Genomic DNA, 72089 nt, shown 5'->3' with positions numbered 1-72089 from the left:
TATCATTTGGTATCAGAGCCTAGGTTTAGATTTGTTCTTTCAAATCTAGTCTTGGTTTAAAAAAAAAAAAAAAAAATCTGATTTTTTTTGTGTTTTGATTTATTGTTTTTGACACTAGATCCTTGTTCCCTAGTGTTTTTTGAGTCTAGGTTTCAAATTTTGTTCAATTTGGAGTTGTAGAAGTGAAGTTACCATTGAAGGGTTTCAAGCTTTTCAAACTTTTCAAATTTTGAAAATGGGTCTTTTGATTGAGGAGAAATTGGAGGTTAATAATTAGTGGGCTTTGTTCTCTTAGTTGAAGGGAAGAAAATCCTAAATTTTGAGCCAATTTCGAGTTGATTTGAGTGTATTGGGGTTTAGTGTGTGTTCTTGGTGTTCTATGTGTTCTTAGTGTCTTCAACTTGCTCTTGAAGAAGAAGAAAGAAGAAAGTACATTTGATCCAACTTTTCAAGTCAAAGTTGATTAAAGGTGTTTTTTTTATTTGGGTCCATTAGTGGAATTTAAAAAAGAAAAAAAAAAAAAAAAAAAAAAAACGAAATCTGAAAAAAAAAAAAAAAAAAAAAAATCCACGTGGGCCGACACATCAGCAGCCAGCGCAGCAGACAACCTGCCAGCGACGCCCAGTCGCACCTGACGCGCGTGTGCGTCAGTTTCAGAGACCAAAACCTGCAGGTTTTTTTTTAAGACCCCAAAAATATTCTAAGTATGGAAGTTTTTTGGACCTAGAAATTTTTCTAAGTGTCCAAACTTTGTGATTCTTTTTCTACCATTTTTCCCTTCAATTCCTCAACTATTTAACAATTAATTAACATCTTTAATTACTTGTTACCTAGTTTTAATCATCAAATCATCCAATCAAAGACTTACAAGTGATGGACTTCCTTGAGGCATAAAATTTTTCCAAGTGTCCAAATTCACTTCTTCTTCTTCTAAACTCATTTTTCTTCTAATTTTCAACTATTTAACAATTAATTAACATCTTTGATTACTTGTTAACTAGTTTTAATCATCAAATCATTTCTTTGATCCTTCAAATTAAGTAACAACAAGTAATTCTTCTACTTTTGTTACTTGGTTTATTTTGAGTCCGAATCTTTTGGTGCTTCTTTATTCTACTTTTCTCATCTTAATTCGTTGATAACCTTCTTGATTCAAGTCCATTTTTTTTTTTTTTTTTGGGTCGTCCTTCTTTCAAGAGTCACAAGAATCCACTCCATCACAAAGGATAGGTGATCTTGAGTTGATTGAACGGAGCTAGTTCACTATCAATTTTGAGACGACGCCATAGAAGGTGAGTTGAGAGTTAAATACGAGTGACGTGAGGCTTTTCTACTAACCTCGTTTGTTCAGTTTTGTAGGTATCATGTCTAATACAAGTCCAATTGGGGAGGGTTCGGAGAACATCATGGAGGTTCTCGCCAACATCTCTAAGCAAGTAGCGGAAATGAATGGAAGAATGGGAGGTATGGAGGAAAGGTTGGTACGGGTGGAAAATGAGAATAGAAGGAAAGCAATTCAACTCGAATATGATGAGATAAGGAGGGCATCGGTGCATTCCACCACCCTTACTTCGGGACAAGCTCATAATCTATGTTCTCCTCCACAAAGCCAAACCCGAAACTACCAACGCCCTACTTTCCAAACTCCCAACCCTCCAAACCACCTAAGACAGCCTACGCCACATCCAAATCCACAACCCTATCATCCGCCACAGGAAAATCTTCCTTTTGTGGCAAACCAAGTCCAATACCAAACACCATTTCGAAATGCTTCAAATGCATCTTTTCATGAACCCTACACACCACATCCACAAAATGCACCACAAATGCCCTACCAAGACTACCAATACCAAAATCCTCTCTATGATGAAATTCATGAGGAGTTCAATAATGATGAGATTTGGGAGCATGGGGGTAGGGATGGAAATGGAGTACAAAGGGGAGGAGTACGACCTCGGGACTTGGGGTGGGACCAAGGCATGGGATATCAAGAATATGTAAATAGAGGAGATAGGATGGGATATAGAGGAGATAGGATGGGATATAGAGGCGATAGGATGGTAAATAGAGGAAATAGGTTTAGGGAGAGGAATGATCATCAGGATAGGGGCTTGAACACTATCAAGGTCACACTTCCAAGGTTCAAAGGAAGTAGTGACCCCGATGAGTTCTTGGAATGGAAAATTCAAAGTGAGCGAATTTTTCTCACAAATAATATCTCAGAAACCTTGAAGGCGAAGTATGCTCTCACTTAATTTGAGGGGTACGCATCAACTTGGTGGGAGTCCAAGAGGAGGGAAAGGGAGAGCCATCATGACTACGAGTTACCTACTTGGCAAGAGTTGATTGCACTTATGGAGTTGAGATACTTGACTCCAAACTACTACCAAGAGGTGCTCAAGAAGGTGTACATGTTGAGGCAAGCTACCAAAAGTGTGGAAGAATATTATGATGAGTTTGGGAACTTGCGGATGAAGTCTAAAATTGATGAGAATATGGAGTGTACGGTAATACGATTCGTGGCAAACTTGAGGTATGATATCTTGAAGCCTTTGAAGCTTAAGCACTATGAGACTCTTGAAGCGGCTTTCCATGATGCCTCAAAGGTAGAAGCAGATTTGAAAGAAGAAAAATCATACAAGGCCAAAAGTTCTTTAACTTCCACATGGAGCAAAGGTAGAGATAATTGGAAGACGACATCCTCTAGGGAGCAACCTAAAGGTGGAGGTCAAGCTGCCCCGGTCAAGATTGATTACAAATCCAAGGCAAGTGAGCAGCCACAAGGAGGTAACTATGTTAAACCTAACTTTCCTCGACCCTCTACAATTCAATGCTTTAGATGTCAAGGGAGGGGACATGTTGCTAGTGAGTGTCCAAATAGGAGAACAATTGTTGCTCTTCGTGATGGATATAAGACTGAAGATGAAGATGAGGGTGAAGAAAAAAATGAGGGCGAGGGAGATAGGGGTGAAGGAGAGGAAGGTGCTTCCGGGGATGAAGAAGAAAGGTTGGATGAGAGGGTGAATTTTGCTTGCTTCATGGAGAAGGGAAAGTCTTTGCTTGATGATGATGATGAAGACTTGAACATGAATGTCAATCTTTCATGTGTTGTGAGAAGAATTATGGGAGCCCTTGCAAAAGAAGAACTTGACCAAAGGGAGAATCTATTTCATGCTAGGTGCAAAATCCAAGATAAAGTGTGTTCTTTAATCATTGATAGCGGGAGTTGCACCAATGTGGTGAGTAGTTCCTTGGTGGAGCGTATGAAAATACAAACCATCAAGCATCCCAATCCTTATAAGCTACAATGGCTCAATGAGAGTGGAGAGATGAAGGTCCTCAAACAAGCAAGTATTTTGTTTAGTGTGGGAAGGTACAATGAAGAATTGGTTTGTGATGTGGTTCCCATGTTGGCATGTCACCTACTATTGGGGAGACCTTGGCAATTTGATAGAGATGTTGTGCACCAAGGGAGATCCAACAAATACACTTTTGTGATTGAAGATAAAAAGTATGTGCTTGCACCTCTCACTCCATATCAAGTGAGTGAGGACTATCGGGCTATGAAGGAGCTTCGGGAGAGAATAAAAGACGAGGTGGCAAAAGGTGAAGGTGAAAGTTCCACCATCGTTCCAAAGGAGGGGAGTGCCTTGGTTAAAAATAATAAGAACATGTGCATGATAGCAAAGCCCAGCAAGTGTTTAAAGGGTGTGGATGAGGAATGCTTTCTAGTGTGCCTTGTCAACACCAACCTTTTGTTACATGCTAACCAAGATTCTAGCACTTTGCCTAGTATTATTTCTTCTCTTTTGCAGGGCTATGATGAGCTATTTCCAGATGAGATGCCCGGTGGATTACCACCCTTGAGGGGAATCGAGCACCAAATAGATTTTATACCGGGTTCACAAATCCCCAATCGTCCAGCTTATAGGAGTAACCCGGCAGAAACCAAAGAGCTATCACGGCAAGTGGAAGAGCTTCTTGAGAAGGGGTTGATCAAAGAAAGCCTAAGTCCTTGTGCCATACCGGTAATTCTTGTTCCCAAAAAGGATGGCACTTGGAGAATGTGTATTGATTGTAGAGCCGTAAATAAAATCACGGTGAAGTATCGGCATCCCATTCCTCGACTTGATGATATGCTTGATGAGCTATGTGGTTCTATTATTTTCTCCAAGATTGACCTTCGAAGTGGGTATCATCAAATTCGTATGAAACCGGGTGATGAGTGGAAGACGGCCTTCAAGACAAAGTTTGGGCTGTATGAATGGCTTGTGATGCCATTTGGATTGACGAATGCCCCAAGCACTTTCATGAGATTGATGAACCATGTTCTCAAACCTTTCATCAACAAGTTTGTTGTGGTGTATTTTGATGATATACTTGTGTATAGTAAGACAATGGAGGAACATGTATCCCATTTGAAACAAGTGTTTGATGTCCTACTACGAGAGCGTCTCTTTGCTAATTTCAAGAAATGTTCATTTTGTGTTGATAAAGTTGTGTTTTTGGGTTTTGTGGTTAGTGCAAATGGGATTGAGGTCGATGACGAGAAGGTGGAGTCCATCAAGACTTGGCCGACCCCAACCAGTGCAACTGAGGTAAGAAGTTTTCATGGGTTAGCAAGTTTTTATCGACGATTTGTGAAGGGCTTTAGTTCAATTGCTGCTCCTTTGACCGAACTAATCAAGAAAGATGTACCTTTCGTATGGGGTGAGGAGCAGGAGAAGTCTTTTCAAGCCTTGAAATTGATGTTGAGTTCTGCACCCTTGCTCCAACTACCCAACTTTGACAAGGCCTTTGAAATTGAATGTGATGCTTCAGGTGTTGGTATAGGTGGTGTGTTGATGCAAGAAGGAAAACCATTAGCATTCTTTAGTGAAAAGTTAAAGGGAGCTACACTCAAGTACTCAACTTATGACAAGGAGTTGTATGCACTTGTGCGAGTGTTGGCTCATTGGCAACACTACTTGTGGCACAAAGAGTTCGTGATAAGGACCGATCATGAGTCCTTGAAGCATCTCAAGGGGCAATCCAAGTTGAACCAGCGACATGCTAAGTGGGTTGAATTCATTGAAACCTTTCCATATGTGATCAACTACAAGCAAGGCAAGGAGAATGTGGTAGCGGATGCTCTATCAAGAAGGTTTGTATTGGTCAATACCTTGGTTTCTAGAATGATGGGGTTTGAAAGCTTAAAGGGATTCTATTCTATGGATTCCGACTTCAAAGATACCTTTGATAATCTTAGTCAAGGGAAGCGAGTTGATAGGTACCAATTGGTTGATGGTTTCTTGTTCAAAGATGGCCGAGCATGTGTGCCCATGAGCTCATGGAGAGAGTTATTTGTCAAGGAGGCTCATAGTGGTGGTTTGATGGGACACTTTGGGGTACCAAAAACACTTGATATTCTTAAGGAGCAGTTCTTTTGGCCCAAGATGAAGCATGATGTGGAGAGGATTTGTGGACAATGTCTAGAATGCAAGCAAGCCAAATCCACGACTAGGCCCCAAGGTAAGTATACTCCTCTTCCTACTCCAAATGGTCCGTGGATGGATATTTCTATGGACTTTGTGTTGGGACTTCCTAGGACTAAAAGAGGACATGATAGTATATTTGTGGTAGTGGATAGATTTTCTAAAATGGCTCATTTTATTCCATGCCATAAATGTGATGATGCATCCCATGTAGCATCTTTGTTTGTTATCAATGTGCTTAAATTGCATGGAGTCCCTCAAACCATTGTTAGTGATAGGGACTCCAAGTTTCTTAGTCATTTTTGGAAGAGTCTATGGGGTACACTTGGTACCAAACTTATGTTCTCTACTTCTTGCCATCCTCAAACGGATGGACAAACCGAAGTAGTCAACCGGACTCTTGGAAGCATGCTTCGATGCATGATTAGAGGAACCCCAACTACTTGGGAAGACCGTTTACCCTTGATTGAATTTGCATATAATCGGTCTTTCCACTCCTCTATTGGAATGTCTCCATTTGAGGCATGTTATGGTTTTAAACCTTTGTTTCCATTAACCAAGATTCCTTTGTCTAGCGATGTTGTTGTGAGCTTAGATGCCAAGAAAAGGGCAAAGGAGATGATGAACATTCATGCCAAGGTCAAAGAGGCCATTGAAAAGAACAATTCAAAGGTGGCCATTCGAAAGAATCGGGGGAGAAAGGAAGTGATCTTCAATCCAGATGATTGGGTGTGGGTGCATTTCCGAAAGGAGAGGTTTCCACAAGTACGAAAAGGGAAGCTAAGCCCAAGAGGGGATGGACCCTTCAAAGTACTCAACAGAATCAATGATAATGCTTACATGATTGACCTACCAAGTGAGTATAATGTTCATAATGTTTTCAATGTTAGTGATTTATCTCCTTGTGTTGTAGGTGATCCTTTGGATTCGAGGACGAATCATTTTCAAGAAGGGGAGGATGATAACATGGGCAGCATGGATGACACTAACATGAGTGACATATACCCCTCAAGACCATTCACACGGAGTCAAGCAAAGGATCTACAAGGCCTACAAGCAATGTTCATGAAAAGGGAAGCATTAGAGGAGCTTGAAGGTCACCAAAGAAGGACATACAATGTGTGTAAGGTACATCAAAATGAGAAGGAAGAAGGAAAGAGGCCATGTGTGCAAATGGCCATTTCATGAATTCAAGAATTCACAAAAGAAGGCAACCAAACAAGGCCCTTATCTCATTAAGGGTAAAATTGTCAAAAAGTGTCTTATTTATTTTTTTAGTATAAATAGTAGTCTCTTTTATTTTGTAAGACTTAGACTATATTGAATATTGACTCTCAAATTATAGTATCTTCTTAGTGAGTAATTAGTGAGTAATTAGGGTGAACTCTTGAGATTGCTTGTTAACTTCTTGTGTTTGATTAATCAAAGTGTTACCCCTTTGTGATTCTTGGTTTCATTTGATTATTCTTCCTTGGGTTGATTTTAGGTTGTTGAAGTCAATTGGGAGGTGAGGGTTTTAGTCCCTTGTTGCCCATAATTTCAATAACTTGAGTATTAATCCACATATCCTTTCTTTCTTTATTCCTTTCCTTCCTTGATCGTTATCAACATGAAAGTGGAACTATGGTAGAACGTGCGCAGATTCAACTTAAGGGCGGATACATATTCCAAGTAAGTACATATAAAATGTACAATAGAGCAAGTAGGGATCTTGTGAGGTAACATTATAGTTTAACACAATGGGAGTAATAACAAATAAAGGGAAGATATGAACAAGTGACAAGATCACATATATATATATATATATATATATATATATATATATATATAATTGAAGCAAGTTGGCATAATATGGGCAGATTGTATATCCAACATACAAACATATGTACCATGTGTAATCTAGGATTGTCTTGATTTATATAAGGGAAATACATGCCAAGGATACTTTGACGGTGAAACAAGTTTAAACCTTGCATGCTAATACTTGGTAGAGTAAGCACGTACATTTAGTAACAAACTCATATTAGAGTACTCACTTTACTTCTCTAACGAGTAGGAACTTCAACCATGGATCAGTCACTACCAAGGGCACTTAGAAAGCCTACTTTTTTGTAATGCAAGTGTTGGATTCATGCCAGAGAAATAGGAAATCGAATTGCCCTAAATACCTTGCTATACAATTCAAAAAGTATTACTTAAGCTCCTTCTCTTAAGATTACTAATTTACAATAAAATAATTTGTAAGACTAGTATTAGTAACTAATTAATAAATTTGAGCTACTTGATCTCACCATAATAATAACCAAGCAGTAATCATGCAATTTATCTAGTCAATGTTTTCTTTCCTTCCCTTTCCCTTAAATCGCGTTTATATACTGTACAACCTTCGTATCAGGTCCTCCCCAAACCTCCCTTCAATATTTAACTCATTTAACGTCTCCATAACATCCCCACACATCCAGTCACATCCCTTATCATAACATACATAAAACAATCCTTAAACATAATAATGTAATAGAAGAAATATGAATCATGATTTCTGATCACCATCACTTGAAGAGTTAACATTACTTTTAAGGTGCTCAAACAAGCTCATGCACTAATCACCAGAAGATCCTCCCCAATATTACACCATAACGTAACAATTTCCAACTCACTAATATATACCAAGTGTCCTAATTAACTCAAGCACAAGAGGGAAAAAATTGCAGTAGCTTACCTTGCTGGACAGAACTACCACTTGCTAAGCCATGGATTCTACAAGGTAAAGGTTGTCCTCCTTTACTTGTCTTAAATTATACCTTCCAATAGTTTGAAATCCCTAATATTCAAGAACCCTAATGGTATTTAATGGTTGTTGTATGAAGCTAAGAGAGAGAAGAGAGAAAGCTCTAGAAATCAATTTTGGCAAAGTAAAAATGCTTGGAAAAAGCTGATATCAATCCCTTTTAAAGGGACCTGCTTTGGCCGACTTTCTCACTCAATTTGGGCAATAATTTTTCAAGTAGGTGGCCCACCTACATGGACTTTTCACTTGGGCCTTTTTGGACTTAAGAACATTGGGCCTTTTGCCACCTTTCTTGTACTAGTTTTGCAGCCAAACATGTGTCTTTAATTTAGGCCACACATTTAAGTAGGTAATACACCTACTTTTCCATTCAAATTATTTCTTGTGGGCTTGGAAAGATTGGGCCTTGGCTGTCCATTTTCCCCTTATTCTTTTATTCAACTTGGGCTAGATTAATTCAAGTAGGTGTAGTGTTCTTGGCCCAATAACATGGTCAAAAGAGTCTTATTAGGTGATGCACCTACTTGGTCCTTTGGGCTGGTCAATAAGTCAAAATAGGTGATACACCTACGTGTCATCTACTAGCTTAGTACAGTCAAGTAAGCACCTCAATATTTTATTCTATTTCTACACCTTAATACCTTTAACTTAACTTAAAACTTATACACACTATGTCACTTTAAACTTTAGACTCAAACACCAACTTATGATCTCAATTTTAAATACTTCCATCGACTTCAACTTAATCGGGTCACATTAAAATCTATGGACAGTTCACTTTAAGTCTATTATATTGTCACTAGTTACATAGGAAACCGAGTACATAACTATACCAGAAGGAATTTTTTAAGCATAATAAATAGAACTAGTAAACGTAGAATACGGGGTGTTACATCCTCCCCCCTTATGATCATTAGTCCTCGAATAATGGGTGAAGCTGATAGTTTGGTTAACCTTGGAATTTCATTTGGAGATTTGCGAGATTTCCCATTATAAATAGGACTATCCGAAATCCATAGACTAACCTAAAACACGTATAGACAAGTGTAGCATGAAGTGTCAATTGATATGCTCCATAAAATAACAATATGACAAATTAAACCCCTTTCTTGACCATGTAATTCACTGAATATACACAAGTAGAACTCATACAAATAAGGACTTTAACATACCTAAACATAAAACATGCAAATGACATATCAAATGAACAAATGCTAGTAGGATTATGATCATATAAGGGGACCACATGATGTCAGATCCTTATGTTGATGTTTAGAATAAGGAGGGGTACTTAGGATCTTTACCATCTTCTATTCCAATCAAGAATAACTATAGTATCTCCCAATTTTTTCGTATATGGAACGAACACAACATCATAGGCCTAACCTATCAGGGCTCTACTTTCCCTTTTATCTCATGCCGCTTTTTAGAGGTAAGACTTATAAGAACGCCTAGTTGTTAATATAAAATATAAAGTTTTATGCCGCACCTTCGAATAATATGCTAAGTTATTTATCTATGGTTGTTATAAATTTCACATATATGCCCAACCTTTTCTGGTCTAAATCATTATTACATAATGATACAAGGAAATGTTTTCCCAAAATGTTCAAAACTCAAGTCAATAATCACAGAGGGCATAGTGTACAAATATATAAGTTACATTGGGTATGACACATAGGCAAATTATCACAAAAGGGAGCGCATAATATACGGGAATTAAGCTATAGAAATATATGGTGTACGCACGCATATGGTTCATAGGGTAGCATGTGACTGAATGAACTATAAGGAATGTAGGAAATGGACTAGATGAGCACATGATGCATGAGTACTAAAGCTACAAAATATATAATATGTAAGCAAGTAGACAATATGAAATGTGAACTACGGAACACAAATCACATGGACCAAGTGTGTTATATTGCATGGACATGTCAATAAGTACACTTATGAAATATGAGCAAGTGAACACATGACACATGGCTAGAAAAGCTATAAGGACTGTAATGTTTAAGCAAGTAGGCTACGAGGCATGTAATATACATAGAAATGGTTTATGATGCATATAACATGTAAACAAGTGATATGCGAGTCACATAATCCACGAGCACTTATTTTTCCCATAACATATGATCAATTAGCATGCAGTACCCACACAATATGGACAAGTGACATGTGAAAAGTAACCAGTTCAATAAATAACATGTAAGAAAAAGGTCCTACAAAAACATATAACAATAAACAAGGGTACTCTGAAGTGGATAACACTTACATGTAAGCATTCAATGACATTAGAAAACATGTGAGAAACTGATCCACAAAGGGTAAATGACATACAAATAGATAAGTTATGGAACATGCAGCATGTATAATTATATAACAAACCATCTTTGGAAACTACGAGATATCCTATAGAACCACTCTACCATATTAAGGGCTAACATACTCTCTTAAGCGTTAAGTCACAGGTGGGATAGTTCTGCTCATATGAATTACTCACCTAAACACATACAATTGATTTCCCCATCTACTCTCTTCAATCCCCTAAGAATTCTTATAAGTTTTCTTCTATTGAGACTTGGCTTCCGTCTAGGTCAATATAAATACTACAGTCAAGATAGAAAAAGAAAATCCTCAATAGTTCATCTTTTATAGTAGGAGGCCAAGGTCAACTTTGCCTTCATTACTAGCTAGTGTTATATCACGCTCAACGGCTGGAGCCCTTTGAAGGTCGAAATAGAAAATAAATAGTGAAGCTTGAACGGACCATAAAACATGAACTCTAATAACATGTAAATGTCAGGTACCTATAAAGTTATGTCATGATTCATAAAATCTTATAGTTATCCCCTTTGGGCTTAACTAGATAGGTTTGGCGATACTAATACATTTATTTTAAAACAAGTGAGGGTGCTCCGACTCCTTTCCCATGTAAGATAGTAAATAATAACAACTATGATATGATCAATTTTTCCTCTCCCTTAACTGGACTATGACTGACGAATTACTGCAGGCATATATTAAATGAACCCTGTAGTAGCTCTATTCAAATTGATGGAAGTCTATACATGTGAATAATGATCTACGTACATATTCAGCATGTGTCATTCAAGCTTCATTCTCACATGTTTTCTATCTAACAAGTACCTTTTAATCAAAACTAGTAGCTTCATGTACTCTAATCCCACTATGTACAACCTAACTAATCACAATTTAGGTCTAAGCAATCAATTTTCCTTTTGTTAACCTTAACCCTTTGGTCACATACTCATCCTCTATAGCCAAAATATAGATTCTAGTAGGAACTGCCACACATATATCATTAGCAGTAATTAGCACACTTATCTCTAAGTTTCATAATCATGAAAATAATATAAATGTTATTAGTACTTATTCGGGGTGGTTGGAACATACCATATAAAACCAACTATTAACATATTCGGGATGATATATGGTGAGAATTTATGCCTTGTCAGCCAATTAAGGGTATCTCTAGTAACATTATTGAACTAATACATTAAGCTATCAGATTGTGCCACTGCCTTCTTCCAACTAAAAGAAACTGGCTCAACAACATTAATTTAGAGTACATGTGTAATACCAAAAATTCTATGTATAGCACAGACTAAGAGTGAGTTTCCTCTATAAGAATAGATCCTATAAATATGGAGGAAATATAGAACCCATGCTAGGCTTTTTAACCCCTCGGATACTGTCCTCATAATTCCACAAATTGGGATCAGCCCATGATAGGCTTTCGCCCCTAAGCTGCCACCCTCTTATACCAATTGGGATCAGCCCATGGTAGGCTTTCGCCCCTGAGCTGCCACCCTTCTATACCAATTGGGATCGACCCATTCTAGGCATTTACCCCTGATCTGCCACCCATAATTATACAGATAGCTTCACTTAAATTGTTCATCTTTGAGATTGTTGTTTTGATGTTCATAACTCTTTCGAGATTGTTCTTTGGATAATCATAACTCTTTTGAGATTGTTTTTTTGATGATCATTATCTCTTTTAAGATTGTTGTGTTAGTAGTCATAATCATTGTTGAGATTTGGAAATAGGGACCAGTAGTAGAAGACATATGAATATGGACTTAGTTAAGCATTTTGACATCTCAAATTGAAGCAGTGAAGACATTTAACATTCAGCCAATAGATTTGACCTCTATATGGTAGCCAGATACTCACTAACTAATATAAAATACAAGGTATACATGAAAGTGGAACCAAGAGATAACGTGGGAAGATTCAACTTAAGGACGGATACATATTCCAAGTAAGTACATATAAAATGTACAACAGAGCAAGTAGGGATCTTGCGAGGTAACAGTATAGTCTAAACACAATGGGAGTAATAACCAATAAAGGGAACATATGAACATGTGACAAGATGACATATATATAGATAATTGAAGAAAGATAGCATGATATGGGCAGATTGTATATCCAAAATACAAATATATGTACCATGTGTAATCTAAGATCATTTTGATTTATATAAGGGAAATACATGTCAAGGGTACTTTTACGGTGAAATAAGTTTAAACCTTGCATGCTAATACTATGTAGAGTAAGCATGTACATTTAGTAACAAACTCAAATTAGAGTACTCACTTTAATTCTCTACGGAGTAGGAACTGCAACTATGGATCAGTCACTACCAAGGGCACTTAGGAAGCTTACTTTTTTGTAATGCAAGTGTTGGACATACCTTGCTATTCAATTCAAAAAGTATGACTTAAGCTCCTTCTCTTTAGATTACTAATCTACAATAAAATAAGTTGTAATACTAGTATTAGTAGCTAATCAATCAATTTGAGCTACTTGATCTCACCAAAATAGTAACCAAGCAGTAAGTATGCAATTTATCTAGTATATGTTTTCTTTCCTTCCCTTTCCTTTAAATCACGTCTATATACTGTACAACCTTCATATCAGGTCCTCCCCCAATCTCCCTGCAATATTTAAGTCCTTTAACGTCTCCATAACTTCCCTCCACATCCAGTCGCATCCCTTATCATAACATACATAAAACAATCCTTAAACATAATAATGTAACAGAAGAAATATGAATCATGGTTTCTAATCATCAGCACTTGAAGAGTTAACATTACTTTTAAGGTGCACAAACAATCTCATGACTGAAGTTAAAGAGGACTCCGCTCCATGGTTGTCCCAACATGCACTAATCACCAGAACATCCTCCACAATATTACATCATGTAAAAGTAAAAATTTCCAACTCACTAACACATACGAAGTATTCTAAATAACTCTAGCACAAAAGCAAGAAAATTGCAGTAGCTTACCTTGCTGGATAGAACTACCACTTGCTAAAACTTGGATTCTTCAAGGTAAAGGTTGGCCTCCTTAACATGTCTTAAATTATGCCTTCCAATAGCTTGAACTCCCTAATATTCAAGAACCCTAATTTTCCATTCAATTTATTTCTTGTGGGCTTGGAAAGATTAGGCCTTGGCTGTCCATTTTCCCCTTATTCTTCTATTCAACTTCGGACAGATTAATGCAAGTAGGTGTAGTGTACCTGGCCCAATAACATGGGCAAAAAAGTCTTAGTAGGTGATGCACCTACTTGGTCCTTTGGGCTGGTCAATAAGTCAAAGTAGGTGATGCACCTAGTTGTCATCTACTAGCTTAGTGAAGTCAAGAAAGCACCTCAATATTTTATTCCATTTCTAGACCTTAATACCTTTAACTTAACTTAAAACTTATATACACTATGTAACTTTTAACTTTAGACTCAAATACCAACTTATGATCTCAAGTTTAAATACTTTCATCTAGTTTAACTTAATCGGGTCACATTAAAACCTACGAACAGTTCACTTTAAATCTATTCTAGTGTCACTAGTTGCATAGGAAATCGAGTCCATAACAATGCCACAAGGAAATTTTTAAGCATAATAAATAGAACTAGTACATGTAGAATACGGGGTGTTACACTTTTGATCCGTTACTTGGCGTTTCACTGAGTGTCTATCTACCTCGCCGAGTTTTACAGGACTTTCAGTCAAGGTGGGGATCCAAATGGCGGTCTTTGTCGAGGTAGCCAATTTAGTCGCGATTTGCCAATTGAACTTATGTAATTTATCTTGTACTTTTCACAAACTTTTCATGCCCAATCCTACAAAATCAAGACACCTTTATTTCAATAATAACATACTACAAGCATATAAGGGTTTTGGGTTGCCTCCTAAATAGCGCCTTAGTTAATGTCGTGGCATGACGAAAACCAGTACTCAAACTCCATTTTTGGGGTTAGCCTTGGTATCACTAGGCGATGCCCCATTTTGTTTTGGGTGGAGATCGGGCGACACATAACCCATGAGGTTCTCTAGTAGCTGGACAACTCTGGAATGAGACCAAATCATCTGCTTCATTCCTTCAATGTCTTCCTTGAATTCTTTCAGCTCTCTATCTTGCTCGGTCACCTTGTGGAGAATGATTGAGAACATTCCTTAAGACTTTTAACCTCATTGTCCTTGAGACTTCTTCCCTCATGAGGATGGATGTATTTATCCTTCCTCTTACACTGACTTCGATCTACACCATCTTTGGCCAACTCATCCATCTGAGTCATTAGGGTAGCCAACATGAAGTCTTTATCTACTTCTTGATTCATTTCAGCCATTTGATTGAGCAGTTGAGTTGCTATCACATATGACTATTTCACGATGCCTCCCGAAATGAGTTTGTCGACCAACCTCTTGTTTCCAGTACCAAGACTTCTGTAGAAACAGTGAATGAGAGCTATGTTGCGAATGCTATGATTTGGGCATTGATTGATCAGTTCATTAAACCCTGCCCATGATTTGTGGATCCGTTCAACCTCCACTTGATTGAAGGTGAGGATACGATCTCGAAACATCATTACCTCTAATGGGGGAAACTCCATTGGCTCCCGAGTATAGCTCGCCATGCTCACTTCCTCTGTTTGGATACATACAAACCAACAAAACAAAACTAAAGATTAAGTGAGTAAACTACAACTAGAAGAACAAAAATTCTACTAATCTAAGAATTCTCAAGTAACACCACTCCCTGGTAGCGGTGCCATTTAGATGTTTACATAATCAACAATACAACTTCGGATGCAAGTGTCTACGATCATGCAATAATATAATAACCCAACCAAGGGTTGGGGTCAAGTCCCAAGGGAGTGGTTTTGAGAATTAATAGAAAAATAAAATTTAGTTCTAACTAGTCGTAGCTAACGACATTAACGATTAAACACAATGTAAATTAAAGGGGAACACAAAAGTGTCAAATATCAATTTGGGGTTTTTGTCACTAGTAAGTAAAAACAACGAAATGAACAAAGAGATCTACATAATGAGAAGGGATTTTTGGGATGTGACCGAAATACAGGTTATCTAAATTATTGGGTACATTCTTTCAATAGAAAATTTATAGAGTAATAGTGACTAGGATAAGCTATACGTGGGAAAAAATTCTCTCTCGGGCAACTTACCCCATTGCAAATGGGTTCCTCTCTGACACCCACTTGCCGCATGAAGACCAGCATACGCCTTACCCCACTCACTCTCTCGAGCTGAGTGTTAGGATATGGGACTAGGGTTCACTCTCTCGAGCTGAACCTCATGTTGACCTACTCCTTAGACAATCAATCTAGTAGTCTTGGTTTCGCAACCTCTCTCTCGAGCAAGCCCAAAACACATAAACAAACATGTATTTGCAACTACATTCATCCACAACTACTAGATGAAATCACCATTAAACTACATCTAATATATCAGCAAGCAAGACTGATGAATCCACAAATTGGACTCATTTAGGGCTTTATTTTAATAGAAATAGTGTCCTCAAATGCTAATTTAGTCTAAATATCTGAGGAAAACAATTAAGTTTCAGGTATTTGAAGTTTTAATGGAAGCAAGGACACTTAGGCGAAAAATGGAACAAAAAGCTGAAAAGAAAGTAGAAGCTAAAGCCTGAACATCGCCAAGCATGCTTGGTGTTTCACCGAAGGGATTCACTCCACCCTTTGTTCCAATACGCGAAGCCCTGAAGGAGAAAGATAAAAAAGGCGATGAAAGGAGCAGTTGGCGCTTCGTCAATCAGTTCCGTGAAGCAGAAGTATACCGCCCAATAATCTAGAATGCACAGATCCTAGAGGCAAAGCACAAATGGGGATGAACTAGAAGAAAGGTGAATCGCCGAGTCATTCGGCGTTTGCGACTAACCTCACCGAGTGATCTGCCAGCACTATTTTTCGAAGTCTATAAATACTAAACTCTTTATTAATTTTAAGTGTGGAATAGTAGAATTCAAACATTTTTCATAGATTTACATTAGAATATTATTTCTCTTGTATTTTTCAATCAAGTTTGGAGAGGGTTTTTGGGAAACTTGAAGAAAGGAGTTCATCTTCCCCAAGTTGGAAGTGGGTCTTTTCTATTTTTCTTCCTTTGCTTAAATCAAGGTTTAATTTCTTATACCCACTTGATTTCATTATCATTTTAGGTGTATATTGTTATTTCTTGATGTGTGGCTAAAAACCCCATTCTTGGTGTGTGCTTTAGCAAATATGAGTTGATAGTCTTGTTGGGTCTTGCTTGTTGATAGGTTAGATGTATTTTAATGGTGATTTCACCTAGTGGTTGTGTTTTAATCTAAGGGGTTTTCACATGCAAATATAAAGCCACCCATGTGTAAGGCTTGCACGAAAGGGAGGTCGCAACACCAAGATTGGTGCACTGATGGCCTAAGGAGTGGGTTGACATGAGATTCAGCCCGAGAGGGTGAGCCCTAGACCCATATCCTAACACTCAGATAGAGAGAGTGAGTAGGGTAAGGCGTAGGCTAGCTTTCATGCGGCAAATGGGTGTCCGAGAGAAACACATTTGAAACGGGGTAAGTTGCTTGAGAGAGAACTTATTTCCATCTAAAGCGTAGCCTAGTCACTGTTATCTTGCAAATTTCCTATCGAAATCATGTACCCAACTACTTATCTCAATTTTTATTGCAGTCACACCACAAGAGCTTTTTCCCATACTTGATTTTTCTTGTTTTAATTGTATTTTTTTATATTTGTGATAAAACCCTCTTTTTGATATATGACGCTTTCATGTAACCCCCCAAATTTACAATGTTCTTATTCGTAAACCTCTTTAGCTACGACTAATTATAAAGAAATCTAATTAACTACATATTCTCAAAACCCCTCCCTTGGGACACGACCCCAACCCTTGGTTGGGTTACTACATTGTCGACGATCGTAGACACTCAAACCCTAGGTTAGTATCGTTGGTCACGATAAGAATCAAAATGGCGCCGCTGCTGGGGAGTGGTGTTACTTGAGAATTTTTAGTTAAGCTGAATTTTGTTCTTGTTAGTTAAAATGATACTTACTTAATTTTTAGTTTTGTTTTGCTTGTTTTTTTGTTGAAACAAGAAGAATGAGTGTGAATGATGACAAAGGTCCCAAATGGACCAAGTACTATCTTCTCTCTACCCAGAGCCAAAAGAGGGGTGGTTTTATGAAAATCAGGCAAACCTCACTTATGGAACTTGAGTGAGGAGTTAGCTTCGTTCCACAATGTTAAATAAGGTGCTTCTTCAGAGGCAACCCAATGTTTATCACTCTATGTTTATATTAGAAATAATGGTGTGTTAATCATACAGGTTAAAGTGTGGAAAATGTTTGAAAAATGCAGATTGGCTAACTAGAGGTCCAGTCGGCGAATCACCAAAGAGGTCGGCGACCCCAACCCAGACTGCCATTGGACTCAACACAAATTCAAAGTGGAGTTTGTAAAAATCGGCGAGCCTAGGAAATTATTGGCGAATCGCCGACTTGGTCGGCGATCGCGATCTAGTCCATCGTTCAGACCCCCAATTTAACTGGCGGTCCTATAAAAATCGGTGAGGTAAGTGATCATTCGGCGTGTCGCCAATTAGTTCGGCGAGTATGACTAATGTCGCGGAATGGGCGAGAACTGGATGGTTTTTAAAAGGCCAAAGGTTTAAACTTTCAAACTCTTTACTTTCCCTCACTTTTGAACTTCACAAGCTCACACTCGCACTTTACTTTCTATATTTTTCCATTTATAGCAGTATTTTAGTCATTGATTTGTGCTCGGATTGGGATTACTTTGCCGCCTAACATTTCAATCTTTATTATTCGGCATCTAAGGTTGATTTCCTAAACCCCACATGTATTTTTGAGAATTTGAACTCTTATGCAAATAATTCTATCTTGTTGATGAGTGTTGGGCCTCTCTAATAGGATTAAATTTCTTGAATGCATGTTTTTATTCTAAAATCTTGACCATAGTGTTTATATTGTTAAAACCCCATATTTTTGTGCCTTAAAATCGGTTAAATCTTGTGGGGTTGTGCTAGACTGTTGTAGAGTCTAGTAGGGAGAAGTCTGAGTATCCTGAAGATATGGTAAAGACCAATATTTTCATGCCACCCCGTAAAAGAATATAGGGTATCATTATAAATGAAGGGGGGATCAAATCCTCCATAGAAGGGCAGACAAGAACCTCCGCCTAGAGATAAAGGCAAGGTCTTGTTTTTATGGTTGTTTTTTATACTTGTGACAACCCCCTTTTTGATATTTGACACTTTCGTATCACCCCCAAATTTACAATGTTCTTATTCGTAAACCTCTTTAGCGACGACTAATTAGAATAAAATTCTAATTAACTACATATTCTTGAAACCGCTCCCTTGGGACGCGAACCCAACCATTAGTTGGGTTACTATATTGTCAACGGTCGTAGACACTCAAACCGTAGGTTAGTGTCATTGGTTATGATAAGAATCAAAGACCCAATAACAATCTTAACTACTAAGCTAAAGTCCTATGTGGGCACATAGTTAAGGGTCAAGGAGATTGCTCCTAGAAATCCTAACTTACTAAACGTGGGGATTTCCATCTCATGAGACAACACATACCGTGGGTAATTCGGACTTGCTAAACGTGAGGAAACCCATGTGGGTAGCCGGACTTACTAAACGTGAGACCACCATCTCATTTACATGCCCTTTCTGTGCTAAGCATCTAATTCCCTTTTGTAATCATCTTTAGTCATTACATAAGTTCACATTACCCTTTTACTTATGAAATCATCTTACCATAATAGCTCATATGTGTTCATAAGTGAGTAATAATCCTTGCACTTTAGAAACACTTAGTAAGTGAGTAACCCTTTCACTTCACATTACACTATAATCATGAGAACTTCCTTTCAATCATATAACAATCATACCATAACATACATACATGCTTCGTAGCTAATTCAAGTGTAGAGGGTTAAGGATGAGGAAACTAGGTTATCAACACCACAACAACACATTACGTATAGCATCATTACAATCTAAGTAATTCACCTTCCATACTTGAGTTCAAAGAAGAACCAACCTTCATACCTTCTTGCCCTTCCTAGGACATTCATACTTCAATCACCAATCAGTTCATCACCAATACATAATACAAGGTAATTAATAAAGTAATAACATCATCAACATCAATATAATCAATTGACATATTCCATTCATAGCCTTCAAGACTTTATTCAAATACTCAACCCTAAGTCTATAGAAATTATACATAACCTAGGGTAGAATCATCATAGAAACATGAATTATATAACATCACCTTCAATTCATAGCCTTCAATCAATATCCAACACAAACTAGGGTTAGAATTAGGAAAGAAGGGGAAACATGGGTCTCATGGGGAATTCTTCAAGAAACCACAAATACAACATAAATTCATTCATAATTGTTCATATAACATCAATCAAATTCAGTTTATAACATCAATTTCACTTTAGAAAGAAGACCCACGTTTTTGGATTGAAAACCTAGAAATTAGAGATTTTGAAATTCATCTTGAAGGGACCTCTTGGGGAAAGGAATCCCAAGAGCGATAAGCAACAATACCTTAGTTTATTCCTTGAGAACTGATGGGGAAAAATCGAAACCTTGCTGCCCTAGATGAACCTTGGTCTTCTTCTTCAATGGGGTTCTTAGTTGAGAGGGTTTTGAGAAAGAATGAGTTTGACTTGTGGGTTTAGTTGTGTGAGTTAAAGTCTTAGGGTTAGGGTCTTATAGTTAGGTTTAGAATGGTAATTAGTTAACTAACCACCCATCTTAACCCTTAATTAAATAACTAACTAAAACTAAGACCCCTAAACTAAAACTAAAAACTTAACAACTGCCAGGACTTACGACCCTCGACCTAAGGACCGTAAGTGGAGTTATGGACCATGCTGGTCATTCGTCGTTTGGTACTGAGGCTCCCTTTTGGGGGGTCAAGCCTCCCACGACTAAGTATAGGCTCACGGCCATGACTTACGGTCCGTCGACCAGTCTACGGGCCGTGAGTCTTGGTCTCGTCGTTTGCTGGAGTTTTGCCAGCTTTTGGGTCCATGTTTGGTTCCTCCTCAAGGACCCCTAAGGGGTCCTTGGCGGGTCGTACCCGGACGTTTTTGACCCTATGATCATAACTTACCTAATTTAAACCTTTTTACAAGATTTTACCTTCATACGACACTCCCAAACCTGCCCAAAATGTAAGCACACACTAGAACACATTCTTCTCTAGTTTTCGGACGTCGTGGTCGTTTTCTTGACGTTAAGACTTTTACTCTTCCAAACCAAGTCAATTACATTAGTTTAGGTTTATATAAACATCATTTTGACTATATTTTAAGTTATTATTCATAAGGTGAGGCTCTAACTTAAGTCATAGAATTTCCGGGGCGTTACAATATCCCCCCCTTAGGAACATTTGTCCCCGAATGTCACTTGGACCTCTTTCTAGGGAGACAATGACTCAAACTAGCAGCACAACAACCAGTCACATCAACAACTTCATGTCATCATATTATATAGGAATTAAATCCACAACATCACTATGCTCAAAACTCATTACTTCACATAAGTATGGGAGGAACTACCTTCTCCATATTCAATGAGCCTCAACATATATATTAAGCAATCAACAAGACATTTCTTTAACAAGACAACATCGAGCATGCTCATTTTAACTCTCATGAAGACAACATCACACAACATATATGGATGCAATTTCAACCATGAGAAACAAAATTCATGAAAAATTAAAAATACAACTTAAGCATGAATTTTTCACAAAAACAAAATATGAACATACAAGAAATCATGCCATAATCGTCAACACACATGATTTTCAATTTATACCAAATTAAGAGAAACTACTAACCTCAACTGTGGCTAGGGGTAGGAGGAAAAAGATGAGGGTAGCGGGACTTCATGTCGGCCTCGGCCTCCCATGTTGCACCCTCAACTAGGTGGTTTCTCCATAGGACTTTTACGGAGGCAACCTCTTTATTCCTCAACTTCTTAACTTGACGATCTAAGATTTCGACCGGAACCTCTTCATAAGAAAGGTTCTCATTCAGCCCTAAACCTTCCAGAGGGAGAATGGACACTTGTTCACTTATACACTTCTTTAACATAGAAATATGGAATACCGGGTGAATCAGGGCCAATTCATTGGGCAATTTCAACTCATAAGCGACCTTTCTGACACGCTTTAAGATCTCATAAGGCCCAACATACCGGGGGCTAAGTTTCCCCTTCTTGCCAAACCTCATCACCCCTTTCATGGGTGAGATCTTCAAGTAGACCCAATCACCTACTTCAAATTCAAGATCTCTCTTTCTGTTATCGGCATAAGACTTTTGCCGACTATGAGCCATTTTCAACCTATCTCTTATAAGTCGAACTTTCTCTGTGGCCTCATAGACTACCTCGGGACCAAGAAGAGCAAATTCACCCACTTCAAATAACCCAACCGGAGATCGACACCTTCTACCATAAAGTGCTTCAAAGGGTGCAATAGCAATACTTGAGTGGTAGCTATTGTTGTAGGAAAATTCTATCAAAGGTAGGTGGTCATCCCAATTACCTTTGAAGTCAATGACACATGCTCTCAACATGTCTTCTAGGGTCTAGATGGTGCGTTCCGCTTGACCATCCGTTTGAGGGTGAAATGCGGTACTAAGTTTCACTTGAGTACCAAGCCCACTTTGGAAAGACCTCCAAAAATGGGAAGTAAATTGGGCATCTCTATCCGAAATAATCGACAATGGGGCCCCATGAAATTTCACAATCTCCTTAATGTACAACTTAGCATAATCTTCCACCGAATAAGAAACCTTGATGGGAAGAAAATGGGCTGATTTAGTCAATCTATCCACAATGACCCAAATGGAGACATGTTGCCTACGGGTTCGAGGCAAACCTACCACGAAATCCATATTGACATCTTCCCACTTCCAAGTGGGGATATCAATATCTTGAGTTAGACCTCCCTGTCCTTGGTGCTCGGCTTTGACTTGTTAGCAATTTGAGCACCTAGCCACAAATTTTGCTATGTCTCTTTTCATTCCGTTCCACCAATAAATCTCACGTAAGTCGCGATATATTTTGGTGGCTCCTAGATGGATGGAGTATCGGTAACCATGGTCCTCCTCTAAGATTGTCTCTCTTAGGCCTTCCACATTCGGCACACATAACCTCCATTGGTGCCTAAGCACCCCATCTTCTCTTTGAGAGAAAGTTTCTATTGCTTTGTTGAGAACTGACTCTTTTAGTTCAATCAAAATAGGGTCAAGATGTTGTTTAGACTTCACGTCAACAACAACCGATGACTCGAAATTATGACGGACCATGACACCTTCTTTTGGGGAATCTTCAAGTCGGACACCCAACCGAGCTAGCCTTTATACATCACGGGCTAACTCTCTTTTCTCTTCTTCCACATGTGACACACTACCCATAGATACACGACTCAAAGCATCCGCAACCATATTTGCTTTTCCGGGGTGGTAAAGTACACTCATATCGTAATCTTTCAAGAGTTCCAACCACCTCTTTTGTCGGAGATTCAATTCTTTTTGGGTAAAAACATATTGAAGGCTCTTGTGGTCGGTAAACACATCCACATGTACCCCATAGAGATAGTGTCTCCAAATCTCTAAGGCAAAGACTACGGTCGCTAGCTCAAGGTCATGAATTGGATAATTCTTTTCATGCACCTTGATTTGTCTTGAGGCATAAGCTATAACCTTACCATGCTGCTTGAGGACACAACCCAAACCCACTCGGGAAGCGTCAAAATATACTACAAACCCTTCGATGCCCTCCGGTAAGGTCAATACCGGAGCAGAGGTGAGCTTGTCTTTCAACAATTGTAAGCTCATTTCACAAGATTCCGACCATTCGAACTCTGACTTCTTTTGAGTTAAGGCCATTAATGGAGATGGAATAGATGAAAATCCCTCAACAAACCTCCGGTAATAACCGGCCAAAGCTTCGGATGTCGGAAGGACTCAAAGGTCTAGGCCAACTTTTGACCGCATCGGTTTTCTTTGGATCAACTTCTATACCCTCACTAGAAACAATGTGACCAAGGAAAGAAACCGATCTTAGCCAAAACTCACACTTGCTAAACTTAGCATAGAGTTTGTGATCTTTGAGGACTTGCAAAACTATCCTCAAATGATTCATGTGATCATCCTCACTTTTAGAGAATATCAAGATGTCATCAATAAAGACAATAACGAATAGGTCTAGATAATTCCTAAACACACGATTCATAAGGTCCATGAAAGCCGCCGGGGCATTTGTAAGACCAAAGGACATCACTAAGAACTCAAAATGACCATATCTTGTTTGGAAGGCTGTTTTCGGAACATCAACACCTCTCACCCTAAAATGGTGATAACCCAACCTTAAATCAATTTTTGAAAAGTAACTTGCTCCTTGAAGTTGATCAAATAATTCATCAATCCTAGGGAGTGGATACTTGTTCTTAATGGTCACCTTATTTAATTGTCGATAATCAATACACATACGAAGAGATCCATCCTTCTTCTTCATAAATAACATCGGTGCACCCCAAGGTGATATACTAGGTTGGATGAAACCCTTATCCAACAAATCTTTGAGTTGAGTTTTCAATTCCTTCAACTCCGTCGGGGCCATCCGGTAAGGAGGGATTGAAATGGGTTGTGTATCCGGTAATAAATCTATGCCGAAATCTATCTCCCGTTCAGGAGGAATCCCGGATAAGTCATCGGGAAAGACTTCCGAAATATCCTTCACTACAGGGACCGACTTTAAAGGAGGAATCTTGGACTCAAGATCCTTAACCCTCACAATGTGATAGAGACAACCCTTAGAAATCAAGTTACAAGCTTTTATACAACAAATGATCCTTCCCCTAGGAATGGAATTACCCCCTTTCCATTCAAAAATGGGTTCATTAGGGAATTGAAACTTCACAATTCGGGTCCTACAATCTATGGGCGCAAAACAAGCATGAAGCCAATCCATCCCCAATATAACATCAAAGTCTAACATTTCAAGTTCCACCAAATCAACCAAAGTGACTCTATTGGGTAATGATATGGGGCAACCCCTATAAACTCTTTTAGCAACTATGGAATCACCCACCGGGGTAGAAACCAAAAAAGGTTCATCTAAGACATCGGGAAGCATATCAATATTCATAGCCACTAAATGGGTTACAAAAGACAAAGTGACACCGGGATCCAACAATGCAAAAACATTAATTGAAAATACTTGAAGCATACCGGTCACAACATCCGGAGAGCTCTCTAGATCACCTCGGGATTGGAGAGCATAGAAGCGATTCTTCTTTGGGGCATCGGGATTTGGGCCACTTGCTTGTGCTTAAGCATTCTACCTTCCTTGAGCCTTTAGCATAGGGCAGTCCCTCCTCATGTGGCCGCTCTTACCGCAACCATAGCAATTACCCGTGCCAACTAGACACTTGCCTTCATGCTTTCGACCACACTTTGCACAAATAGGCTTCCCAACATAAGGACCACCACCTCTTGCTTCTTGAGGTTTGGGGTAGACACTTTACCTTTGTTGACTCTTGGCGTGTTAGGAGGACCTTGGTTGGAAAACCTCTTTTTGAACTTTGGCTTATCTTGGATTTCAAACCTAAACTTAGAGGAATTTCCATCATCAGCCCTTGACCTCTTCAATTCCCTACCAACTTACTTAAGCTTTTTCTCCTCAATTTGTTCGGCATGAACCATAAGACGAGAAATGTCCATGCTTGGGATTAGCATAGCCGACCTACATTCATTCACCACAAGTTTGGATACCCCCATAACGAATTTGTTCATTGTAGCTCTAGAGTTTGACACCAAAGTACGAGCATGTTTGGACAATTGAGTGAACTTGAGGCCATACTCCTTCACACTCATACCCCCTTGAGGAAGGTTAATGAATTCTTGCATTTTTCTCTCCCAAGGTTCCAAGGGGAAAAACCTATCAAGAAAAGCCAATTTGAATGTAGCCCAACTTATTGGACCCTCTCTAATAGGTCTCCCCTCCTTCCATTGTTCATACCACACTTGTGCCACATCTTTGAGTTGATAGGCGGCTAACTCCGCCTTTTCTTAAGAAGACGCACCCATAGCCTCTAGAACCTTAAACACTTCGTCAATGAATCCTTGTAGATCTTCTTCCACTTTGGAGCCAAAGAAAGTAGGGGGATTCATTCTTGTGAAATCCCTTATCCTAGAAGCGGTAGTGCTAGCATTGGGGTTCACTTGCACCCTAGCATCCCTCGCAACTTGAGTGGCCAACACTCGAGTCAAATTATGAATAGCCGACCTTATCTCAACATTAGACATAGCCCCTTCTTCAATAGGAACTGGAGGGTTTTGAGGAGCTTGAGGGGGAACCGCCTCATTTACATTCTCCTCACCGACCCTCCTTGCGTTATTCCTTCTTATATTCATTGCCTATAAGCACAAGAGAAGGATTAGAAGAAAAGGACTAAATAGAGTTAAGACTCTTAGGAACGACTATGGAGTAACAAAAGAATGAAAGTTCCTAAGCATCTCGTAGCCTCTCATTCATAAGTGTGGCGCGCTACACACCCATGAACAAGACTCTACTCGACGTGGTATCTTGTGACATGGATCCTACCTTATTCTCAACCTTATGCTTTGATACCAAGTTTGTAACGACCCGAGAGCACCCCCTAGTCGTTACCGGCGTATTCGACCTCAAAGAGGTCTTATACAAGCCCTTAGCCTTCATCATAGCATGTATCATAGAATAAAACTACGAAAAATTTAAAACTTTTAATTTGGAAGTTCAACTTCACTTCATATATGGAAAAATAGAATCTAACTTCGTCACACTGTACCATCTAGACATAGAAGTATCGAAAATGGGACTTAGCCCTTACATCAATTAGAAGCCTAGAATAGGAAAGTTCAACAATGTCTTTCAACATAATCGAAGGACTAAACATAGAAGCTAGATCATATGGTCTTGCCCTCGGACTTGAGGACTCACCAACTTGGGGAAGCAACTCCAAGTGCCTTGAAAAGTAAGCTTGAATCTTCAATGGCCCGAACCTAAATGTGTGGGGAAATGGGGAAAATATGGGTTAGTACAACACATGTACTAAGTATGGCTGCTATGCACAAAAACCATTTGAAACATGCATAAAAGGACATTTAGCCAAAACATGGTTTTTACCAAGTAAATCCAATATGCACACAAAGTAAGCATCATGGTACCACCCAACATGATATCATCTCAACATGTAGACAACCCAAGCAATACTAGTGCAATGCAAAGAATGGAATCCCATAACCCTACTCAAAGCCAAGTATCACATTAAGTAACCTACTTCATGCATACATTCATAAGGTCATATTTCATTTTAACTTACCATATTCATAATGATCATACATAACATAACTTCAACATACATAAGTCATAATCATCATAATCATAAGAGAACACTACTACAACCATCTCTTAGGATCCCACAAGTGCAATGTGCAAGAGAAGTCCCATACCCTCCCTTACACTATGTAGAAACCCTCAAGAAGGTCCTAGTAATAGTTCACAGCTTTCATACCTTAATTTACTTTTACATTAGGGAGATATTTCCATAACCGACATAGACCATGAGAGCTACATGGAATCCGGTGTTCTACTCCAACACCGAAAAGAGAGGGTTAACACTTGCCTAAGGTGTAACCATTCATACATAGCTATCTAGGTGGATCCACTAAGCTAAAGTCCTATGTGGGCACATAGTTAAGCGTCAAGGAGATTGCTCCTAGAAATCCTAACTTACTAAATGTGGGGATTTCCATCTCATGAGACAACATATACCGTGGGTAATCCGGACTTGCTAAATGTGAGGAAACCCATGTGGGTAGCTAGACTTACTAAACGTGAGATCACCATCTCATTTACATGCCCTTTCGGTGCTAAGTATCTAATTCCCTTTTGTAATCATCTTTAGTCATCACATAAGTTCACATTACCCTTTTACTTATGAAATCATCTTACCATAATAGCTCATATGTGTTCATAAGTGAGTAATAATCCTTGCACTTTAGAAACACTTAGTAAATGAGTAACCCTTTCACTTCACATTACAATATAATCATGAGAACTACCTTTCAATCATATAGCAATCATACCATAACATACATACATGCTTCATAGCTAATTCAAGTGTAGAGGGTTAAGGATGAGGAAACTAGGTCATCAACACCACAACAACACATTAGGTATAGCATCATTACAATCTAAGTAATTCACCTTCCATAGTTGAGTTCAAAGAAGAACCAACCTTCATACCTTTTTTCCCTTCCTAGGACATTCATACTTCAATCACCAATCAGTTCATCCCCAATACATAATACAAGGTAATTAATAAAGTAATAACATCATCAACATCAATATAATCAATTGACATATTCCATTCATAGCCTTCAAGGCTTTATTCAAATACTCAACCCTAATTCCATAGAAATTATACATAACCTAGGGTAGAATCATCATAGAAACATGAATTATATAACATCACCTTCAATTCATAGCCTTCAATCAATATCCAACACAAACTAGGGTTAGAATTAGGAAAGAAGGGGAAACATGGGTCTCATGGGGAATTCTTCAAGAAACCACAAATACAACATAAATTCATTCATAATTGTTCATATAACATCAATCAAATTCAGTTTATAACATCAATTTCACTTTAGAAAGAAGACCCACGTTTTTGGATTGAAAACCTAGAAACTGGAGATTTTGAAATTCATCTTGAAAGGACCTCTTGGGGAAAGGAATCCCCAGAGCGATAAGCAACCATACCTTAGTTTATTCCTTGAGAACTGATGGGGAAAAATCGAAACCTTGCTGCCCTAGATGAACCTTGGTCTTCTTCTTCAATGGGGTTCTTACTTGAGAGGGTTTTGAGAAAGAATAGTTTGACTTGTGGGTTTAGTTGTGTGAGTTAAAGTCTTAGAGTTAGGGTTTTATAGTTAGGTTTAAAATGGTCATTAGTTAACTAACCACCCATCTTGACCCTTAATTAAATAACTAACTAAAACTAAGACCCCTAAACTAAAACTAAAAACTTAACAACTGCCAGGACTTACGACCCTCCACCTACGGTCCGTAGGTGGAGTAACAGACCGTGCTGGTCATCCGTCGTTTGGTACTGAGGCTCTCTTTTGGGGGGTCAAGCCTCCCACAGCTAAGTATAGGCTCACGGCCATGACTTATGGTCCATCGACCAGTCTACGGACCGTTAGTCTTGGTCTCGTCGTTTGCTGGAGTTTTGCCAGCTTTTGGGTCCATGTTTGGGTCCTCCTCAAGGACCCCTAAGGGGTCCTTGGGGGGTCGTACTCGGACGTTTTTGACCCTGTGACCATAACTTACCTAATTTGAACCTTTTTACAAGATTTTACCATCATACGACACTCCGAAACCTGCCCAAAACCTAAGGACACACTAGAACACATTCTTCTCTAGTTTCCAGACATCGTGGTCGTTTTCTTGACGTTAAGACTTTTACTCTTCTAAACCAAGTCAATTACATTATTTTAGGTTTATAAACATCATTTGGACTATATTTTAAGTCATTATTCATAAGGTGAGGCTCTAACTTAAGTCATAGAAATTCCGGGGTGTTACAATCTAGTAGCAATCTCCCTATGCCATAACTATGTACCCATATAGCTCTAGCTAGTGGATCCACTTAAGCTAAAAATAATGGTCCTACCTAAGGCATGTAGGAATCCCTTATCCGATGAGGGTGACAGCACGATTCCATGAATTGCTCACATGGTCTATGTCGGTTAAGGCTTACCCCCACACAGAATGTTAATTAACTATGGCTTCTTAAGAATGCACTACTTAGTGGGGGTGGTGGTATAGGACGCCATATGTGCATTGCACAAGTAGGCTTTGAGAGAGGTTGTGGTGTGTTCCTTTATAATGTGAAGTGTAATGAATGTGCTCTTATGATGATGATAATGCAGAATGTTGATCTAATGTCTAATGAATGAAGGTGCTCTTAATGTAATGAAGTTAATGATGAATGTGACTTATGCTTAAATGAGATGATGCATGTTCTACTTGGATTGTATTAGGAGTTACTTCCTTGTTATGCCTTGTTGAGTATGAATGTGCCTTGCCTATGGTGACTTCAAAGGAGTACTTGGTGTGAGTAGTAGTATGGAATGTTAATTTAGGGGGTGTCTTAGGTAATGGTCCTTATTTGATGATATGGCTTATATAATGTTTATGTCTCTTATGTATGAGTATTGCATGAAGATGGAAAAGTTGAATGGTTAGTTCACTTTTAGTGACTTTAATTTGATACTTTGGTGCGGATGGTGGTATGGGACGCTATCCATACATTGCACAAGGTATAACATGAGGGTTACTTTAGGTGAAGGCTTTATGTGAAGGTAATGCGTTATATGTTGATTATGTTTCTAATGTGGTTAAATGGCTTGTATGTTGATTATGTCTTGTATTATGCCTCTTATGCTTATTTTCATGAAGTTTTATCAAAATGGAATATATCATGACTTTTCAAACAAAATGTCTGTTTTAAGCATGTCTTTGCATGGCTATCATACTTAGTACTTAATTGTGCTAGCCCATATTTTCTGTACCTTTATGAAGTGTAGGGATTGGTACTCAATTTGCTTATCTCTAGTTCAAGCTTGGATTGAGATTTTTCCAAGACTTGGTACGTCCTCATGGATTCGATGACAAGAACTCTTATGTTTCATTTCTTTTCATGTAATAGATAATGTTGGTCTTTTCAATTGTAAAGGGTCGTGACCCTATTTTGTTTCAAGTATTGTTTAGATGGCCATGTAAGACGATAGACTTCCGTTTTCTTTTAAATGTTTTGATTGTTGGATTTATAAAAGAAAAGTTTTAATTCAGCACTATATCTACGTATCTTATGTTATGAATGCTATGAGGATTGTATACCCCTTCGGGGTCGAGTATACCGTTTCGCTTTCCGTGTGTAGACTCGTGTCGTGACACTCTTAGCATGCATACTGCCCATTTTCTAACACTATCACTTTTCAACCTATAAAATCAACACCCATTATTCAAAAGCAACAATTAAAACATTAAAAACTTAGGTTGCCTCCCAAGAAAATGTTGTGGAACGACGGAGATACCAATTCAAGCTTCACTTTTTGGATTAGCCATCGTGTTACTATGCAACCCCCCCTCCTTTTGGACTTCAATTCAATTGAGTTGAGATATGACCCATTTGTGTTTCCAGTTGTTTAATAGAGACTGAGTAAGATGTCACCGTTTGATTGAGAGTTGAGACATCCTCCTTCATATCTTTCAACACTTTGTTTGACCCTTCTACCTTATTGAGAATGCGTGCAAACATGTCTTCCATACGGAAGTTCTCCGGGTCAGCTCTTTGCTATTTAGGCTTTTGGTTTTCATGAGGTGAGACGTATCTTTCCTTTTCACCATCCCTTTCCTTCTAAATAGCATTAGGGTCACGCCCTATCACGATCTCTCTATCTATCATCCCTATTCCAACACGAATTTCCACCCAGCCTAGGATAATTTGAACAAAATCCTCCTCCTTGATTTGCAAGGAAGTTCACTTCCTCATTGTACAGTGCTTCAAATTGTGCTTCTTCGGGGTTTGCTCCAGCAATACCCACAACATTTACACTCTTCAACCCAATGCCCAACACATTTTTCCACAATAAATCAAGTTGGGTCATCATTTTTGTCATATTTTTGTCTCTTTATTGATCCATCTCGATTTTCTCTTCCGTCATCTTAAAAGTGAGAGGAGTCACCTAATCCTCACGAGTATACCATGCTCTATTTATCTTGGTCATTCCATCAAGGAGTTGATACGCTACTTCATTGGGTTGCTGCATTATACCTCTGGGAAAAAGTTGATCAGCAACTCATTTTTTCATCGAGTCAAACTCATACAAAAGTATTGTTACAATATGTGATTTGGCAGTTCGTCAGTCAGACATTGAAGTACCAAACTTTGGAAATTGCAGCTACATCTCATGGATTGGTTCACCCTCCAAGCTTTTGAAACTTTGGATACTATCTCTAAGCGTCATCATCTTTGATGTGGGGAAAGAACCTTACATAGAACGCTGTTGTAAGTTCATCTCAAGTAGTGATGGAGTTCCTCGGGATATCAGCTAACCATTTGGTAGCTTCACCCATCAAAGAGAATAGGAACAATCGAAGACGGGCTGATTCTTGAACTAGAACGGACAGCATACGTCCACGAATATGCTCATAGGGGTCTTCACGGGCCAGCCCTCCATATAATCCTTTCATTTGGAAGAGTTGTAGCATTATGCTTGTAACATGGAAGACAACATTCTCCTCAATAGGAGGTAGACGTATTATACCAACATCACCCAATTGAATTGGGTCGTTCACATCATTAAGATTCCCAACATCGTCTTGGTTGCCAACTTGGCTACCATTACTTCTGTTCATGCTCATCTATTCCTCTGTTCAAAACAAACAAACACAAACACAAACCAAAGTATGACGATTCAACTAAAACACAAAAAGATTACAACTCAAACTTCCATAATAGACTTCTAAACACCAATCCCCTACAGCAGTGCCATTTTTGAAAAACGCTCAACCCACCTCATCCATACTAGGTGTGGGCGATCGTTATCTAGTATAAAACCCAACAGAGAGATGGGGTCGAACCCACAAGGTGCGGTAAAAGTTTGAATTCAGTTACGAAGTTATAAATGCAATCTAATTGATAGTATGGATAGAAATTATCGAAAACATTGACTTAAATTGAAAGGGATGACAACAAATGTCAGATGGGAGCATTGGTTTTTCAATTAACAATTGAAAGAATATGAAAATAGGGCTTTCAACAAGATTAAGAGGAATTCTCGGGACGTGAAAGATTCTAAGCTAATTGTGTTATATGGGTAATTGAAATTTAACAATAATTTCATGAATCTTTGTGGGTAGGCTAGGCTATAAGTGCAATAGTTTTTGCTCGAACAACTATTACAGTTCAGGAGTATTTTCTTGGACCTCGACAAGCTTAACAAGATAAACAACCCACAACCTTACTGTATCCACGCTCTTGAGCAAGATAGGTAGAATTAAGTTTAGGATTTGCTCTCTCAAGCTGAACCCATATCAACCCAACACCTACAATCATTAATCAAAAGATTTGGTTCCAAAACTTCTCTCTCAAGCAATACAAGAACTCTAAGCTAGAATTGCATTTGCAACAACAATCCATAGATTAAAATGCAACTCGTTATTAAACCCATATTAAAATAGCAATTACATCATTAAACAACAATACCCATAAGATAATTAGACAAATAAACACATGATCACACCCCAAGAATTGGTGTTTTAGCTACACATCATAAGAAGAGAGAAACAATTACCGAATACATTAGCCATGATCTGGGTAAAGGTTTTCAAGTCTTTACAATTGTCCAAATTGAATAAATTCCAAAACCCACTTGCAAATTCTCAAGTTTGAGCTTCAAAAGCTTCAAAGTTTACAATGGAAACTGAAAAAGTCAGAGAAAAACTTAAAATCTCAAACTCAGAGAATTAGAACTGGAAAAGACTTAGAAATTTCATTTTAAATTTCAATTTATAGTTTCCCAATTTTGGGCCTAAAAGACCATTAGGCGAAGTAAGTTGGGCCTCGCGGAACTAGTCGCAGATCTGCCCTTTTCTCCAATCCATCATTGGTTTGCATTGGTAAGTTGCCTTCAGGGTTCTATGACTTTATGTAATCCAAGTTGTTGTCTCAAAGTCGTTCGGCAATTCACCGACGGCCCATTCTTGTGTCCAATTTTGTTCTTCCTCAGGGCTGGCACACTAAAACTTTGGGCGAGCTAACGATCCACTCAGCAGTTCACCGAGTGGTCTTGGCGATCACCAGGATCACTTTTCTTCACTTCTTCAGCTTGTTTACTCCTTTATTTCCTGTAGTATCCTTGCCTTCCTCCTTAGCCTACATACCTGTAAATCAACGCTTTAACATTAGTTTAGAAAATAAATTAGGCATTTGAGCACACTTAACCACACCTCATCCAATAATAGGTGTGCGCAATTGTTATCTAGTATAAAACCCAATGAAGAATTGGGGTCAAACCCATAGGGAGCAGTAAAAGTTCAAATTCAGTTACGATGTTATAAACGCAATCTAATTGATGGTAGGAATACAAATTATTGAAAACATCGACTTCAATTGAAAAGGATGATAACAAATGTCAGATGGGGATTGGTTAGTCAATTAAAAACGGAAACAAATACGAAAACATGGGTCAAGATTAGGAGGAATTCTTGAGATGTAATAGATTATAAGACAATTACGTTATTGGGTAATTGAAATTTAACAATAATTTTCTAAATCATTGTGGGTAGGCTAGGCTATAAATGCAATAGTTTTCTCTAGAACAACTATTACGGTTCAGACGAGTTCTCTTGAACCTCGACAATCTTAACAAGATAATAGCCCACAACCATAATGTATCCACTCGCTCAAGCTACATATGTAGAATTGAGTTTAGGATTTACTCTCGCGAGTTGAACCCAGATCAACCCAATACCTACAATCATTAATCAAAAGTTTTGGTTCCAAAACCTCTCTCTCAAGCAAGCTATGATCTCTAAGCTAGAATTGCATTTTCATCTACAATCCATAGATTAAAACACAGCTAATGATTAAACCCACATTAAAACAACAATTACATTATTAAACAACAGTACTCATAAGATAATAAGACAAATAAATGCATGATCAGACCCCAAGAATTGGGGTTTTTGCTACACATCATAAAAAGAGAGAAACGATTACCAAATACATTAGCCATGAGCTGGCTGGGTAAAGGTTTTCAAGTCTTTACAATTGTCCAAATTGAATAAATTCCAAAACCCACTCTTAAATTCTCAGGTTTAACCTTGAGAAGTGATGAGTCCACGAATTGGACACATTTAGGATTTTATTTTAATATATTTAGTGTACTCAAATGCATATTTTATCCAATAATTGATGTAAATCCTTGATTTTCAGGTATTCGGATTGAGGAAATCATGGACACTAATGAGCAAAAAGGGACAAGGTAGCTAAAAGAACGAAGAAAATAAGTCCCGAGGATCGCCTAACCCATTGGGCGAGTCGCCGAATGGCCATGATCTCGCCTAAAGTTCTAGTTGCCAAGCCCTGAAGGAGAAAATCAAGTCGACAGTAGAAAGAAACAGTCGGTGAGTCGCTGAATGGTTTCTTGATGCAGTGCTATATCGTCCAAAGTTACAGAACTTACAGTTATTGAAGGCCAAACAAAAATGGTGATGAAATTGACCAAAGGGCGGATCGCCAAGTGGATCAGCGATCCTGATTCATTGCACTGAATGGTCCTTCGTAGCGTATTTTTGGTGACTATAAATACATTTTTAAATTATTAGTTTAGTGTATATGTAATTATCTATCTATCTATTAATCTATCTTGTTTTTATTGGTAGAAAAGGAATTTTTGAGTTTAGAACTGAGAGTATTGAGACAATACTTCCGTAGCTTTGAAGATTTAAAGATTTCCATTTCTGAGAAATTGGTAGTGGGTGTTGAAGATTCCTCATCTTAGACCTCTGTAAAGACAATATTAATCTTACCCAGTTGATGGAAACATAATTTGGTAATGATTTTTACCGTTTTATGATGTCTAGCTATAACCCCAATTCTTGGGGTGTGATTACGTGATTAAGGGTTGATTTAGCGGTTGGGTATTGTTAATTGATATTTTAAATTTTGTTTAAAAGTAATTTCATTCAGTAGTTGTGGCTTAATCTAAAGGGTTGTAGTTGCAAATGAAACTCTACCTTCGTGTTTTTGGCTTGCTCGAAAGAGAGGTTTTAAAACCAAGATTATTGATTTGATGGTATGTGGGTATTAGGTTTTCATGGGTTCATCTCAAGAGAGTGAATCCTAAACCCTTTTCCAAACATTCAGCTCTAGTGAGTGAATTGACTAAAGAGATGTTCTTAATTGTTGCTTATTGGTGTTCGAGAGAATCCAATTTGATTCGGGGTAAATTGCTCGAGAGAAAGTTTATCCCCACTAAAGTCTGCCTTATTCACTGATTTACAGCTATTTACTACTAATTTCAATTACCCATTTGTCTACCTTAGCCCATAATCCAATCACATCCTAAGAACCCATCTCTATATTTGTTATTTTCGTGTTATTTGCTGTTGTAGTTGATAATTACAATCAAAACCCCCTTGTTATTTGACACTTCTGTCACCCCAAAATTGGATGAAGTGTCTTGATACGTGAAATCAAAATGGCGCCGCTACCGGGCAGTGGTGTTCCTTGAGAACTTTTAGTTAAGTTGAATTATGTTCTTGTGAGGCATAATTGTACTTAATTTTATTTTTGTTTTGCCTGTTTGTATGTTAAAACAGGAAGTATGAGTGTGAATGACAGCAATGGCAGCCAAGTAGGCCATCAAGATGACATTGGAAACCTCAACGATGTCAACGAGCCTAATGCTAATGACCATCTTACGGGTGGTATTGGTGCCATTCGCTTGCCTCCGGCCTAAGGGAATGCGGTGTTCCACTTCAAAAGTTCTATGTTGCAGCTCATACAATTCAAGGAGTTGTTCGGAGGTTTGGCTCATGAGGATCCCCATGAGCATATTAGAAATTTCGTGGATGTTTGCGGACTGTTCTCCTTTAAGAAAATTTCCCATGAATCGGTCCGGTTGAGGTCGTTCCCGTTCAATTTGATGGGAGAGGCATGCAAGTGGCTGGCTGAATTTCCAAGTGAATCAATTACTTAGTGGGAGGAGTTGGTCACCGCATTTCAAGTACGATTTTTCCATCCTTGAAAGATGATGACTCTTCGGGACAGCATTCAGAGCTTCAAGCATCTAGAAGGCGAGCCAATTCATGAAACATGGCTGGGATTCAAGAAGTTGGTGCTTCAATGCCCAACTCATGGCTTTCCTGACAACATGTTACTGCAGTATTTTTACCGGAGTCTTGACTCGGTAAATACGGGTGTTGCTGACCTTCTTTCTACTGGAGGTTTGACGTAGCAACCTTATGTGATAGCGACTTAGATCTTGGATGGTATGACTACCATAATCACGGTATGGTATGCTAGTGAAGACCAAGTCTCCCCTCTCACGTTCAAATTGACCAAGGAACAGATGGAGAAAGACCAAGAGAGGGACCAGAACATGGCCAAGATCATGACACAACTTGACATTTTGTCCAAAAATGTTATGGGTGCTGGTGCTCCAGGTGTAAATGTCGTGGGTGTCGGGTGTGCTAATCCTGTGGAGGAAAAGTTTGAGGCTTTGTACAACGAAGAGGTGATTTTTCTAGCCAACCAAGGTGGTGGTTATCATTCAACCTACCCTAAGTGGGGTGGTAACCAAGGTTGGAGCAGCGATGAATGTTGCAAGGATCATGATCGAGAATGGAGGGATTGGAATCCTAATTGGAAGGATGGGTAGTAGGATAGGTTTGTGCCTCCCCACGAGTGCCAAACACCAAAGGATTTGGAAGGTGGCCAGTCTGAGGATATGCTTTCTCGTATCCTCAACAAAGTTGAGGGGTCTCATAAGATTTTGAAAGAAATGAAAAAAGACATGTCGACCCTTAGCTAGATTGTTACCTCTTATTCAGTTTTGATAAAGAAGTTGGAGACCCAAATGGGTCATATCTCGTCTCATTTGACCCCGAGACAGCAAGGGTATTTGCGTAGTATCACTATGGCTAACCCAAAATATGAGGTTTGAGTGGACTTGCATCGTGCTACAACGTTAACTAAGGTGCTTCTTGGGAGGCAACCCAAGTGTTCATCACTTTATTTTTTATTTAGAACTAATGGTGTGTTGATTGTGCAGGTTGAAGGTGGAAAGCGTATGAAAAGTGCAGGTAGGCGAGCTAAAGGTCCAGTCGGCACATCACCGCAGAGATTGGTGAGCCTAACCTAGACTGTCGTTGGACTCAAGATATTTTCAAAGTGGAGTCTCTAAAACTCAACGAGCCCAGGAGCAACATGGCGAATCGAAGACCAGGTTGACGATCGTGATTTAGTCCACCATTTGAACTACCACATTAAATAGAGGTCCTGTAAAACTCTGTGAGGTAAATGCCCAATCGGTGTGTTGCCGAGTGGGTCGAGGAAAATGACTAATCTCGCCGAATGGGCGAGAACTAGATGGTTTTTAAGGGCCAAAGGTTTAAACTTTCAAACTCTTTCACTTTCCCACACTTTTAATATTCCAAAACTCACACCCACATATTAGTTTCTATATTTCTTTCATTTTTATCATATTTGAGTTCTTGATCGTGTGTTCGGAGTGGATTACATATGTAACAACCTGTATTATGCGTATGCTAGTTCTATTCACGCGATACTTGACATAGCCTTATAGTATAGGTGAGGGACCGTGCTTCTTATATGATTAGTGTTGGTTTAAACTAGCTCGCAAGGTGAGGTAACACCTTGCACGTTTCAGCATGTGTACTGCAAGTTAGCTCCAACGGAAGTATTTAAACTAAAGGTAGTAAAGTGGTAATTGGGCCAAATGCACTACCACTTACTTGCATTAATTTGGCCCAAGTTGAGTAGAAGGATAAAGGAAAAATGGACAGCCAAGGCCCAATAGTCTTAAGTCCAAAAAGGCCCAAGTGAAAAGTCCAAATAGATGGACCACCTACTTGCATTAATTATGGCCCAAATTGACATGAATAGAGGGATAATTCGGATTAGGGCCCAACAAGTGTTGAAGTTCCCAAAAGCCCAAGTTAAAAGGCCAAGTAGGTGGGGCCAAGTAGGTGGGTCACCTACTTGACAATATATGGCCAAAATTAGTCAAGAAATTCGGCCATTACACCTCCTTTTTAAAGGGATAAAGATCAGATCTTTTACCTCATTTTTAACTTGCAAAATTTTCAGATTTCTTAAGTTTCTCTCTTGGTCTCTCTTGGCTTCAATCAGCAGCCCTAGAAAACCTTGGTTCCTTGAATATTGCCCCATTTTCAAGTAAAAGTTTGAAGGAGAGTTTCAGTTCTTGGAGTACAACTTCAGATGATAAATTCCTAGAAACTAAGGTAAGACTACTGCCCATTTTTTTTCCTCTCTTTAAATACAGATTTGGGGTGGAAAATTTTGTATATATTTATCAAGAACTAATGGATGGTGATAAATCTTTGAGTTAATATGCTCCTATTATGCTGAAATATTTTTAAGGATTGATAGTGGTTGCCTTATGTATATTGTTGTTGGGGGCTGTTTGGGTATCTTGGAAAAGAATGTATGAAGTTGTATTAATGTATAGAAGAAGGGTGTGGTGGTTCACCATTGGTGCAAGGGTTGTATGGGCCTACTTTCCGTCAAGTGTTAGCTACTGTTTTGAGGGCCTTGATTAGTTGCTAACATTAGCTTAATTGTGACTTATATTGTAGATTAGCATTCAAGAAGGGAGGTTGAATTGTGACAGTGGTATTGGTCAAAAAAATAAGGTATGTAGGGCGATTCGATTCCATATTCCTTGGCATGAAATCTAATACTTGCGATTAATGTCAATAAGTGAATTTCCTAAGTTCTATTCCTAGTAAAGGAAACATAGTAGCAACGTACGATATCCAAATAGCTAACAACATTTCCCCCTCCTAAGTGTACATAATTACTTAGTTACACGTTCAGTACTCTATAGTCAATTGAAGTCATTTGTGTCATTCAAACTCTCAAGTAATGCATTAATGTTACGTAGCTCCCTATATTGTAGCTACTGTCCTAAAGTATTATTTTCATGTCTCCTACTACTGTTCCGTATTTCCAAATCTCAAAAATAATCGTGACCACCAAAACAACAATCTCAAAGATTAAAGAATCTAAGTGAAGCAATTTGTATAACTATGGGTGGCAGCTCAGGGGCGAAAGCCTAGCATGGACCGATTCCATGCTAGATACCCCTCCTCAACTCACGTGAGGGTATCCATCCCAAACCCAACATTCATTCATTGGATAGTTCATAGATTCAAAGATAACAATAGCCTTTTACCTAAGAATCCCCATATTGTAAGAAAGTTCTTTCATAACATGTCATTATCATTTATTAAAGTACAATTGAGAATATCCTATCAATATATACTTCATCATGAACATCATCATAGAAACTTGATTCATTAGTCATTCATGAGTGTGTGTATGTGAGAATAACCTTTCACATATAACGTCATCATTTATAGGTGTTAATAGAGTAATAACATACAATCATAACACAATTGCATTCTAAACCGGATCATAACACCTTCATTGAGATCACAGAGATATACTTCAAACCATAATCATACATAGATCTTTCATGAAATTGCCTTCCAAGGATATGAACCAATTTCAACCCATAAATCCAAGATACTACAATAGATAAGGAAATTTACATGATTCAATAACTAATTCAATATAAACATATACAATTCAACATACATCCATGATCAATCAATTCCCATTCACAATTCACAACTCAAGAATTTAGGGGAAAACATGGGTTCATAGGAAAAATCATCTCAATTCAACATTAATTCAACATTATATTCATAATTCATCAAATAAAATCTTTTAAAATTGTTTTTGAAATGAACCCATACATAGATTGAAAACTACGGTTTTAGGGGAACTTCGAAGATTTGAAATAACATTTGAAATTGGCTCCTTGAAAGAATCTAAGTCAAGGATGAAGACCACCATACCTTTTATGGAAGAACTCCCCGAAAATCTCTTTAAAACTATGAAACCTTGACCTTGAGAGCTTGAATCCTTCACCTACAATGGAGGTTTCCAAAGAGAGAACTTTTGGAGGGGTAGTTTCTGACTTTGGAGTGATTTGAAACAATGAATTCTAAAATAGAGTTTAATGCATTAAAAACACTTAAAATACTTTAAATAACCCATAATAATTGTCCCCCAACTTAACTAAGCTTAAAATGATTTTACCAAATAATTCTCACTTTGGCCGAGTCCAAGACAACATCACAAATGGTGACTCACGAACACCACCCACGGACCATGGGTGGGACCACGCTCTGTGCTTCTGAGTTGTGATTCATGACTAAAAGTTTTTTTTTGGTGGCTTGACCTATGGAGGCCACTCACGGGGCGTGGATGGACCTACTAGGCGTAGGTCCCCTTCCGTAGGTCATTACATTTTTGGGTAGTTTTGGTTTCTTTGGGGTATTGGGGGTTAGGCTTTAGGGTCTTCCTCAAGGACCCCTAGGGTGGTCCTTGATGAGTCGTACCTTGATGTTTAACCCCTAAACCCCTCAACTATAGCTCGGGGAAACATTCTACCACCTCAAACCCCACATCAACTCAAAGACAAGCTCGTTAGGCTCTAGCTTTACCTATTCATTTTACGGGTCGTCACTTTATCCCCCACTTGGGAAAATTCGTCCTCGAATGATACTTTAAACACATTAAGGGCATAACGACTAAGACTAGCAGCCCATCGTGCATGCAACATCATAAACAATGCATTAAACTAGGAGGAAACTTCAACTCCATCTCAAACATGTTCAATGCAACCCAAGAAGGTAGGAACTACATCTACAAATTCATTATGCATCATATCTTGAAATTTTCTCATTTCATTAGAGGAATTACCTTCTCCAACTCAAATCATGCTCATAACAACATCATCAAACAGATTATGCAATTACTCTTAAAAGCAGCGTTAGGCATGTTCAACAATCAACCTCATGAAGCATATAGACAACTCATACTAAATGCACATCAACATGAGGAACATAATTCATAAAAACTCATTTTCTCATTTAATCATAAACTCATCAAGAACATGCATAACATAAGGAGACCATGGAAATACATATTCACATATTACTCCCAAAAAATGACACAAGCTACAAGGAACTCTTGGTCTGAAGCTTAAATAGGAATAGAAGGAAAGAGATAAGGATATCAAAACTCTCCACAACCTTATTATTGAACATACTATCGCCCATTTAGGAGTAAACCTAACTATGGTTAATCATGAAAACACCATAGAAATCTCAATACAATATTCACAATCTATAAGGAACTATCACATACCGATCCCTTCATCTGGAATAGCTCATTTGTCCTCTCTAGATCGAAGTACATAGAAATGACCATAATTTGGAGGGATAGGAACCGTACCATCATTAGATGCTTGCTTGGCCTCTCTTCTTTTTACCATGAGTGTTGGACAATCTTTCATTTTATGACCTTTCTTTTCATACCTAAAGCAAAAATCGGTGCCGGCAAGGCACTTACCCAAATGTTGCTTCCCACACTTGGCACATATAGATCTTTCAAAAGAAGAACCACCTCCATTTCCTCCTTGAGAGTTAGGGTTAGACACCCTATCCTTGTTAACCATTTGAGAATCTTGGTTGTAGAACCTCTTTTTGGACCTTGGTTGACTTTGTTCATCGGGCCTAACTCTTTTTACCTCCTTATTCATCTTCTGAAGTTTCGTCTCCTAAATTTGTTGAGCATATACCATGAGCCTTGAAATATCCATGTCATGATGGATCGTTGTCGTACAACATTCTTTTTCAACAAAACCGGACACCCCATCACAAACATATTCATTCTAGCCCTCGAATTTGCCACTAAGGTTGGAGCATATTTGGATAGTTGGGTGAACTTAAGAGAATACTCCTTCACACTCATACCCCGTTGACGAAGGTTCATGAATTCTACCAACTTTTTTTCCCTCAATTATAAGGGTAAAAACCTATCAAGGAAAGATTCTTTGAACACCTCCCAATTTATGGGACCCGCTCTTCTTGGTCTCTGACCGTTCCATTGCTCAAACCAAATTTAAGCTACATATTTTAATTGATAGGTGGCTAGATCCACCTTCTCCTCCGAAGACACCCCCATGGAACTAAGTATTTTACAGACCTCATCAACAAACCTTTGGGGATGTTCTTCCACTTTGCAACCTAGAAACTCGGTTGGGGGGGGGTTTCATCCTAGAAAAATCCCTTAATCTCAAAGCCATAGTACTCTCATTAGTATTCAATCGAGGCCCTACATACCTATTAGCTTGGGCCGTCATGGCTTGGGGTAAAGGTTAGAAAAGTCGATCTAATTTCTTCATTGGTCATAACCGGGGGATCCACCAGAACCTGATTGCCTTGAGGAACTTGGTCACCTTGAGGACCTTGGGGAGTAACTCCCTCATTCACCATCTACTCTTCCACTATTCTTGCGGGACACTTATAGAGCTAAACTCTAAGGCACGACTTCAAGAATAATGAAAGAAGTGTAACTTCCTAACGTCCTATAGCCTCTCACTCATAGATGTGTTGCGACTCACATCGATGAACAAGACTCTACTAGATGTGGCTTGTCATACATCAATCCTAAAACCATTCCCATGACCTTATGCTCTGATACCATGGTCGTCACGACCCGAGCCTATACATCGAAAGTGACACGTCGTACAAGACTTTGAAAAGTCTCATACAAGGAAAATAGTACGGAATAACAAACATTCTTTAAAACCATACAATCAAAATACTCATTTAAAACATTCGAAAGTAGCAGAAGTCTATTGTCTCACATGGCCAACTAAAACAACATCTTGAAAACTAAAGTAGGTACACGACCCTTTATAATCGAAAACTAACAAAAGCCTATTACATGAAAGGAAAGAAATATCAAAACACTTGTCCTCGACCTATGAGGACATACCACTTAGTCTTGGAAGAATGTCAATCCAAGCTTGAACTAGAGAGTATCAAATTGAGTGCCAATCCCTACACTTCATAAAGGTAAAGAAAATATGGGTTAGCAAAAATAAGTACTGAGTATGATAGCCATGCAAAAACCATGCTTAAAAAAGGACATTCTATTTGAAAGTCATGCTTTTATGCCATTTTGAAAAAACTTCATGAACATAAGCATAAGAAGCACAATATACACACATAACCAACATTCAAGTCATTTCACCACATTAGAACATAATCAACATATATGACATTTCATTAGCTTAAGCTTTCACCTCAATTAACTCCAAGCCATACCTTGTGCAATGTATGAATAGTGTTCCATACCACCATCCACACTAGATACCACTTAAGGCCACCAAAAGTGAACGTACCATTCATCCTTTCCATATTTACACAATACTCATACATAAGAGACATAAACAATTCATAAGACATATCAACACATTAGGACCATCACCTAGGGAAACTCTAAGTCATACTTGTGCAATGTCTTAGTAGCATCCCATACTACTACTCACACTAAGTACTCCTTTGAAACCACCATAGACAAAGCACATTCATATCGTGACAAGGAAGTAACTCATAATACGATCCAAGTAAAGCATGCATCATCTCATTAAGCATATAAGTCAACATTCTTCATTATCTTCAATAAGAACACCTTCATTCATTAGACAGTAAATCAACATTCTCAATACGTCATCATAAGAGCACATTCATTACACTTAACATTACAAAGGAATACACCACAACCACTCTAAAATCCTACTTGTGCAATGTATGGATATTATCTCATACTACCACAAACACTAAGTAGTGCATTCTTGAAAAGCCATAGTTCATTAAAATTCTTTGTGGGGGTAAGCCTTAACCGACATAGACCATGTAAGCAATTATGGAATCCCTGTGTCACCCTCAACGGATAACGGATTCCTACCTACCTAAGGTAGGACCATTGTTTTTAGCTTAGGTGGATCCACTAGCTAGACCTATGTGGGCACATAGTTTAAGGGATAGGGAGATTGCTACTAGACACCCCGCCTCTACTCACATGAGGGCATCCATCTCAAGAGATTTCTACTAGAAACCTCGCCACAACTCACGTGAGAGCTTCCATCTCAAATCACTATCCACTCGGTGCTTAGCATTATTCCCTACAGAGTACTTATCATTCATTACATTAGTTCATTATGGGATGAGAAATTGTTACTAAATACCCCGCCTCAACTCACATGAGGGCATCCATCCAAAACCCAACATCCATTCATTGGATAGCTCATAGATTAAAAGATAAGAATAACCTTTAACCTAATAATCCCCATATTGTGAGAAACTCCTTTCACAACATGTCATTATCATTCATTAAAGTACAATTGAGAATAGCCTTTCAATATATACTTCATCATTAACATCATCATAGAAATTTCATTCATGAGTGTATGGGTATGTAAGAATAACCTTTCACATATAACCTCATCATTCATAGGTGTTAATTGAGAAATAACTTTCAATCATAACACAATTATATTCTAGACATGATCATAATACTTCACATCATAATCATACATAAATCTTTCATGAAATTGCCTTCCAAGGCTATGAACCAACATCAACCCATAAATCCAAGATACCACAATAGATAAGGAAATTGACATGATTCAATAACTAATTCAATATAAACATAAAAATTTCAACATACTTCCATGATCAATCAATTCCCATTCACAATTCACAACATAAGAATTTGGGGGAAAACATGGGTTCGTAGGAAAAATCATCTCAATTCATCATTAATTCAACATTCCATTAATAATTCATCATATAAAATCTTTTTAAATCGTTTGGGAATTGAACCCATGCATAGATTGAAAACTAGGGTTTTAGGGGAACTTTGGAGATTTGAAATCACTTTTGAAATTGGCTCCTTGAAAGAAACTAAATCAAGGATCAATACCACCATACCTATTATTAAAGAACTCCACCAAAATGCCTTGAACTTGAGACCTTGAATCCTTCACATCCAATGGAGGTTTCTTTAGAGAACTTTCGGAGGGGTAGTTTCTAATTGTGGGGTGGTTTGAAATAATGAATTCTAAAATAGAGTTAAATACTTTAAAAACCCTAAAATACATTAAATAACCTATAATAACCGTCCCCCAACTTAACTAAACTTCAAATGAATTTACCAAATAATCCTCACCTTGGTCGAGTCCAAAACATCAGCAGAGGTGGTGACTCACGAACCCCACCCACGGACGGTGGATGGGTCCACACTCCGTGCTACTGAGTCGTGGTTCATGACTGCAAGTTGGATTTTTGGGGCTTGACCCACGGACTCCATCCACGGGGCGTGGATGGACCTACGGAGCGTAGGTCCCCTTTTGTAGGTCATAACATTGTTGGTCAATTTTGGTTTCTATGGGATTAGGCTTTAGGGTCCTCCTCAAGTACCCCTAGGGTGGTCCTTGTGGAGTCGTACCTTGACGTTTAAAACCTGTAACAACCTGTATTATGCGTATGCTAGTTCTATTCATGTGATACTTGACATAGCCTTATAGTATAGGTGAGGGACCGTGCTTCTTATATGATTAGTGTTGGTTTAAACTAGCTCGCAAGGTGAGGTAACACCTTGCACGTTTCAGCATGTGTACTGCAAGTTAGCTCCAACGGAAGTATTTAAACTAGAGGTAGTAAAGTGGTAATTCGGCCAAATGCACTACCACTTACTTGCATTAATTTGGCCGAAGTTGAGTCGAAGGATAAGGGAAAAATGGACAGCCAAGGCCCAATAGTCTTAAGTCCAAAAAGGCCCAAGTGAAAAGTCCAAATAGGTGGGGCCAAGTAGGTGGGTCACCTACTTGACAATATATGGCCAAAATTAGTCAAGAAATTCGGCCATTACACCTCCTTTTTAAAGGTATAAAGATCAGATCTTTTACCTCATTTTTAACTTGCAAAATTTTCAGATTTCTTAAGTTTCTCTCTTGGTCTCTCTTGGCTTCAATCAGCAGCCCTACAAAACCTTGGTTCCTTGAATATTGCCCCATTTTCAAGTAAAAGTTTGAAGGAGAGTTTCAGTTCTTGGAGTACAACTTCAGATGATAAATTCCTAGAAACTAAGGTAAGACTACTGCCCATTTTTTTTCCTCTCTTTAAATACAGATTTGGGGTGGAAAATTTTGTATATATTTATCAAGAACTAATGGATGGTGATAAATCTTTGAGTTAATATGCTCCTATTATGCTGAAATATTTTTAAGGATTGATAGTGGTTGCCTTATGTATATTGTTGTTGGGGGCTGTTTGGGTATCTTGGAACAGGATGTATGAAGTTGTATTAATGTATAGAAGAAGGGTGTGGTGGTTCACCATTGGTGCAAGGGTTGTATGGGCCTACTTTCCGTCAAGTGTTAGGTACTGTTTTTAGGGCCTTGATTAGTTGCTAACATTCGCTTAATTGTGACTTATATTGTAGATTAGCATTCAAGAAGGGAGGTTGAATTGTGACAGTGGTATTGGTCAAAAAAAAATAAGGTATGTAGGGCGATTCGATTCCATATTTCTTGGCATGAAATCTGATACTTGCGATTAATGTCAATAAGTGAATTTCCTAAGTTCTATTCCTAGTAAAGGAAACATAGTGGCAACGTACGATATCCAAATAGCTAACAATATTCCCCCCCTCCTAAGTGTACATAATTACTTAGTTACACGTTCAGTACTCTATAGTCAATTGAAGTCATTTGTGTCATTCAAACTCTCAAGTAATGCATTAATGTTACGTAGCTCCTTATATTGTAGCTACTGTCCTAAAGTATTATTTTCATGTCTCCTACTACTGTTCCGTATTTCCAAATCTCAAAAATAATCGTGACCACCAAAACAACAATCTCAAAGATTAAAGAATCTAAGTGAAGCAATTTGTATAACTATGGGTGGCAGCTCAGGGGCGAAAGCCTAGCATGGGCCGATCCCAATGGGTATAGGAGGGTGGCAGCTCAGGGGCAAAAGCCTAGCATGGGCCGATCCCGATTTGTGCAATGTTGAGGACCGCATCCCAGGGGTTAAAATGCCTAGCATGGGTCATCCTCTTTTACCACTGATCAGCTGGTCACTTATATCACATACGTTATAAAGATCATAACACACATAAAGGTAAAGACAAGAATATAACATACATGACCCCACCAGAGTTAACAGAGGCAGCCTCCTATTCTGAGTTATGCACTTATACGTTGATACCTGGTTTCGTTTGAACTCTTATTTTATATATGTAGTTGCCTTACATATTCAGTACACTTTTCGTACTGACGTCCCTCGCGGGGGACGCTGCATTTCATGCTGCAGGCACAGGTACTCTCGCTAGTAGACCTCCTCAGTAGGAGCATACGACACTCAGCTACTTTTGGTGAGCTCCAGGTTGCTTCGGAGCTTTACTGAGCCCTTGGTAGACTCATTTTGGTATTGTATCGTAGCTAGGGGTAAGGCGGGGTCTGTCCCGACCTACTCAAAAGGTTTCTATCTTTTAGAGGCTTTGTAGACTTATGTATATGGTTCAGTTGCATCTTAACAAGTTGTGGCCTCAATGGCCAAGTCTTGTATATAAGTTTTGGAGTCTACTTATGTCGGTTCATATCGTTGTGTCCCTGGCGAAGTTGTCACAAAACTTTCATAGTTACATGCATAGTAAGCACAGGTCACATGTGGGTTCTCTCGGGCCTTTAGGGCATCGAGTGCCTGTCCGTCTTAATGGGGTTTGAGGCGTGACAAGTGGTATCAGAGCAGGTCATCCTAGGGAGTCTACAAAGCCGTGTCTATGTAGAGTCTTGCTTATGGATGTGTTGTGCACCACATTTATAAACAGGAGGCTACGAGACATGTAGGAGTTGTCTCTTTTCTTTCATTTCTTAGATCGTGCGATAGAACCAATGTTGTGGTGAATAGTACCTAACTTCTGAATTGTTTTATTATAGTGAAGATGCCAGCTACGAGAAGGAGTAAAAGTACAGGTAAGCGAGTGGATGTGGCTGCCCAAGAAGGGACCAGCCAACCACCACCTAGTCAAGCTGTTCAAGGTGAGGCTCAAGATGAGTCTCTATCACAGACTTCCCCGACCCCTCCATCGCCAGAAGAACTAAGGAGGGAAGCTGCACCTCAAGAACCCCCTATTAATGCTACTGAGCAAGATTTGAGGAATGCAGTCCAATTGTTGACTCGTATAGTTGCTGGCCACGGCCAAAGGCAAGAAGGTCCAATTGCGGGTATTAGTAGTGTAGATAGAGCGGCTGGCACGCGGATACGTGATTTCCTTAATTTGGACCCTCTATCATTCACCGGGACAGATCCTAATGAATATCCACAAGACTTTATAGATCAGATCCAACGCACTTTCGATGTTATGCATGTAAGTGGCAAAGAAGCGCTCGAGCTAGCAGCATATAGATTAAAAGGTGTGGCTATATTGTGGTATGAAGCTTGGAAGCAATTCAGGGGAACAAATGCACCTTCAGCTATATGGAAAGAGTTCAAAAAGGCATTCCTTGACCATTACCTGCCATTGGAGATCCGAGAGGCCCGTGCGGATCAGTTCTTAAATCTCCACCAAGGAAGTATGAGCGTGAGAGAGTACAGTCTCAAATTTAATTCCTTGGCCAGGTATGCTCCTAATGTAGTTGCAACTATGGGGGATAGAGTTCATCGATATGTGGATAGATTAGATTCATATCTGGTTAGAGACTGTACCATTGCTTCATTGAATAAAGATATGGATATAGCAAGGATGCAAGCTTTTGCGCAAAAGTTGGAGGATCAAAGGCAAAGAAGAAGGACACCAGAGTCAGAAATAGGGCATTCTAAGAGGGCCAGATCTATGGGGCAGTTTACAGCATTCCAAGGTGAGTTTAGGCCTCGGTTCTTTAACAGACCGCCTAGGCCATCATCTTCCTACTCTACAGCTAGTACCCCACCTCAATTTCAAGGGTCTAGGGGCAATCAATTTGGGCAAAGAGGTGAAAGTCAAGGTTCACGAACAGCGGGATACCAAGAGCAGGGAAGTATGAGCCAATTAAGACCTCCTCGAGAGTTTTGTAAACAATGTGGAAGGAATCATTTAGGTGCATGTCGGTTTGGGACAAATGCTTGTTTTTGGTGTGGTACACCAGGTCATATGATGAGAAATTTCCCTCATAGAGGTGTGGGTGGTATGGCACCACCTACTAGGTCAGTTGTTGCATCCTCGTCATCAGCACCTTCTTTAGGTGGAGGACAGATGCCTACTGGTCGTGGTAGAGGAGCTAGGGGAGCAGCTAGTTCTAGTGGAGTTCAGAATCGCACATATGCTCTCGGGGATCGACAAAATTTGGAAGCCTCGCCGGATGTGGTTACAGGTACATTGTCCATCTTTTCACATATTGTATATGTATTAATTGATCCGGGGTCTACACTATCATATGTTACTCCATTGATTGCTGAAATGTTCAAAAGAACACCAGAATTATTAGTAAAGCCATTTGAGGTGTCTACACCGATTGGTGACTCTATTATAGCTAGAAGGATTTATCGTAATTGCATTGTAACCGTTTGTGATCGTGATACTTTGGCTGACCTTGTTGAGCTAGAAATGGTGGATTTTGATGTTATAATGGGTATGGATTGGTTAGCTTCTTGTTATGCCATGGTAGATTGCCGAACGAAGACGCTGCATTTCCATTTTCCAAAAGCGGCCGTTCTTGAATGGAAAGGTAATATTGGGACATTAAGAGGTAAATTTATTTCCTATTTTAAGGCAAAGAAGATGATGTCCAAAGGATACATATGTCATTTAGTGAGAGTGAGAAATATAGATGCGGAGCCACCAACTCTTCAATCCATTCCAGTGGTAAATGAATTTCCCGATGTATTTCCTGAAGATCTTCCGGGTTTGCCTCCAGAACGAGAAATAGAGTTTGGTATTGATGTGATTCCAGATACTCAACCTATATCCATCCCTCCATATAGAATGGCCCCGGCAGAATTACGGGAGTTGAAGGAGCAATTAAAAGACTTATTAGAAAAAGGATTCATAAGGCCTAGTATGTCCCCATGGGGAGCACCAGTTTTATTTGTACGCAAGAAAGATGGCTCGTTAAGAATGTGTATCGATTACCGGCAGTTGAATAAGGTAACGATTAAGAACAAATATCCCCTCCCTAGAATTGATGATTTGTTTGATCAGTTACAAGGTGCTAGGTGTTTTTCAAAAATTGACCTGAGGTCGGGTTATCACCAAGTGAGGGTCAAAGACGAAGATATATCCAACACAGCTTTCCGAACACGATATGGTCATTTTGAGTTTGTAGTCATGTCATTCGGGCTAACGAATGCACCAGCAATTTTTATGGATTTGATGAATAGGGTGTTCAAGCCATTTTTAGATGTGTTCGTGATAGTATTCATAGATGACATTTTGGTGTATTCAAGATCGGAAGAGGAGCATGCTAATCACCTGCGACAGGTGTTATAAATTCTTCGTGATCGTAAGTTGTATGCAAAGTTCTCTAAATGTGAGTTCTGGTAAAAATCAGTGGCATTCCTAGGTCATGTTGTATCCGATGAAGGAATAAGGGTTGATAATCAGAAGATAGAAGCGGTGAAAAACTGGCCAAGACCTACAACGCCTACGGAGATCCGTAGTTTCCTTGGATTGGCAGGTTATTACAGAAGGTTCGTTGAAGGATTTTCTTCCGTTGCTGCACCCTTAACAAAGCTAACACACAAAGAAACCAAGTTTCAGTGGAGTGATGAATGTGAAAGAAGCTTCCAAGAGCTGAGGAATAAAATAACTTCTACACCGGTATTGGTACTTCCAGAAGGAACAGAAAGGTATGCAGTCTATTGTGATGCTTCGGGGGTGGGCCTAGGATGTGTTTTGATGCAGCATGGTAAGGTAATAGCTTACGGCTCAAGGCAGCTGCGGCCACATGAGAAAAATTATCCAACTCATGATTTAGAACTAGCAGCAGTTGTATTTGCTTTGAAGATATGGTGCCACTACTTGTATAGAGTTCATGTTGACATATACACTGATCACAAGAGTTTGCAATATATCTTTAAGCAAAAGGACCTAAATCTGAGGCAGCGAAGATGGCTGGAGCTATTAAAAGATTATGACATTGATATCTTGTATCATCCCGGGAAAGCAAATATAGTAGCTGATGCGTTAAGTCGTAAAATAATGGCAAGCACCTATGGGCGGTTTGTGGAAAGAAAAGGAATAACTAAGGATCTATGTCAACTAGCTAGCTTGGGGGTTCGGCTTCTTGAATCGCCTCACAAAGGGGTTATTGTGCAAAATGCGACAGAATCCTCATTAGTAGTAGTAGTGAAAGAGAAGCAATACATGGATCCTATTCTATTAAAGCTTAAGGAGAATGTACAACAGGGTATGACAAAGGCATTTGAGCTTACGCAAGAGGGAGTACTTCGATGTCAAAACAGATTGTGTGTACCTAATGTAGCTGAATTAAGAAAGAGGATTATGATGGAAGCGCATCATTCGAGATATTCTGTCCATCCGAGGTCAACTAAAATGTATCATGACTTAAAAGAAATGTATTGGTGTGGGGACATGAAAAAGAACATTGCGGAATTCGTGGCTCAATGTCCAAATTGTCAACAAGTGAAAGTAGAGCACCAAAAGCCCGGAGGTTATATGCAGTGTATAGAACTTCCAATTTGGAAGTGGGATATGATCAATATGGATTTTATCACTGGTTTGCCTCGTTCATTTCAGAAGTTTGATTCTATATGGGTAATTGTTGATAGACTAACCAAATCAGCGCACTTCTTGCCGGTCAAGACTACTTATACAGTTGAGGAATATGCAAGGTTGTATATTAAAGCGATAGTTCGTCTACATGGAGTGCCAATCTCTATTATATCTGATAGGGGAGCTCAATTCACTACAAATTTTTGGAAGTCATTTCAGAAGAGTTTAGGAACACAAGTGAATTTAAGTACAGCCTTTCACCCTCAAACAGATGGTCAGGCGGAGCGTACAATTCAAACACTCGAGGATATGCTGCGAGCTTGTACATTGGACTTCAAAGGTAGTTGGGATGATCATTTTCCATTGATCGAGTTTGCATACAACAATAGCTACCATTCAAGTATTAAAATGGCACCTTATGAAGCTTTATATGGAAGAAAATGTAGATCCCCAATTGGCTGGTTCGAAAAAGGTGAAACTGCCTTATTTGGGCCAAATCTTGTTCATCAAGCTACGGAAAAAGTCAAAGTGATATGGCAGCGGCTAGAAATAGCTCAAAGTCGACATAAATCATATGCAGATGTTAGAAGGAGAGGACTAGAATTTTCTATAGGGGATTGGGTGTTTTTGAAGGTGTCACCAATGAAAGAGGTAATGAGGTTTGGTAAAAAAGGAAAATTAAGTCCACGCTATATGGTGCTAAAGTCTCACACAAACCTCCTATAAAAACTCCTAACTTCAGTTACACTATTAGGTTTAGGGCATTCTTTTATTGCCTTGATTTTCTCATCATCTACTTCAACTCCCTTAGAACTGACCACAAAACCTAAGAAAACAACACGATCCACACAGAAAGTACACTTTTTGAGATTAGCAAATAAGCGTTGATTTCTAAGAACTTCAAAAACTTGTTTTAAGTGCTCTAGGTGTTCATCCAGATTTTGAGAAAAGATCAAGATGTCATCAAAATACACCACAATAAATTTTCCATGGAAATCTTTAAAAACGTGATTCATTAGTCTCATAAAAGTGTTTGGTGCATTAGTCAAGCCAAAGGGCATAACTAACCACTCATAAAGTCCATATTTGGTCTTAAAAGCAGTTTTCCATTCATCTCCAGGATTCATACGAATCTGATGGTAACCACTCTTTAGATCAATTTTAGAAAGGATTTTGGAACCATACAGTTGGTCCAACATGTCATCAAGACGAGGGATAGGATGGAGATACTTTACCGTTATCTTGTTGATGGCTCGACAATCTACACACATCCTCCATGTTCCATCCTTTTTGGGGACCAATAGGACTGGAACAAAGCATGGGCTCATACTCTCTCGGACAAATCCCTTTTCAAGCAATTCTTCAACTTGCCTCTGTAATTCTTTGGTCTCTTCAGGATTGCTCCTATAGGCAGGCCTATTAGGAAGTTGAGACCCAGGTACAAAGTCTATTTGGTGCTCAATCCCTCTCAAAGGTGGCAATCCCTTTGGAGTGTCATCAGGAAAAACATCTTCAAAATTCTGCAAAAGAGACGAAACACTATTTGGCAAAGAAGGAGTTAGTTGTTCAAAATTAATCAATACTTCTTTGTAAGTAAGTAGTATTATGGGCAGCCCCTCTCTCCTAGCATTCAAACACTCTTTGGCTTTTATATAAAGGCTCTCATTTTTCTTTTCCTTAGCCTCTTTCCTCTCACCAAAAAATTTTATTTTTTTACTCACACCCTCTTTTACCTCTTTACTTAGATCGCTGCCCTCTCTTTCTTTCTCTCGGCCATCTCTCTTTTTTTCTATCTCTTGGCCTTTTTCTTTTCCCTCAAGCTCACTTTTTACCTCTCCCTTTTGTTTTTCCATTGTTTCCCTCAATCGTTTTTTATCTTCAAACACTTGAGAAGGAGATAATGGTGCAAGAGTATACTTCTTACCATTATGCAAAAGACTATACCTATTCTTTCTCCCATAATGAGTAGTATCTCTATCATACTGCCAAGGTCGGCCAAGTAAAACATGACATGCTTGCATTGGAACTACATCACAAAGAATCTCATCTTCATACCTACCAACATTGAATGCAGTCATGCATTGTTTGTTTACTTTTACTTCTCCACAATCATTCAACCATTGGAGCCTATATGGGGTAGAGCGCTTCATGCATGCAATTCCTAGTTTATCCACCAAGTATGAACTCACCACATTTGCACAACTTCCCCCATCAATAATCATAGAATAAGTCTTCCCTTTATCCCACACCTAGTATGAAACAAATTCTCTCTCTGCCCTTCATCAACACTACCCAAATTGATAATCATAATTCTCCTAGCCAGCCCAATTATACCATCATTAGGCAGTTCCAAATCATCTTTCTCACTTACACCTTCTCTCTCTTCTTCTTCCCCCTCACTTTTTTCACTCTCATATTCTCCATTCTCTCTAAGTAGGATGTTTCTTTTACTTGGACATTCATGCATCATATGCCCCCTTCCATGACATTTGTGACATTGAATAGAACTTGAAGGTTTAGAAGATTAAGGATTAAAAGTTTTACCATGGCTTCTTAGAGATAGTGTTTGGTCGACTTCTCCATGAGTTATTTTGCTGCTTTTTCTCAATTTTGTTTTTCAACTTTTACAGACAAATCAACTATCTCATCTAAAGTTACATATTGTTGTATCTCTACTACATTAGCTATTTCTGTATTTAAACCATTTAAAAATCTAGCTATTGTAGCCTCTTCTTCCTCCATGCAGTTAGCTTGGATCATAGCCATATCCATGATTTTGAAATACTCATCCACCGACATGCAGCCTTGCTTCAAGTGTTGAAGGCGAGATTGTAGATCTCTTTGGAAGTATGATGGAATAAATCGCTTCCTCATTACCCTCTTCATCTCTGCCCATGTAGCAATAGGTGGTAGCTCCTCTTGCAATCTGTCCCTAGCAAGCTTTTTCCACCAAGAAGCAGCATAATCAGAAAACTCAACAACAACAAGTTTAACTTTCTTACCCTCAGAGTAGTTATGGCAATCAAAGATGGCTACAACTCGTCTCTCCCAATCAAGGTACAAGTCTGGATCCCTTGTCCCCTTGAAAGATGGCATCTTCATCTTTATACTATTTATATTATCATCTTCTACTCTACCTCTTTGTCCCCTCCTATCTCTTCTTTCTAGATTAAATTCAACATCAAAACCATCATTATCATATTCAGGATTTACAAAAGGGATATGGGGTATATTCCTTCTAACTTGGGGTCTAACATTATTTGGGGGTACAACATTATTCTCCCTCCTAATTGCAGCTATGGTGTCATTCTGCTCGATAATCATATCCCTCATCTCTTGAAATTGAAGGGTCCATCTCTCAAATTGTTGGTGCATAGCTTGAAGGGTGAAGTCGATCCTTCCTTTGATCTCGGCTTCTAAACGAGCCCTTTCCTCATCACCACCTGAATTAGACATCTAAAAAAAAAGAATAAATGATCAAGTATCACACTTTTAATATGGATTTTACCCTCTTTTAAACTCACCCACACTTGCCTTTTTCCACTCAAAATAACCTTTGAAGGAGAATACTTTGTAGATTTATAATTAAACCAAAACGTGTATCAAGTTCGTAGTAATAAAGTATGGAATCTTGAGGTACAACAAGAAAGTAAAGAACTAGTCCTAGAACAAGTAGGATTTAGTTGAAACAAAACACCAATAAAAAGGAACTTATTTTAGAATTATAAGAACAAGAAAAAAAAAATTCTCTTATTCTTAAAGATCTAGAATCCCCTCTTCTTGCTACCTTCTTGCTTGGAAACAAATTAATGCAAAACTTGGAGTGCAAGTAACAAGATTTCTTGAATAACAAGTAATAAACTTTCTTGGGTATCAAGTAATCAAATTTCTTGGAGGACAAGTAATCATATTACTTAGAGAGCAAGTTATAACTTTTTTTTCTGTTCACGCTACTGTTAAAAAAAAAAAATTTCACGATGCTACTGCTAACGCTACAGTTTTATTTTTTTATTTTTTTCTGCTCCAAGAAGAAATCCCAAGATTTATCAAGAACGGAATCTTGATAGAAGCGCTCTAATACCACTTGATAAGAGCAAGGTTAAGGGAGATCACAAATAGAGAATTGAATATTAGAATGCGGAAGCACAAAAAAAAAACAAAAAAAACTAACTAAAGATATGGGAAATTCGAAGGGAAGATCCACGAATTTCCAAGGATTAGATGTTCTAGGGCCTTCAAAAGATCCAAGTAACAACGTATAGATTTATGGAAGAAATCTAACGCCTTTACTTGACAAAACGAATTAAAACGATAGATTCGGATCTTGACCGCTTTATGAGTAACTAAAGACAATAATTAGTATGTAGAAACTAATCACCTTCTAAAGAATACCAAAAAGAAACCAAATATATCACAAGAAGAAATTACTTTATACCTTAAACTATGAAACTAGTAAAGGTTTAAAGATAAATTCTCAAAGAACAAGTCACAAAGGTTCAAAGAACTCTCTCAAATATTATTAATATCAATTTAAATTGTCTTTAATGAATGAAAAGGACTCCTATATATAGGAGAAGGGGAAAAAACGTCCAAGGAACCCTAGAAAGACAACTACAAGGAATCCTACTCTAGAAAGGAAATAAAGTAACCTAACAAGGAACAAATTTATTACTTCTAGGAAAGCATTAAATGGTACTTAGGAGACCATAAATAGACTAAGAAAAATATTAATAACCTATATATATATATAAATAAATAAGGTAAATCCCAACTAGGAAAAGAATCTTGACAATCTTGGAAAGTTTGACTAGTCTTCTCTCAAAACTTGGGCAGAAAGCAACTCTTGTTGTGGCTGATTCTTGGACTCTTCTTGACCTTATTTTCATGAAATTGGACCTTAAAATTCCTCATCTTGGGCTTGAATTCGGGCCACCAAATAATTGTAGCATTTGGACAATTCCTCTCCCTTGGGCTTGAGCTCTTCTTCCCCAATAAGACACCTTTGGATCAGCGATTGAAGCCCATTGAGCTTATCATTGAACTCCTTGGTTTGAGATCTTGTAATGGGCCTCCTTGGAGTTTCTAAAGCTTCATCCTAGTCCTTCAATGGAGTAGAGCTTCCTTGGATGCTATCACGGGGTTTCTAGTAGCAATTTCTTGAGATGGATTCCCTCACATGAGTTGAGGCGGGGCGTGAAGTAGCAATCTTTCTATCCCTTAAAGTATGTGCCCAGATATGTTTAGCTAATGGATCCACCTAAACTAAAAACAATGGTCCTGCCCTAGCAAGTAGGAATCCCTTAACCGGTGAGGGTGACACCGGGATTCCATAAATTTCTCAAATGGTCTATATTGGTTAAGGCTTACCCCCACAAAGAATTTTAATGAACTATGGCTTCTCAAGAATGCACTACTTAGTGTTTGTGGTAGTAAGGGATGCTATCCATACATCGCAGAAGTAGGATTTTATAGTGGTTGTGGTGTATTCCTTTATAATGTTAAGTGTATGAATGTGCTCTTATGATGATGTAACGAGAATTTTGGTTTAATGTCTAATGAATGAAGGTGTTCTTATTGAAGATAATGAAGAATGTTGACTTCTATGCTTAATGAGATGATGCACGCTTTACTTGAATTGTATTATGAGTTACTTCCTTGCCACGACTTAATTGATATGAATGTGCCTTGTCTATGGTTGCTTCAAAGGAGTACTTAGTGTGAGTAGTAGTATAGGATGCTACTAATACATTGCACAAGTATGACTTACAGTTTCCCTAGGTGATGGTCCTAATGTGTTGATATGACCTATGAATAGTTTATGTCTCTTATGTATGAGTACTGTGTAAAGATGGAAAGGATGAATGGTACATTCACTTTTGGTGGCCTTAAGTGGTATCTTGTGTTGATGGTGGTATGGGACACTATTCATACATTGCACAAGGTATGTCTTGGGGTTACTTGAGGTGAAAGCTTAAGGTAATGAAATGTCTTATATGTTGATTATGTTCTAATGTGGTGAAATGACTTGTATGTTGGTTAAGTGTGTATAGTATGCTTCTTATGGTTATGTTCATGAAGTTTTCTCAAAATGGCATAAAAGCATGACTTACAAATAAAATGCCCTTTTTAAGCATGGTCTTTGTAAAGCTTTTATACTTAGTACTTAATTGTGCTTACCCATATTTTCTTTACCTTTATGAAGTGTCGGGATTGACACTCAATTTGATACTCTCTAGTTGATGCTTGGATTGAGATTTCTCCAAGATTAAGTGGTATGTCCTCATAGATTGAGGACAAGTGTCTAGATGTTTCTTTCCTTTCATGTAATAGACATTTGTTAGTCTTTCGATTGTAAAGGGCCGTGACCCTAATTTTGTTTTCACGATGTTCTTTTCGATGGTCATGTGAGACAGTAGACTTCCGCTACTTTCGAATGTTTTAAATGAGTATTTTGATTGTATGGTTTTAAAGAATGTTTTAATTTCATGTCATTTTACTTATATCTAATGTTATTAATGTTATGAGGTTTTTATGAGACATTTCGGAGTCTTATACGCCGTTTCACTTCCGGGGTATAGGCTTGGGTTGTGACAAAAAATTAATGAGGATGCAACTGCATCCAGAAGTAAAGTAACAAAACTTCCCACAACTGGTGGGGAAGGCAAGGGAAAAGAAAAGGCACTTGCGTCAACGAAGGCTAGCTCTGACAGTGACGACATCTACGCCACTCACCTCACCATTTCTGAGAGTGAGGGTGAGCACTGGGAGGATTGGGCTGCAGCTTCAGAGCCTGAAGATGATGAAATATTGGCAGCACAGAGGGCTGAGCTGCGATAAAAAAAAGATGAACGATCCGTCTCCAGTTACAGCCCACCACTACTCCTACTCCAGTTACAGCAAAGGCAATGGTGCTTGCACCACCAGTTCAGGGTCCTCCTCCTAAATCTATGAAAAGATTAAAAACTGACGGGCTGAAGACAATCATTAAGGAGAATTGTCTGTCTACGAATGGGGTGATTGACAGGAACTCAGAGATTATGAGTTGTATAAGGTCTCATAATTTCCAGATCTTCACCAAGCCCTGTGTCTTGTATATTCCAAATTAGTTCCGAGAGTTCTACGCTACTTATGGGGCCTTGATACAATAGATAAAGAAGCAGGCAGCAGCATTTAAACTGATTGACTATGTAGTTGTTCGAGGAAAGAGGGTGCAGTATGATTTTACTGCTATCAATGATGTCCTAAAGTGCACTACAAGACTTGAAAATGACAGCCTGCACTTGATCAGGACAAAGATGTTGAACAACATGAAGAAGTGGTTAGCTTCGATGATATCCGATGGAACTCAAAAGTGGTTGGAGGCAGGGGCTCCAATCGAAAAGAAAGACTTGAATGTAGCTGCGAAGTTCTGGTTTGGCTTCATCAGCAGTACTATCATTCCATCCCAGAACGACTCAATTCTCTGCCATGCCAAGGTAGCCTGTCTAGGTTGCATCATTAATGGGACGAGGATCAATCTGGGGATGATTATGGCACAGGAGATAGTCATAAGGGCCAGGTAGAACTAGACCTCACTTCCCTTCCTAGTGTTGATAACCAAACTGTGCAGACAGGCTCGGGTTACTAGAGATGCAAAGAAGGATGTGGAACTGGTTCCAATATCCTCTATTGATATCCGAAAGATTGAGACAGAATATTTAAAGGATCAGGAGGAGGAGAAGAAGAAGGTAGCCCCGGTGGACTTTTCCCCGATTGTGGACACAGACTCACTACCTGCAAAGGCATCTTTGCCTACTCCGGCCTCTGGGCCTTTAGGCATCTCTATTGTTGTCCCTTTTGACACCCATACTTCCTCTACTGCTACATTGCCTTCCAGAGTTGCTGATGTTATTGTTTCTCAAACCCCGCTCACTCAGGCTGCATTACTTCGGATAAGGCAGCTTGCCCATTCTGCCGATCATCGTGTTGCCAGACTCGAGGCCTCCATTCCGAGCATGATTCAAACTTCCTTGGTTGATGTTGTGACACCATTGAGTGCTACCATTGATGCCCTTGCAGTTAGGATAGCGTTGTGTGAGCATGGCCAAGGGGCCACCGAGGAGGTGACGACTTTAAAGGCAGTTATTGTTGCGTTGAGGAGTGATGTTGATCAGCTGAAGTCCACCGACATTTCCATGATATTTGGGATGGTGGAGGTTCCAGATGTACCAGATATGCCTCTGCCTACCACCGGAGATGATGTTAGAGTTGAGGAGGTGGTTGATCCCTATTCTGAGGCAGAGACAAATAAGGAGATGATAGGAGTTGCTGAGGAGGTTTCGTATGAGGGCCTTACAGAGACTGATGAGGCCATCATCTATGCAGTTGTGCATACATCTTTGGTAGATACGCCTTTGGTTGACCGTAGTAGAGCTGATGATGCTGTGGATGTGACTCTACGTATTGAGGCCCGAGATTAGATTGATACACCGGGCACTGATCCCCCGACAGATGAAGCGACTGTTTAGACATGATCCTTCTTTACCTCCCTCTCTGTCATACTTTTATTTGACTCTTAGTTTTTATTATGTTTTCATTTGAGGACAAATATTTTTTATTTGTGGTGGGTTGAGGCCACCTTTTGTGATTATCTTTTGTTTATATATTGGGTTTTTGAGCTATAATTGTGTCTTTGACTTGTTTTTGTGGATAATTGAGCTTGTGGCTACTTGTTTTTAATTGCAAATAATTTTTGGACCCTTCAGAAAAAATTGTGCCACCTTTTGTTTGTGTTTTAATGTGGTTGCTCTCTTGAAAATTTGAGTATCGGTCTTGATTAATACCGAAGACTTGAATAGTTCTTATAATCAAACAAAAAAGAAAGTGCGGCTACGATGAGGCCAAATGAAGTTGCATAGACAATATGTGAACATTTTTAATCTCGTAGTGACTAGCAAAGTATCAAATTAAGTCTCTTTTGTGATGAACATTGCACACTAGAGAATGTGTGGAGTCTTGTTTGACATTGGTGTCAATGCCTTTTGTGATGATCTTAGCGCGAACCATGTGTGATTACACCTAGAATTTTCCCCGTTGGTCCGGTTGACTAAGTGATGCAATATCTTGATATGATCTTAGGAAACTTTGAAGAGTGTGAAATAATTTGACATTATACCTCGTTTTGTGGCCTACCTATGAGTGTCTGAACTCTGCTTGAACACCCTTTGAACTTTAAACTTTTCTTGGAAGATACTTGATGAAATTGTGACCTTTCTTGATCCATTACCCATAATTCTCATTATTTGTGGTTTGTTTGAATAGACAACTTAGACCAAAAGCCTAAATTAGGGGTGTGGTGAAAAGAGAAGGTAAATCAAGAAGTGCAAGAAAGTCCCCTTTGACCCATGGTTTGAGAAAAATGGAACCCCTCTATACAAATAAAAGAAGAGAGAAAACGAAAAAAAAGAATGAAAAAGTTGTGGAATAAAGTTGTGAAAATGCAAGAAGAAATGGGGTTTCCAACAGTCCATGGAAAGTGAATAATGGGATGACTTGTAAGCATGAATGAAAATGATGAAGAAAAGGAAAGAAAGTGTTGTTCACACCACATTTCATGAGTATTACAGTCACTAAGCATAAATGACCATACATTTGCACTCAGCCCCGTTAAAAGCCTTCAAAAGACCTTTTTGATTTTGAGTGAGCTGAAACAAGTGTGGATTGGAAAATAAGGGCAAACCTATGGGTGAAGTCATGCATTGTGTTCATCTTTGTAAGTGTGAGTGTTGCATTTGATTCTGGAGCTTTAAATTGTTGAACCATTGTGTGTGAATTTGGAATCATTATTTGTGTGAGGGCATTTGAATACGTTTGTTGAGCTTGAACTTGCATTTGAAGTAAATATTGTGAGCTTGAGATTCTTTGGTAATGGTGAGTCACACCTTGAATCTTCGGGTGCAAAATTGATCCTTCAATGAGTAACTGTAGTCTTTTTGTGTGCATTCATGATTGAGTATTTTTGAACTGCTGAACGTGAATTTTACTTGAGGACAAGCAAAAGTTTAAGTTGGGGATGTTGATGAGTCCACTATTTGGACTCATTTAGGGATTTATTTTAATAGATTTAGTCTCCTCAAATGCATATTTTGTGCCAATAACTAATGTAAATCCTTGATTTTTAGGTATTTGGATTGAGAAACATAGCATGGACTCTAATGGACAAAAAGGAACAAGGCAGCTGAAAGAACGAAGAAACGAAGGCCTGAGGATCGCCTAACCCATTGGACGTGTAACCGAATGGCCATGATTTCGCCTACAATTCCAGTGTGCCAAGTCCTGAAGGAGAAAATCAAGTTGGCGATAGAAATTAGCAGTCAGCGAATCGCCGAACGGTTCCATGATGCAGTACTATATCTCCCAATGTTACAGAACTTGAAGTTGCTGAGGGCCAAAGCAAAAAGGCGATGGAATTGACCAAAGGGCGGATCGCCTAGTGGATCAGCCATTCCAACTTAGTGCACCGAATGGTCCTTCGCAGCACATTTTTGGCGACTATAAATACATTTTTAAATTCTTAGTTTAGTATCTATCTATCTATCTAGTTTTAATTGGGAGAAAAGGAATTTTTGAGTTTAGAACTGAGTATATTTAGACAATATTTCCTTAGCTTTGAAGATTTCCATTTTTGAGAAACTACAAGTGGGTGTTGAGGATTCCTCATCTTAGACCTCTGTAAAGACAATGTTAATCTTACCCAGCTGATGAAAAACCAATTTGGTAACGATTTTTACCTTTTTATGATGTCTAGCTAAAACCCCAATTCTTGCGGTGTAATTATGTGAATATGGGTTGATTTAGTTATTGGGTATTGTTAATTGATAGCTTAAATGTTGTTTAAATGTGATTTCATTCAGTAATTGTGGCTTAATTTAAAGTGTTGTAGTTGCAAATGCAACTCTATCTTCGTGTGTTTGGCTTGCTCGAGAGAGAGGTTTTAAAACCAAAATTGTTGATTTGATGGTCTTTGGGTATTGGGTTGTCATGGATTCAGCTCGAGAGAGTTAATTCTAAACCCTTTTCCACACATTCAGCTCAAGAGAGTGAATGGACTAAAGTGAAGGTTGTTCTTAATTGCTTCTTATTGGTGTTCGAGAGAAACCAGTTTGATTGGGGGCAAATTGTTCGAGAGAAAGTTTATCCCCACTAAAGGCTAGTTTATTCACTTATATACAACTATTCACTATTAATTGCAATTACCATTTGTCTACCTTAGGCCATAATCCAATAACATCCCAAGAACCTATCTCTATATTTGTTATTTTTGTGTTATTTGCTGTTGTAATTGATAATTACAATCAAAACCCTCCTGATATTTGACACTTGTGTCACCCCAAACTTGAACCATGCTTTTTTCGTAAATGTTTTCACTTATGAATGGCTTGAACATATTTGCACTTGGCTATTGATTCTCCCACTCCCTGTGGGATTCGACCCCAACTCACTTAGTTGGGTTATATTATTGACTAACGATCGTTGGCACTTAGAATCGGATGAAGTGTCCTAATATGTGAAATCAAAAAGCTTCAAACTCTCCAATGGAAATTCAAAAACACAGAGAAAAACTTAAATTCTTGAACTCAGGGAATTAGAATTGGAAAAGACATCAAAATTTGATTTTAGATTTCAATTTATAGTTGTCCTAAAAGGCCATTGGGAGAAGTAAGTTGGGCCTCGCCGAACCAATCGGTGATCTGCCCTTTGATCTAATCCATCGCCGGTTTGCATTTGCCATTTGTCTTCAAGATTTTGTGACTTTAGGCGATCCAGGTTGTTGTCTAAGAGTCGTTTGGCGATCCGCCGACTGGCCATTCTTGTCACCAAATTTGTTCTTCCCAAGGGCTGGCAAACCGCAACTTTGGGAAAGCTAAAGAGCCACTCAGCAGTTCGCCGAGTGGTCGTAGCGATCACCAGGATCGCTTTTCTTCACTTCTTCAGCTTGTTTGCTCCTTTTTCCTGGTAGTGTCCTTGCCTTGCTCCTTAGCCTACATACCTACACATCAATGCTTTAACATCAGTTTAGAGCATAAATTAGGCATTTGAGGACACTTAAACTATCAAAACAAAGCCCTAAATGAGTCGAAATCTCATACTCATCAACACCCCCAACTTAAATTTTTGTTTGTTCTCAAGTTAAACTCAAGATCAATCGGTTCAACAAGGATGTCTACAAATAGTGTTTTTCAACACTCAATATGAATGCACACAAAAGGTTCAAACTACACATGTAATGCTCAAATATGCACTCAAAGATTAAAATTGTGACTCGCCTTTATCAAGTATACTCAATCTCACAATTCTTTCTTCAAATGCAAGTTCAAGCTCAAGAGAGGTACTCAAATGCCCTCACAACAATTATGATACCATATTCACACAAAATTACTCAAGAATCTAAGTCCCCGGAATCACATACAACTCTCACACTCAAAAAGATGTACACATGCTCCTCCACCCATAATCTTTCCCTTATTTTCCAATCAACATTTGTTTCAGCTCACTCAAGATCATAAAGGTCTTCTTAAGGCTTGTAATGGGCTGAGTGTAAAAGTATGGTCATTTAGGCTTAGTGGTTTCTACCTTCATGAACTATGCCCTAAAAAACACTTTCTATCCTTCTTTTTCACATTCAAACATGTTCATAATCCACCCCATTATTCGACTAAACATGAATCACCGGATACCCCATTTTTTTACTATTTTAACAAACTTTATTTCACAACTTTTTTTTGTTTTTTCACTATTTTTCATTTCTTTCCTCTTTTTATTTTTTTTTACATTTAGGGGTTCCATCTTTTTAAAAATAATCCATCAAAAGGGGGATTTTTCACACTTCTTGACTTTCCTTCTTTTTCACCACACCCTTTGGCCTAAGTTGGCTATCCAAACTAAACAATACTTCATAAATGTTATGGGTGATGGGGTTAAGAGGTCAAAGTGGTAAAAATTTCTTCCAAAGAAAAGGATAGGCTCAAAAGGTGCCAATCAAGGTTCACACTTCTCATAAGGTTGGCCACAAAGAGGTATATTGTCAAATTGGTTCACTCATCAAAAATATCACCTAAGATCATTTCAATTGCTTGCTTCACTCAATCAAGCGGACTAATGGGGAAAATTCTAGGTGTTATCAAGCACAATGTTCAAGACAACCCCACCACACAAGGCATTGGTAGAATTATCAAACAAGACTCCACACATTCCAGCTAGCATGCAATATTCATCACAAAAGTTAATCAACAGTCGGCTAGTCACAACAAAATGCTAAAAGTTCACATATTGCCTATGTAACTAAGTTTGCCTCGTCGTAGCCACACATTAATTTCGTTTAATTAAGAGCATGATTCAAGTAATCTGTATTAACCACAACAGACACTCAAATTTTTACAAGAACAACGACAATCACACAAAAGAGGTGTCAAAAATTTTAAACTTGGTTCAAAACCATTTTCAAAATAAACAAAGGGCTACAATTTATCAACCAAGATATATAAACAAATAAGCTCCAATATTCACAGAAACACAATCATTTTAAACTAATATTCACAAAACATCCCACAAGAGGTAGGTATGGAAATACCTCAACCCACCCACCAAATACGTAGTTGTCCTAAAAAGCAAATAAAAATAAAAACAATCTAAAAAGAGAACAGAAAGGGGGCAAACAAAATCATCCTACCACACTAAGCCTGGGTGAAGTCTACATATCCATGGCTCCCTCTGTCTGGGAATCACTGCCCAATATCTCAACATCCTTTGCTTTGCTGCAGCCCACCACAGAAACATCCCGCAAAGACGCCTGCACAGTTGACTGCACCATGGCTTCCTCAAGGTCCGCTAAGTCATCATAGATAGTTGCATCAGTACGACCAAGATGTTCCTCATCTGTCTTAGCTTCGAACTCAACAGTAGCGTCATCAACTCTAGTGTCATCTCTGTTAGTAGTCGGAGGCATAGCAGAACAAGCTGGAATATCTACACTCGGCATGTCTTGAATCTCCACCATCCCAAATATCATACACATATCAGTGGACTTCAGCTAGTCCATACTGTTTCTCAACTCAATAATATCGGCCTTTTAGGTCGTTACATCATCACTGGCACCTCGAATCTGCTCACAAGTTGCGACTCTAACAGTCAAGGCATCTAGTGCCAACTTGTGATCCCTTATCTCAGACCTAAACGGGGCCAAGGCAGCAATTATTGCCCACTCTATCATCCCTGACATAGCAACCTCAACCAGAGAGACACGCTCATCGGCTGAAAGAGCCAGATGGCCCATCTTGTATAGCATGGTGGGTGATAGGGGGTCAAGAGGCAGAAGCACTAGCAGAAGATCTAGGGGGAGGGGTGCAGCAGATGAGCTAGGTGCCTTAGAAGCAGAAGGTCTAGACGTACCTAAGGGCTCTCTAGTCTGAAGGGGCATATTTGTCTCTGTCGTCAATGACTCAACATCAACCATCAAGGATGTATCCATCGGTGTTGTTCTCTTTTTGACAGCTTCATCCCGTTAGTTTTCAGTTTCAATATGTCGGATGTCAGTAGAGGAAGTGGGTGTCACCTACACATCCGTCTTCTTATCTCTAATAACACGGGACCGTCTGCAGAGCTCAGTGATCAACACTAGCAATGGGAGCAAAGTCTGTCTCTGCTTGGCTATCATGGACATCTCCTACTTAATTAATAAACCCAAATTAAGATTCTGGGGAGAAATGATGGACCCTAGACGGGCTACCTTCGGTTGTCTGAGGATGGACTTATTCTAGGACAGCATGATGGCGCTAGTGATGAGCCCGAACCAATATCTAGCAGCGACATCCAGGTCCTTCTTCTATATGGGTGAACCAGCCTCTATCCACCTCGGGGTAGCATCAGAGATAAGGGGTGCTAACCATGCCTTAAGGTCCTCCAATGTCTTCTTCTAGACCAAATCGATGAAGTTATGCATGATGTCCAATGAGCACCCCAGGACAACTTTGGTATTTGAGCCACGACATTTAACTTTCATTCCACGAACCATCACAAAGTCAACTGGCCTAAACATGCAGACCTTCTTCTTCCCCTTAGGGGCTACTTACCATAGGCCGAATAGAACTCCTAGACCAAATTGGGAATGTAGGGGCTCTGAGATTTTGTGAAAATCTAAAACTTGTGGTACTTCAAATTGCTCCAGACATCCGGATATATATCCACCACACCATTGGGAGACAATATCTTATCCTCTAAGATAGTCCTCAAACCCTCGGCCTTTAGTCGGTTCAGTAACTACAGAAGAGGATCTTGCACTAGTGGTGCCTGTACTACTGTCTATGCTAGAACAGGCACTAAGCTGAAGCTGAAGCTGAAGAGGTAGGCATCTGAGGCACCGAGATCCTTGATGGATCATTTGTTGCTTTGGATTGTAGGTCTGTTCTCCTAGCCTGTAATAACTGGTCATCCTCCGGCTCAGAGATGGAGGCCTGAGAATCAAAATGTCAGTCACCCTCACTGTCGGAGGTAGTGAGGTGTGTCTCATAGACCCTCTCATTGTCTGAGCTTTCCTCCTCGCATGGCACAACCACGGGCTCCTTGCCGTTGACTTTGCCTCCCTTTGGAGGTAGTTTAGTCGCCTTTTCTCTGGATGCCGCTGCATCCTCATTGACGGTGATTTTGCGTGCCCGCTTCTAGGGCGGTATGTCTCTACCTGCTGCCTTGAGTCAAGCCATGTTTGCAAAACAAAGTCAAAAAGGTTAGAAACAGTTCATAAAATCTCAAAAAAATAATAGCAGGAAACTTGCCAAATCGATCGGCTAGTCAACGAACCACTTTGGCAAGCCAGGTCCGGCTCGCCGAAAGTTCTACTGCAAAAATTTTCCAAAATTCTAAGTTGGTCGACAATGTCCAGGGCCTTTCGGTGGATGACCGACACCAATCGGCAAACTAAAAGTACCTCAATGAAAGTTACAGTGTAAATTCAGGGAAAAGGGGAGAAGAAAGGCGATCAGAGATACTGTCGGCGGGACACCGAGTGAACTCAGCGAGCTTAAGCGTACCGCCAAAAGTTACAGCAATCAAACCCACAAACTAGAGAAATGAAAGGTGGTCTAGGGAGACTTAGGCAAACCGTCGAACCACTCGGCGAGCTCGACCCAGCTCACCAATAGCCCTTCATGCGAGTTTTTCACCCCACTATACAAAATCAAGCCCGCAGCCCACGAAATCAAAAATTAAATACTTACACTATAAAATTAATGCAAGACCCATACTAACCATACCCTTGAGGTACTCAGACTTCCCTCGATATGGTGAAAATTGTTCAATCGACATCTTTTTCCCTTAAGAATGATGTCAACGGATCCATCATTGAGCAAAATATGACTATTAGCATAATCCAGGGTTACTCAAACTTCACCCCGCTTGACCCAACACATAATCAACACAACCAAACAATTTCAACTCAATTTCATCATGCATTGATACGGGAATTATGATTAAAGGATGATTAATTATGATTTCCTTTACGATTAGGCAAATAAACTACCACACGATGATCAACACAACATTACCCATAGACATCAATAACAAAACATCACAAGAATTTGATTTCAACCAACAATTAAGTTGGGGGTTCATAAAAATACCTTTTATGCATATTTTTGTAAAGCAAGGTGGCAAAGTAAATCCAAAACCCTTCCTTAAGTCAAGATTCCAAGTGGAGTGAAAGTAGAAATGCAAACATATGAATGACTAGTATCGGGGTGAGAGTAAGGGAGTTTAAAAGGTCAGGAAATAAAGAATTTATGAATTTCATACCGTTTGGCCCTTTTAAAACCTGTCAGTTTGCGTGCCAGTGTGCAGAGTAAGTTGTGCTCGCCGACCCACTCGGTGATGCGCAGAATGGTATTTTGGCTCACCATGTTTTACAGAACTCCCAACAATTTGGGGGTTCAAACAGTGAACGAATTCAGGTTCGTCGACTTGTTCGGTGAGTCGCCATCCAGGCTTTTGGCTCGCTGAGTTTTACGAAATTCCCCATCAAGTTGTGTGGTTCAAGCGGCTGCCCAAATCGAGCATGCCGACCTGTTCGATGTGTCACCAATTGGACTTTTAGCTTGCATATTTCTTATTTTCCAACACTTTTGACTTTTCAACCTGCAAAATCAACACCCATTATTCAAAAGAAACAATTATAACATCAAAAACTTGGGTTGCCTCCCAAGAAGTGCCTTCTTTAAAATCATGGCACGACGGAGATACAAATTCTGCTTCATTTTTGGAATTGGCCATCGTGTCACTAGGAAACCCCCCCTTTTGACCATGGATTCAATTGAGTCAAGATTTGTTCCATTTGTGTTTCCAACTACTTAATAAAGACTAAGTGAGATGTCATCGTCTGATTGAGAGTTGAGAAATCCTCATTCATCTTTTTCAACACTTTTTCTGACCCTTCTACTTTATTGAGAATGAGTGCAAGCATGTCTTCCGTACGAAAGTTCTCCAGTCAGATCTTTGCTCTTTAGGCTTTTGGCGTTCATGAGGTGGGACATATCTTTCCTTTTCACCATCTATTTACTTCCAAGTAGCATTACAGTCACGCCATTCCCTATTAGGATCTCTCCATCTATAATCTTTGTTCCAACCAGGATTTCTATCCGACCTTGGATAATTCGAAAGAAATCCCCCTCCTTGATTCGCAAGGAAGTTCACTTCCTCATTGTACAACATTTCAAATTGTTCTTCTTCAAGGTTTGCTCCACCAATACCCACAACATTTACACTCTTCAACCCATTACCCATCATATTTTTTGACAATAAATCACTTCGTCATCCTAAAAGTGAGAGGAGACACATGGTCTTCAAGAGTGTACCAATCTCTATTTATCATTGTCATGACATCAAGGAGTTGAGACGCTATTTCATAGGGTTGTTGAATTATACCTCCAGGAACAAGTTGATCAGCAACTCCTTTGTTCACCGAGTCAACACTCCTATAGAAATACTGTAACAATATGTAATTTGGCAGTCCATGAGCTGGATATTAAAGTACATACTTCTGAAATTGCAGCGACGTCTCGTGGATTGGTTCACCCTCGAAGCATTTTAAACCTTGGATATTATCTCTGAGCATCATCTTTGATGGGGAAAGAACCTTACATTGAACACTATTGTAAGTTCATCCCAAGTAGTGATGGAGTTCCTTGATAAATCAGCTAATCATTTCGTAGCGTCACCCATCAAAGAGAATGGGAACAACCAAAGATGGAGTAATTCTTGTGATATATTCTTGAACGATAATGGACCACATATGTCCACGAAGTTCCAAATATGCTCATGGGGGTCTTCATGGGCCAGTCATCCATAAAGTCCTTTCATTTGGAGAAGTTGTAGCATTGTGCTAATAACATGGAAGACACTATTCCCTTTAAAATGAGGTAGACGCATTGCACAAACACCACCCAATTGAATTGGATCATTCACATCATTCAGATTCCCAACATCGGTGGCCAACTTGGCTACCATTACTCCCGTTCATGTTCATCTCTTCCTCTGTTCAAAACAAACCAGCAAAAGCACAAACCAAAGTAAGCCAATTCAACTACAACACAAAAAGATTACAACTCAAGCTTTCATAATAGAATTATAAACACCACTCCCTGGAAGCAGCGCCATTTTTGATAAATATTCAGCCACACCTCATCCAATACTAGGTGTGTGCGATAATTATCTTGTATAAAACCCAAGGAAGAGTTGGGGTCGAATCTACAAAGAGCAGTTCAAGTTTGAATTTAGTTACGAAGTTATAAACGCAATCTAATTAGTGGAAGGAATAAAAATTATCGAAAACATTGACTTAAATGGAAAGGGATGACATGAAATGTTAGACGGGGGATTGGTTTGTCCATTAACAACTGAAACAACTACATAAATAGGGGTTTCAACAAGATTAAGAGGAATTCTCGGGATATGATCGATTATAAGGTAATCATGTTATGTGGGTAAATGAAATTTAACAATAATTTGTTGAATCATTTTGGGTAGTCAAGGCTATAAGTGCAATAGTTTTCTTTCGAACAACTATTATGGTTCAGGCAAGTTTTTTTGAACCTTGACAAGCTTAACAATATAAACAGGCCACAACCTTAATGTATCGACTCTCTCAAGCTAGATAGGTAGAATTGACTTTAGGATTCACTCTCTCGAGCATAACCCATATCAAACCAATACCTACAATAATTAACCAAAAGTTTTGGTTCCAAAACCACTCTCTAAAGCAAGACAAGAACTCTAAGCTAGAATTGTATTTGCAACTACAATCCATAGATTAAAATTCATCTAATGATTAAACCCACATTAAAATAACAATTACATCATTTGACAACAATACAAATAAACACATGATCACACCCTCTATTGGGGTTTTAGCTACACATCATAAAAAGAGAGAAACGTTTACCAAATACATTAGCCATGATCTGGGTAAAAGTTTTCAAGTTTTCACAATAGTCCAAATTGAGTAAATTCCAAAATCCACTTGCAAATTCTCTAGTTTAAGCTTCAAATGCTTCAAAGTCAACAATGGAAACTCAAAAACTCATAGAAAAACTTAAACTCTCAAACTCAAGGAATTAGAACTGGAAAAGACTTTGAAATTTCATTTTAAATTTAAATTTATAGTTGCCCAATTTTTGGGCCAAAAAGGTCATTGGGCGAAGTAAGTCAGGCCTTGTCGAACCAATAGAGGATCCGCCCTTTGCTCCAATCCATCGTAGGTTTGCATTTCCCATTTGTCTTCAAGGCTCTGTGACTTTAGGCTATCCAATTTCTTGTCGCAGAGTCATTACACGATCCGTTGACTACCCATTCTTATCAACAAATTA

General features: G+C 38.9%; 1 pseudogene; it reads right to left on the bottom strand.

Annotated features, from left to right (window-relative positions):
- Positions 1-21524: 21524 nt before the first annotated feature.
- On the bottom strand, positions 21525-31402 carry LOC125873805 (uncharacterized; annotated as a pseudogene).
- Positions 31403-72089: the final 40687 nt, after the last annotated feature.

This window comes from Solanum stenotomum, chromosome 8 (assembly GCF_019186545.1).
Source record: "Solanum stenotomum isolate F172 chromosome 8, ASM1918654v1, whole genome shotgun sequence".
NCBI classification, from domain to species: Eukaryota; Viridiplantae; Streptophyta; class Magnoliopsida; order Solanales; family Solanaceae; genus Solanum; species Solanum stenotomum.
The sequence above is the reverse complement of the archived record's forward strand: the minus strand, read 5'-3'. Positions and strand labels throughout refer to the sequence as shown.